The sequence below is a fragment of the Acinonyx jubatus genome, chromosome B4, assembly GCF_027475565.1.
Source record: "Acinonyx jubatus isolate Ajub_Pintada_27869175 chromosome B4, VMU_Ajub_asm_v1.0, whole genome shotgun sequence".
Taxonomy (NCBI): Eukaryota; Metazoa; Chordata; class Mammalia; order Carnivora; family Felidae; genus Acinonyx; species Acinonyx jubatus.
The window spans coordinates 79,822,150-79,894,238 of NC_069387.1; the positions used below are offsets into that span (position 1 = coordinate 79,822,150).

General features: G+C 35.9%; 3 protein-coding genes across 3 annotated transcripts; 2 read left to right on the forward strand and 1 right to left on the reverse strand.

Moving 5' to 3' along the window:
- Positions 1-14,576: 14,576 nt before the first annotated feature.
- LOC106982802 (olfactory receptor 10C1-like) lies at positions 14,577-15,518 on the reverse strand. The gene has a single exon (XM_015080978.1). It carries the CDS (start codon positions 15,516-15,518, stop codon positions 14,577-14,579), a length of 942 nt encoding a protein of 313 aa, XP_014936464.1.
- Positions 15,519-26,391: 10,873 nt separating this feature from the next.
- On the forward strand, positions 26,392-27,342 carry LOC106978424 (olfactory receptor 10A7). The gene has a single exon (XM_015076121.1). The coding sequence runs from the start codon at positions 26,392-26,394 to the stop codon at positions 27,340-27,342; it is 951 nt and encodes a 316-aa protein (XP_014931607.1).
- A 14,965-nt stretch (positions 27,343-42,307) lies between these two features.
- On the forward strand, positions 42,308-43,246 carry LOC106989865 (olfactory receptor 6C4-like). Its single transcript, XM_015088313.2, has one exon. The coding sequence runs from the start codon at positions 42,308-42,310 to the stop codon at positions 43,244-43,246; it is 939 nt and encodes a 312-aa protein (XP_014943799.2).
- The last annotated feature ends 28,843 nt before the right edge of the window (positions 43,247-72,089 follow it).

Below are 72,089 nucleotides of genomic sequence, written 5' to 3' on the forward strand. Positions count from 1 at the left end.
GGTTGTAGAGGTACAGAATTGATGTAATGGTATTGATTGGTATCCCTTTCATGTTACTATGGCTGACTGAGAGCTACAGCTCACTGCTGCTGCCCAGCATCTTGAGCGAATATCATACCACATCCCCCTAGCCCGGGAAAAGATCAAAATTCAAAGTACCATTTCTACTGAATGCACATTGCTTTTGCACAGTTGTAAAGTCAAAAAATAGCAAGTTGAACCGTCATAAATTGGGGGCCATCTGTACTGTTTCTCCAGCTATACAGCTTTACATTCCCCCCAAAAGTGTACAAGGTTCCAATTTCTCCACATCCTCACCCATGCTTTCTTTCTTTCTTTCTTTTTATTTATTTATTTATTTATTTATATAATTTTTAAATATTTATTTATCTTTGAGATAGAGAAAAAGAGTGTGAGTCAGGGAGGGGCAGAGAGAGAGGGAGACACAGAATCTGAGGCAAGCTCCAGGCTCTGAGCCGACAGCACAGAGCCCAACGCGGGGCTCGAACCCACAAACCATTAGATCGTGACCTGAGCCCGAGTTGAATGCTTAACCGACTGAGCCACCCAGGTGCCCCTCTTTTCTTTTTAAATAGTAGCCATCCTAATTGGTGTGAAGTGATATCTCACTGTAGATTTGATATGCATTTCCCTAATGATTAGTGATGGTGAGCATCTTTCCATGTGATTTTTTTTTTTAATGTTTATTCATTTTTGAGAGACAGAGAGACACAGTGTGAGCAGGGGAGAAGCAGAGACAGGGGAGACACAGAATCCGAAGCAGGTTCCAGGCTCTGAGCTGTTAGCACAGAGCCTCACGTGGGGCTCAAACTCACAAACCAAGAGATCATGACCCAAGCCGAAGTCAGTCGCCCAACCAACTGAGCCACCCAGGTGCCCCACATGTGATTGTTATTTGTATATCATCTTTGCAGAAATGTCTATTAATTTCCTTGCCCAATTTTGAGTCTTATTTTTTTGCTTTTTGTTGTTGAATTTTAGGAATTCTCTGTATATTCTGAGTACTAGTCACTTATCAAATATGTGACTTGAAAGTATTCTCATCCATTCTGGGAATTGCATTTTTATTCTGTTGTCTTTTGAAGCAAAAATTTTTTTAATTTTCATTAAGCCTTTTTTGCCTGTATTTTCTTTTGTTCTCTATGCAATTGGTGTCCTATCAAACAAATATCAATAAATAATTGACAAATTCAATATAGCTTTAGCTTCATTTTAGTTATTTTTTTCCCTAGTATCATTTAGTGTAAAATCATTCAGCTCAGATTTTTTTCGTTTTTTAATTCCACTTTGATTCATGTATTTTTAAAATGTTTGTTTATTTATTTATTTATTTATTTATTTATTTATTTATTTTGAGAGACAGAGGGAGAGAGAGCATGAACAGGGAGGGGCAGAGAGGGAAAGAGAGAATCTCAAGCAGGCTCCATGCTGTCAGCACAGAGCCTGATGTGGGGCTCAAACTCTTGAACCATGATATCCTGAGCTGAATTTAAGAGTTGGATGTTTAACTAACTGAACCACCCAGGCACCCTGATTCGTGTATTTTTTTAAGTTTCTTTTATTTATTTTTAGAGAGAAAGAGCACTCCAGAGAGTGAGTATGTACATGGGCAGGGGAGGGGGAAAAAGAGGGAGGACCAGAGGGAGAGGGAGAGAGCGAATCCCAAGCAGGTTCTGCACTGCCAGCACAGAGCCCCTTGCAGGGCTCCAAGTCGGGAATAGTGAGATCATGACCTGAGCCAAAATCAAGAGTCAGGTGCTCAACCAACTGAGCCACTTAGGTGCCTCTTTGATTCATATATTTTTAGATGTTATTTAGCTCTAGCTATTTGGAGATTTTTCTAGATGTATTATTATAATTATTATGGATTTCTAATTAAATTACTATTTTCCTATTGTGGATTAACTAAGAAATAAAAGCATGAAAATTTTTGAAGACTAAATAATGATAAATTGTGTTTGGCAAGTAGGATTGTGAAATTAAAATGAATAATTTAAAAAATCAACAAATCTCCTGTTTAGATGTTTGTTTTATTTTCTCTAAAATATGGTAGCCATCTGGTGTTTTGAATTGAATATATTTCAGCCTAGGGAATAGAACAGGAAATTGTGTATGCAGTAGTTTTCATGGAGTTTTTAATTCAGTCTTTAAAAAAGTCTGTGATATAAGGCTGGAATTCTTAAGGATTTTAAATGAGAAATACCTGAAAAGTAAAATGGTTAGCCAGCCCATGTGCACACTTCTTTTTGGTACCAATCACTACTAGAATCCAATTCTACTAATTCCAAATTCTTATTTTTTCCACAATAATTTACCTATATTTAGATTAGAGATTAGATAAAAATAATTCATGATAAATAGAGTTTTTTCCTTTTAATTCTGAGATTTTTGTATAATTGATGGCGAAATTTTCTGATTAACTTGTTTTGATTCTTCTTTCTTTCTTTCTTTCTTTCTTTCTTTCTTTCTTTCTTTCTTTCCTCTTTTTAAGGACTGTCTCATCTTAATTATGTGAGGGGACAAAATCCCTTTAAGATACCCTTTTCACCTAGAGTATTTAATGCACCTTCTGGGGTTTATAGTCAAAAGAAATTTACATTTTTAGTTCACCAAACCCTGGAGACCAATCATAAACTCATATAGCACTTCTCTATTGTTGCCATTAATCATATTTACCCTTGGAGAATATTTATATAAATTATTTTAAATTTAAGATGAAGTTATCCTCAGGGTAACATTTTGGAATCAGTTTACTCTGATGGTTTCCAAATACTGTGATTCCCACTGGATGCCTAAAATAATACTCCATTTTCACAGTTAAATGTACCAGTTAGAGACATACCTATGAGAGAAAGAATCATACCTTTAAAAAGGTTAATAAGAAGATGGGACCCCACTGGTCTCAAGATACAATTGCCTCAAGATACAACTGGGGCGTGAGGTAGATAATTCCTCAAACTTCCTCAGACAAATTGATCTTGTTTTGGCATAATTAGCTATGGGTTACACCAGGGCAACCAGATGATTCCCACTGGTGGAGTGAAACTTTTGTATCCTGCTATGAATCATCTTAAATAAAGCTCATGTAAAACAACTCTTGATTTTAATCAGTCTCATTGGACCTTATTTAAAAGTGAATTTAGTCAAAGAACTAAATTAGAAAGAACCTTAGGAAATCCCTGAATAGATGATTACTAGGCAACTCAAGCTTGAAATAGTTTTAAGCGATACATTAAATGTTAAAAAATATAGAGTCAGAGACAACTGTTTCCCTTAAATTTTCATACTTGTCATACACACACAGACCCAGCACACACAATGCACTCCCAAGAATCTTTTAGGTAGATGCCCATATTAGTAGAGTAGTTACCAAAGAGTCCACATGTTAAAAATATATATATATGCAAACACTATTTTCTGACACTTTCCATGAGAAATTATATTTACCCTTGACCATATATTAAAAACAACAACAACAGTCTATTTGAAGGAACAATTTATAGCTTCCAGTTTAAACTCATTTTACGTTCCTAATATCTGGAAGTTAGTTTAGAATTTATTTATGTTTATTATTCCTTCAGTGGAAATAGTAATCTTATGTTATTCATCAGGTTTAAAAAACATAACCTAAAATACGTGTGAAAAAATTAAAGCTCTTTTTCTAAAATGGTTTCCCTTATGTATAGACAAATTTGAACCACAGTTTCTCTTACTTCTAGTACAGACATGTAAAATGACATTTTACCCAATTTCTTGAAAGTTTAAATATATTTTTTTCTTTTAAAATAACCATGGATCTGGGGCACCTGGGTGGCTCAGTTGATTAAGCGTCCGACTTCGCTCAGGTCATGATCTCACAGTTCGTGAGTTCGAGCCCCGCATTGGGCTCTGTGCTGACAGCTTGGAGCCTGGAGCCTGCTTCAGATTCTGTGTCTCCCTCTCTCTCTGCCCCTCCCCCGCTCATACTGTCTCTCTCTGTCTCTCAAACATAAATAAACATTAAAAAATAATTTTTTAGGGGCGCCTGGGTGGCGCAGTCGGTTAAGCGTCCGACTTCAGCCAGGTCACGATCTCGCGGTCCTTGAGTTCGAGCCCCGCGTCAGGCTCTGGGCTGATGGCTCGGAGCCTGGAGCCTGTTTCAATTCTGTGTCTCCCTCTCTCTCTGCCCCTCCCCCGTTCATGCTCTGTCTCTCTCTGTCCCAAAAATAAATAAACGTTGAAAAAAAAAATTTTTTTTAATATTTTTTTAAATAACTCTGGATGGCAAGATATAATTAAACAATTTCTTTTGAGATGATGCAAAATTTTTACAGAAAGTTCAAAAAAGATATTTCCATTAGTCAAACATGTTACAATCTTTACCTCCCTTTAATATACTATTATTATTTGTAATCACTTCAAGCTTTTATATACATATATTGTATATATATAACCTTTATATAATATGTATATATTTTTCATATATATATTATACATATATATGTATTATATATATATAATATACATATATATATATAAACTCAGGGTTATTGTTTGATTGGTTAGACTGAGTAGTTGTTTTGAACTACATTAGAAACTATGTTGAGTATGATGCACTATTTTCACCTAGTCCTTTTAACCAGAGCAGTCACAAAACAGAATAATGAATCATCTCAACATTAATGCTCCTAATACTTGATATCAATTAAATATCAAAATCACATCACAAGTTGTAATAACAATTAAGTATATGCACAGGATTTGAGAAATGGCTACCAAAAATATTTTTATTCAAGTCTTCTCAAAGACATCTATTATACTCAGTCACCTTAAAAGAGTTTTTCTCCTGTACCCCACCAAGAGTTAGGGATAACACTGGAAGATAATTACAGGTAGAAATTCCCTGACTATGATGACTAAAATGATAAATATGAAAGAAGAGAGTAAAATGGTGAGAATAATGAGTCTGTAATTTACCCAAAACAATGCAAAGTGGACTGCCTTCAAAAATACAAAGTTCTCTGGGGTGCCTGGGTGGCTCAGTCGGTTGAGCGTCCGACTTCAGCTCAGGTCATGATCTCATGGTCCGTGAGTTCGAGCCCCGCGTCGGGCTCTGTGCTGACAGCTCAGAGCCTAGAGCCTGCTTCAGATTCTGTGTCTCCCTCTCTCTCTGACCCTCCCCTGTTCATGCTCTATCTCTCTCTGTCTCAAAAATAAATAAAAAAACATTAAAAAAAAATTAAAAAAATACAAAGTTCTCATCTAACAAAACTAGTTAAGTATATCCTAACTGGCTACTGACTTAGGAAGTAACAACATACTAACTATGTTAAATTTGGGCCAAAAATAAAACATTTTATACCTTCTGTTTGAGGCTAATCCCAGACACTAAATAATTAAGCTATAATTCAAATGTTTCTTTCATGTTTCCCAGACCTTTTGTCACTTAGAGATAGGGGTTTCTTATTCTAAGTAAGAGATGTAGTGTTCTAAAGCTTTCAAAATTTTAAAGCTTTCCTTAAAGTGGATAGATATTCTTCTTCTTATTTTTAGTTAAATAAGAATTTGATGATAGGTTATCAGAAGATTATGGAATAGAAATTTTTCTTAAAGAAATGTTTGGTTTTACTTGTCTATTTTACAGCATTCATGCATACAAATAACCCTCCAAAAGATTGGAAACCATATTCTACCTAAAGATAGAGGATGGGGGTCAGGAAGAAGGAAGACAATGGAGATTTAAATTTTAGGCACCTGCTTTTAGTGTTTTTAATACTTTCAAATGAGGAATGTGTTGTGCTTTATTATGTCATAGATGTGCGTTAAGTAATTTAACCTAACGATATTCAAAGTCCTTTCTATATGCTTCCTAAATCAATTATCAATTAGAATACACTTGAATATTTTTGACAACTGAGAATTTCATATTTTTTTCAAGCAGTCCATTTCATTTTCAAAAAGCTATGCTTCTTAGAAAGATTTTCTTTATACTGAGCAGAAAGGGGCTTTCCTGTGACTTCCTCTCATTGGTTTTAACTTTATGCTTTCCATATTTGAGAATAAATTAAGCCTCTTGTAAGAGTTCTTTAAACGGGTAATGATAATGACTTTATCTTGTATATATTCAACTTCTCTAATGACTTCAGTTGAACCTTGTTGTGGCCAAACAGCAATTCTGTCCACCCCTATGAATTTGCTCTTTTACTTCATCTGGGTCTTTCAAATCTGGTAACATTTAAAATTGAATGATATTATCAATAATGTATTTATTTAAACTATTCAATGCTTTCTAGGTCCTCCCTGAAGGGTGGAGATATCATCTTTGGACTTCTTTCTTGGAAATCATTGATGGCCATGACAGTAGTCATCTCTGCTGTCAAGCAGCTTGTAAGTTTTTGTGGAGAGAGATGCCAGGGAGTTATAAGTGCTTTACAGAATAATAGAGTTAAGTGACAAAAAATGAGTCATATGTGACATGTTCTTCATTTGATGTATACATAAAACAGAGTGAAGGAGCAAGGGAAGGGAATGATCATATTTCTTTGGGTAGATTTTAAATAATTATAATAAATATAATAGTTTTAATAAAATTGCATATGTCTTAAGAGCTAAAGTGTCACAAAGTGTCAGGTTTTTTTTTAAGTGTAAAAATGTCCAGACATGACATACGTTCAGACACAATCTGCCAAACAAATGGATGACTCCAAATTATTTGTTCTATAAGATTTGAATGATATTTATTGAACACATTTGCATCATTCTGGAATTACTCTTAAAGGCTATGTGCATGCTAGATTTGTTTGATTAATAGAATTATTAAAATATATCTTTATTCATGAAATTTGTGGGGGTGCCTGAGTGGCTCAGTCGGTTGAGCGTCCAACTTCGGTTCAGGTTATGATCTCAAGGTTCATGAGTTAGAGCCCCACGGCAGGCTCTGGGCTGACAGCTCAGAGCCTGGAGCCTGCTTTGGATTCTGTGTCTCCCTCTCTCTCTGCCCTCCCCCGCACATGCTCCGTCTCTCTCTGTCTCTCAAAAATGAATAAACGTTAAAAAAAATTTTAATTCATGAAATTTGTAGGGAAGACCATTGAACATTTTCACCATATAAAGTTATGTCAAGCTAGAATGTACAACAATAGCTTATCTTTCCTAGAAAAGTAAAAAGAGTAAAAACGTAGCTAAGTCTAAGTCTCTACAACATGAGTTAAAATGTTAAAATGGCTTTTGAATCATTGAGGATTTTTGAGTTACTGGCAGGGAATACCTTATCTTGAAATAATGTAAAAAATGATAAAAGAGAGAGAGGGCATTATTGTCTCATGCAATAGAAAATTGTAGCACATTATGAAAACTGGATTCACTAGCCTATGTTGTCCTGACTCAAGATTTATGCAGCTCTGAGCAGTGTTTTCCTCTCATTGACATTACAACCAAATTATTCTCTTTCCTTGTGCTACAGTCCTCAGGAGCTCCAGAGTTATATATTCCCAAGTTCAAGTCCAATGGAAAAGATATCACTTTCTTGTTTGCTTAAGTAAAACCTTAAAAGTTAGTTTGATTGGACCTTACTGGGTCATCAAACTTTGAACCACTCTCTTCTATGAGTGAGGCCTTGGCCACATGCCCACCTGTGTTATGTGGTGCTAACGTGTGGTTTGAGAATTGGTAAGATGTGTTTCTGAAACGAAACAAGGCAAAGTGTCATTGGTTGCTAAGGAGATTAAAAATTCAAAAAATGTCTCTTACATGTTAGCACTAATAAAGGATGAAAGAACAAAAACATAATGAAATGTGTTTAGAATAGATTTCTTTCCTCCAACCACAGTTTTACAGTTTCAGGTATGCCCAACACCTGTTTTTTGTCTATCCATTTCCCATTGCTTTAAAATGGTGGATTCTTCTAATAGAGATGTTTCTTAATCTGTGCTCTCAGAAAGACAGATATCTCCATCTTCTAAAAAGTAAAGTTTGGGTTTAATATTTCCAGTATGCATCAGAGACTTTCTTACTAAAAGAGTTGGAAATTTTTAAGAGTATTGAAAAAGGAAGACTCTAAAAATAAAGTGAATAAGTTCTGTGTACGTTTTATTTCATGAATTTACAGATCGGCACATTCATTATAAAGGAAATTATCAATTTAACATTAATAAGGTGTTCATTGTTTTTGATAAGTTCTCCTACTTGGGAAATAATGTGTGGATAGATCATTCTAGTCATTCCAATCCACTTAAGCCGGAATACAACATACATACTATGTGTAACTGACTTTCACATAAAGAAATAAGACATTTGTACTAGAATGCTCAAGTCTTTAGGAACACAACCATGAAATGGTTGTACCTTTTTCCAATCACTGTTTAACCTCGCTGTTTTGATTTCCCCCTTTGTATTCCTGAACTATTTCAGTCAGTTTCTATAACGTCCAGTTATCTTTTAGGGATTAACATTTAGTGCAATGGAATTTTAAATCTTTCATTTCATTTAATTAAAAACCAAGCCAGTGCCCAGTGGTTTGTAGACCTTGGGTTGGTAAGTCAGGGATGAGAAAGAGGAAAAGGGCAAATGTCTTTACAAACGTGAGGCCCAGGCAGTGATGATAGCCTATAGTTAATTATGTAGTTATGTTGCTGATACGTACAAAGCTATTACGTTTCCTTTTTTTCAGTTCTTTGATTTCTTCCATCAGAGTTTTATAGCTTTCCTCATATAGATCTTACACATATTTTGTTAGATTTGTACCTAAGTTGTTTATTTTTTTCTCTACTCCATTCCTGTCAAACGCTGCCTCTAAAGATTCCTCCAGCGAACCCCAAAATAACAATATTAACTGGATAAGAAATGATTCTCGCCTTTATGTTTACACAATCCCCCAAACTCCGGTGGATACAAGCAAAATATATCTGAAACGTTTTGTCATGTGAGGCTTCGCTCGGATGCATAGGTGCTACATCCCAGCAAGCATCCAAATGGAGAACTACAGTCCAGTTTCACTTTTTAAGACATAGGCTGTTTTCTGTAATTTGGTGGACTTGCTGCTTTTGTTTGCCATGTAGTGTGAGAAGTAGAAAAATCTCATGAACCTGGCTGTTTCACAAGTGTAACAGTTTCACTGCCTCACACCCTCCTCAGCCTTCCTTATACACAGGGAGGTGGTGGGGGGTGACTTCCTACTTTTATTTTTTATATCCAAGTTAGTTAACATATAGTGTAAAAATGGTTTCAGGAGTAGAATTTAGTGATTCATCACTTACATATAACACTGAGTGCTCATCCCGAAAAGTGCTCCTTAATGCCCATCACCCATTTAGCCCATGCCCCCACCCAGCACCCTCAACAACCCTTAGTTTGTTCTCTGTATTAAAGAGTCTCTTACAGTTTGCCTCCCTCTCTGTTTTTATCTTATTTTTCCTTCCTTTTTCCTATGTTCATCTGTTTTGTTCTTTAAATTCCACATATGAGTGAAATCATATGATAGTTGTCTTTCTCTGGCTGGCTTATTTCGCTTAGCATAATACATTCTAGTTCCATCCATGTTGTTGCAAATAGCAAGATTTCATTCTTTTTGATTGCTGTGTACTATTCTATTGTATATATATGCCATATCTTCTTTATCCATTTATCAGTCGATGGACATTTGGGCTCTTTCCATAATTTGGCTATTGTTGATAGCGCTGCTATAAACATTGGAGTGCATGTGTCCTTTCAAGTCAGCATTTTTATATGCTTTGGATAAATTCCGAGTAGTAAAATTTCTGGGTCATAGGGGAGCTCTATTTTTAACTTTTTGAGGAAACTCCATACTGTTTTCCAGAGTGGCTGCACCAGTTTGCATTCCCACCAGCATTTCTCCATAACATTGCCTTGTTTCCTGAGTTGTTGATTTTAGCCATTCTGACAGGTGTGAGGTGGTATCTCATTGTGGTTTTGCTTTGTATTTCCTGATGATGAGTGATGTTGAGCATCTTTTCATGTATCTGTTAGCCATCTGGATGTCTTCTTTGGAAAAGTGTATTTAAGTCTTTTGCCCATTTCCTCACTGGATTATTTGTATTTTGGGTGTTGAGTTTGATGAGTTCCTTATAGATTGTGGATACTAACCTTTTATCTGATATGCCATTTGAAAATATTTTCTCCCATTCCATCGGTTGCCTTTTAGTTATGTTGATTGTTTCCTTTGCTGTGCAGAAGTGGTTTTTTGTTTTTTGTTTTTTTTTAATCTTGATGAGGTCCCAATAGTTCATTTTTGTTTTTGTTTCCCTTGCCTCCAGAGACAAGTCTAATAAGAAGTTCTGTGGCCAAGGTCAAAGGGGTTGTTGTCTGTTTTCTCCTGTAGTATTTTGATGATTTCCTGTCCTACATTTAGGTCTTTCTGCTTTTTTAATAAACCTAATTATTATTGATCCATTTGCAGTCTTATTTAGAATTTCAAGTGCCTCTTGCCTTCAGCTTTGTCCTCATCTGAAATTGTTAAGCAAATGGAAAAATCATCACTCCATGCCTATCGCATATTTAAAACAATAGGTACAGTGAATATAATATGAACTTTTTTGCCTGATTTAAAATTAACAAAAAAGAATTTAATTAGAGAGAGAGTGCAAAAGTGGGGGAGGGGCAGAGGAAGAGAAAGAGAGAATCTTAAGCAGACACCACACTCAGTGTGGAGCCCAACTCGGGGCTCAATCCCATGACCCTGGGATCACGACCTGAGCCAAAATCAAAAGTCAGACACTCAACTCACTGAGCCACCCAGGCACACCTTTAAAAATGTTTAATATCTTAAAAACATAGAATGTTAAGTGTAATATCAGGTTTTATCATTTTGGAGGTTTGTAAAGGTACGAACTAAAGATTTTTGGTACTTAAAATTAGTTTTGGCTTTGGAAGTGATGTCAAATTGTCTTAACGTCAGGGGACTGAGTTCTGGGAAAGTCTCAGAAAAGTAAGCATGTACTGGAAAGCATCTCATTAGTGTCCATAACTTTCTATTACTTAAACTAAGGATGTATACACATCTTTTTCCTTTCATACTTTTTACAATAGGGTATTTTTTGAGGTTGCTTTTTTGGAACCTCTCCACAGTTTTCTAAACCAATAGTCAGCATTGATTTATCTTTTGTGGTATGTGTGGAAAATATTCTTTAAACTTTTGACTTGGGGGTAAACTGCTTTGAATTCAAGAAATAAAATGCCACACAAGTTTAGTAAAGAAATTTTTGTTGTGTCTTTTCCTGAAAATTAAGCGTTCTGATTTCGGGGAACTAGAGGTTGAGAAACTTTACTTCTGGTGTAAACATGGATTGATTTCTTAATACTTTGGTAATAAATAGCAACAGCAAATCCTCTCTAAGTGGTTTTTCAGGGCAGTGAGTATTTGAAAAGAGCAAAACAATAAAAGGGATCAGACACTCTGTAATGACTGGCAGCTGTTGGACTTACGGTGTGTTGGGAGGTGCATATGTGAGGTAAACATTATGTACCTCAGAGACAACTAAGAGATACCTTTGAAGAGGGTGAGGCTCTGCTATTACAGTGCCCATAAAGCCTTCAGTCATTCCTCACTTCTGAAGTTTCTTTCACCTAATGTTACCACAGTATCCCATGTACAACCACAAACACTCTCAACAGGAGACAGCACACATTCATGTTATTCAGTCACAGGAGATAAAACATGTTTGTTCAGCTTCTACTTGTAGTGACAGTTAGTTTCTGAGTTTAAAATACCCAGATGTATCCTTTCCAGGTGTAATTCGATTGATAACCATCCAGGTTCTGATCACCACAACTCTAAAACTTAGGACCTGGGTGATAATTTGACTAGAATGATAATGTGGGCAAAACAATATACTATGTATTCAATACAGGGGAAGACAAGATGATCCGGTGGGGGGAAGACAACCACAATTTAAAAGTAAGATAAACAGGAAACACTTTCCATAGCAGTGTCATATTTTTATCATTAGCCCCCCACACACATTATGTAATCTTTTTTTCCCCAAAATAGTGAATGTAAGGTAACTGAGAGGATGAGTGAATGATGACACAGGGATCAGTTTTATAACATCCTGCAATGTGAAATGAATTCTTGGTTATCAAATTTAGCTGCTTCCCTTTCTGTCCCCTTCAAGTATTTTGTACTTGTCTTTTCTTGAGCATGGATGATAAGAGTACTGGAGATTTGCTATGAGAAGACAATATGATTAAGTAATCACAACAGCCATTAAAACAAGAACACACCATTTCTCAGTACTTGAAAGCTGAAACTGTGTATTTATGTCCACAGGACTTAACTTCACAAATGCTATTTTAATTGATAGTGATAGCAACTATTACTATATGGTTCCTCAGTGTCAGGACACAAGCTAGGTGATTTTTAATAATGTTTTACCCATTTAGTCACCACAACCTAGAAACATAATCAAAAAGAAAATAATTTGTTTTTCTGTTATTACATTATCATAAGCATATTAATGATGAAAGACTCTAGGTACAAGTTCCAAGAACATATTCACACAGTAGTGTTTAAGTGTGACTATTTTTCAAAATTACCCAATGAAACATTTCCCATGATCCATTACTTAAGCTGAATATAATTAGTCATGTTTACTATTTCTTTCTCTATTTGCATCCACTTATGGACGCTATGAGTGAAAAACAAAAGATACAATGAGCTATTAAGTGTGTGTTCATCAGAACACCCACAATTATGAATATTTTATATTTTACACAAGATAATGTGACACCACGTGGTTTGCATTTAGGTTTAAATACCCCAATTATGTTAAAAATAAAAAGAAAATCAACCTTTCTTGTGGGCTGAACACTGCTTCCAGGCCCCTTTTGTTTCTTACTACTACTGTTGCTTTGGATATGCAGGCTCACTGGCTAGGAGAACTTGAGTAACTCCTTATGTATCTTCCAATACAAAGCATCCCCTTTATACTAAACATTAATGAGATTTGGGGATTTTGTCCATGGAATTTTGTTCAAATACACTTCATCTTTAATATGTTTATCATCCCTAATTATGAGTATGTTATATATCAGAAATGTGATGTATAGCTCTAGCACCAGCCTTTGAGGAACTACCATTCTACAAACAGAGCCAGAAAATACAACACAGAAATATAATTACTGAAATATAAAATTCTTATTTTATATTCATTCCAATTCACACATATACTTTACCTTCTTTACTATCACAAATACAAGTATCTCAAATGCTTCTGGAAAATAAATGGGTAGATTTCACTGACAGTCTTACCTCTTATATCCCTCCAACTTGCCATCTTAAGATCCAATGCCAGATACTTTCCAGATGTCACAAATCCAAATCACTGTTCTTGAGGGCATTTCCAGAAGTTTGCAACAGTTATCAGCTAAGTATTACTGTCAGTTAATGCTCCCTAAGATCAACCTTCAATCAATGTATATGATAGGTGTATATATACACAGGCCTATATGTCAATACATTTTAGGATTGTGCTTTACACTATTTCCCTTCTAAGAATAAATTTTAGTGGCCTTTTATGGTACCTGGCATAATAATGGGCAATTTAGTGGCTGTCTTCCCTTGCCTGTATCATTTTCTCCCTTCTGAGTCCTTCCAAACAAATTGCTTGCACTGGTATTAAGATTTGACTACAGGGTGAAAACACTAAGATAAAAATAAAATGTTAACTCTAATTTCTACAGAATATTACTGAACATTTAAATTATTTTGGTCACTTCACTTCTCCAAAATTGCCATAAGAAACCAGCTTTTGTTTAAAAGTTATTTATTTTGGAAGTTCTGTTCTTGATTATCCAGGGTCAAAAATAATATAATTAATTAGCTAGGATAAAGGTCAGCTCCTAAAGGAAATTATATTCAAACATATACATTTAAATAAGGCTTACAATGGGAGTAACAAGAATGAATGTCACACAGGAAGAAGTTTTTCTAAAACTTGATTCATATGAAAAACCAAACACTAAGTGAATAAGAGCAAGGGAAGAATCTAGTTTTGAATAAAGAATCAGGGTTCCACTGGATTTACCAGTTAAACATTTTAAACACTTACCTTAAATACTTAGAGTTGTGTTATAGTGTATATCACTCAACAATATTTATGAACAATTTATAATTTAAGATGCATGATTTTTAGGTATAGAGAGCTAAGTAATTAGGGAGTGTACTCCACTTAAGAACCTAAATCGTAACAGCCTATGTTTGACACTAAAAAGCTACTAATTGCTTCCTATTCATATTTAACATTCTCCACGATAATATTTCAGTTCCTCAGTAAAGTGGTGTAAAGGATACCAAGCTTAATCCTACTACTTATGGAGAAGGAAAAAATGAATAGTGTCCAGGACAAAGGAAATGCTTGTGAACGAAAGATAAATAATTTGAAGACCCTACTACATAGTTCCCTTTTGCTTAAACACATTGAAAAATGTACAACATTCATAAGTGTTTCCTAGTTGGATGGTACAAATACTTTAAGGACAATGTATATTGGTAGATGCATCATAAAACCTTGGGTAACTAACTTATCTGTATATTAGTATATGTTTCATCCACTATGGCTGGGTTAGGCCATTTGTCTAAGAGGATTCCTCTGTGTTACCCTTTGAAAGGCTTCCTTTACTTCCTTGTTCCTCAAGGTATAGATAACAGGATTCAGAGCAGGGGTGACCACTGTGTACATGAGTGCAGTTGCTTTGTCTGTTTCTGGAGTGTGTACAGTCTTTGGTTGGATATAAGTGAACAAGGCAGTGCCATAGAACAGAGAAACAACCAAGATATGAGATGAACAAGTGGAGAAAGCTCTGTGTCTGCCAGCTGCTGAAGGGATTCTCAAGATGGTTACAAGAATTCGCAGGTAGGAGCACAAGATGAGCAAACAGGGAGTCATGATGAAGATCATGGAGAGAACAAACATCACAATCCTATTGTGGGAGGTATCAACACAAGCCAGTTTCATTACAGGCATGATGTCACAGAAAAAGTGCTGAATCTTTCCTGTTCCGCAGAAGGGAAGACTGAAGATCCAGGTGATCTGGGCTGACTCCACCACCACCCCAGTGGTCCAAGACGCTGTAGCCAATATCAAACACATGTGAGGGCTCATCAAGAGTGTATAACGCAGCGGGTAACAAATAGCTACAAAGCGATCATAAGCCATGGCTGCTAGCAGGGAGCATTCTGTCAGTCCCAAGATGGCAAATGTGTACATCTGAGCTGCACAACCACCCACACTTATAGTCTTGGTCTCCATCAGCAGATGCACCAGCATCTGAGGCACCACACTGGTGATGTAGCACATCTCCAGGAAGGAGAGGTTAACCAGGAAGAAATACATGGGAGTGTGTAAGGAAGTGGAGACCCAGATCAGGGAAATGATGATGAGGTTTCCTCCCACAGTAAACAAGTAAATGAGTAAGAACACAACGAAGAGCACAGGCTGTAACTCTGCTAGAGAGGAAAAAGCCACAAATGTGAATTTGGTGCAGAGGGACTGATTTCCACTCATTGTAGGCTCAGAGCCAGACATCTGTGGAGACAACAGAGAGGACAGGTAATCCTGAAGGGAATCCGGACCACCATGGTTGCCTATCAAACCCCAGCAAAGGAGCTCTCGTAGGATCAATGGTCCTACATGAGAACCTAAACATTTGGATTTATTTTGATAAATATTTCTAAATAAATGCCCAATTAAAATAGATGCAGTTTTCTTCCTGGTTTTGTTTTCTAGATCTTGTGGTGTTTTCACAAAAATTAAAAGAAAACAATGGCTTTAAATTATATAATCTAATTTTTGTTTTTATCTTATTGATATTCTAATCCTATACACAGGGTATATGTAAGCAATATGGGAAGATATTCTATTGAAAAAGTTACACAAAACTTAAGCGTAGAGAGTAAAATACAAAAGTGCTATATTTAGGTTCTGAATTCCACACTTTTTTTCAAGCCATAATTAAGGGTCCAGAAGGGAGTATATTTCCAGCCATGTATCTATTTGCGTACATGAAGTTACTCATTTAGATTTGAAAAAAATAATCAAATGATTAGGCAGGCAAAATCCATGGAAACCAAAACTAACAGAATCTTCTTTCCACAACCTCAGTGTAATTTTACAGGAAATTATGAATAGGGGAACATACCTAGAACCATAAGGTGAATTTTCTTTTCCCTGTTGGTCTTCCAGACTTTCTACAATTCCAAACTGGTGGTGGAATAGGCAGTATTTTTATTCTGACTAAAGACCGAAGGGATTGTATTCACTGCACAGTTTAATTAGATTTCTCTCAAGAGGGATTTCTTCAGAAACAACAATGAACATTTGATGTAAATTTCGTTTTCATTTTTTGAACACATTTTCCAGAGAGAATCTATTACTGTTAGTTACATCAGTTAAGTTTCAATGTGTAAAATGAAAAGTTTCTAATGGATTTCCATTATGCAATTGAACTAATTATTGGATTTGTGAATGTTTGCCATGGTAATCTTCTTTAAGCTCCTCCAATGGACAGTGACTGTTCAGGTCTTTGTGATATTGTAGGCACAGTGCAGGGACAAAGAAGCTCCATTAACACCACAGATGGCTTTCACTTAATTATCTATGTGGAAATTAACAACATAAATAAATAGACCTTAACAGGGCAATTCCTAATTTTGAATGCTTCTAATTAAAATAATTTGTCAGAAACGTGAACAATGTGTTTTCTGCACTTCCTCAAGAAGTGGAAAAACTCATTCATTCTGAGAATTTTTATTTTCAAACATAACACATTTTTAAATTTTGTTTCTAGTTTTATGGAGATATAATTGGAAAATAGAATTTTACATATTTAAAGTTTACACATGACAATTACATATAATATACATATAATTGTGAAATAATTTTCACAATTAGGATAATGAACACCTAAATCACCATGCATTGTTATCATTTTGAGTGTGATGACAAAGCTTAGGATATGTTGTCTTAGCAAAGTTCAAGTATACAATGCAGTATTATTAACTAATACCATCATGCTATATACATTATATCCCCAAACTTATTCATCTTATAACTGAAAGCTTTTACCCTTTGATCAACATCTATCCATTTCTCCCACTCCCCAACTCATTCTACTCTCTGTTTCGAGTTCAATTTTTTTTAGACTCCACATAACTGAGATCATATGGTATATGTCCTTCTGTTTCTGACTTATTTGACTTAGCCTAATGCCCTCCGAGTCCATCCATGTTGTCACAATTGGCAGTATTTCTTTATTTTTTTATGGCTAAATAATATCCCTCTTTGAAATTGGTCTTAATGATTTTTGGAGCACAGGCAAGAAAGGCAAAAATAAACAAGTGGGACTACATCAAATAAAAACGTTTCTGCACAGCAAGGGAAAGACAGTTAAGAGCATGAAACAGACTGAAGTTATTTATGGGTAAATAGAAATAAAAAAGTGAAAGAAACCAGTGGCAGCATTCTGGAAAACAGTGTGGAGGTTCCTCAAAAAATTAAAAATAGACCTACCCTATGACCCAGCAATAGCACTGCTAGGAATTTACCCAAGGGATACAGGAGTACTGATGCACAGGGGCACTTGTACCCCAATGTTTATAGCAGCACTCTCAACAATAGCCAAATTATGGAAAGAGCCTAAATGTCCATCAACTGATGAATGGATAAAGAAATTGTGGTTTATATACACAATGGAGTACTACATGGCAATGAGAAAGAACGAAATATGGCCCTTTGTAGCAACGTGGATGGAACTGGAGAGTGTGATGCTAAGTGAAATGAGCCATACAGAGAAAGACAGATACCGTATGGTTTCACTCTTATGTGGATCCTGAGAAACTCAACAGAAACCCATGGGGGAGGGGAAGGAAAAAAAAAAAGAGGTTAGAGTGGGAGAGAGCCAAAGCATAAGAGACTGTTAAAAACTGAGAACAAACTGAGGGTTGATGGGGGGTGAGAGGGAGGGGAGGGTGGGTGATGGGTATTGAGGAGGGCACCTTTTGGGATGAGCACTGGGTGTTGTATGGAAACCAATTTGACAATAAACTTCATATATTGAAAAGAAAAAGAAAAAAAGAAACCAGTGGCAGCAACGTGTGGGAGAAGTTTGCTCATGAAGGGGAAGAGATAGACAGGGTGATACCTAGAGAAAAACAAAAGACAGGATAAGATTATTTATTATTGTTATTCATTATGTTTTTAAGATGGAGAACCATATGTCATATCTGGTGTGAAGGAACCATCTAAAAAAAAGCTCTCTATTGCTTATTTTGGAAATAAAATGATATAACATATTTTAATATTTGAATTAAAGTACTAACTTAGAAAACTATGAACATCTCAGGGTAGAAAATTACAAACAGCCATTTATCATAATAAGATCTGTGTTTCTAGGACCTACAATATTTGATTTGAGATAAAGAGTAACTTAGCATTTGCAACAGTATTTAGATAGTCTTTTAATAAGATTAATTAATTAAGTGACAATACCATGAATTTTATCAAAGCTTATCAGTTATTAGTAAAGTGATAGCAACTATTACTATATGGTTCCTCAGTGTCAGGACATGAGCTAGGTGATTTTTAATAATATTTTGCCCATTTAATCACCACAACCTATAAACATAATGAAAAATAAAATAATTTGTTTTCTGTTATTACATTATGATAAACATATTAAAGATGAAGTGTATTTGAACAAAATTCCATGGACAAAATCTCAAAATCTCATTCATGTTTAGTATAAAGGGGATTCTCTCTCTTTCTCTGTGTCTGTGGGATTGTGGGTGATCATCTCCCATGCTCAGATTTTTGGTCTCAGGCCGCAGTGTTTGGCAGAAATCAGTGATTTTTCAGAACATTGGAAGGTGCCCACAACTGGCACTAGTGGTTTTTTGTTTTTTGTTTTTTTTTTTTTGTCACTTCAAAGCTCCTATGGACAGTCCTTTGCTTTTCCATACAAGAGTAAGCTTAGCAATGCTTTGCTTCATTCTAGGTCAGGCTGCCTGCAGATATAGACCCTTTCCTCTGCTGCCTTATTGCCAGTTACATTATATACAGTATATTAAAAGAGTTTATTAATACTGTACTGTAGTCAACATCCATGCGAACATATACAATGACCCCCATGCAGAAAAAATGTTGAAAAGAAAGATGGTAAGAAGAAGGAGGTTATTTTAGTGGAAATTAAGAAGGAAATCATCGAGAAGTACAAACAAGGTATGCGAGTGACCGAAATTGCAAGATTTTGTAAGAAGTTTACATTTGCATCTTGTCCGCAGAGAAGAAGGAGAAAAAGGCGGAGGAATCCTTCACTTCAAACGAGATTAGGGAGAAGGGTAAAATGTGAGAAACAGGGCAAAATTTTGTAGAAAGGAACCACATGAATAAGGCTGTAGTGCGAGCGATGAATCTGTTTAACAACAATGCAATGTCACATTTCTGTGAAATCCTCAAAAGGCGGCAAAAACAAGTGTCATTGTCTGGGTTCCTTGTTAAAGTTGCACAAAAAGAAAAAGATTCCATTAAGTCAATAGAAAGCAGAGATTCCACTAGTGATAGTGAAAGTTGTTCTACACAAACTCTCTTGTCTCCCTCACACCAGCCATAAAGCTTTTTTTCAAAGGTAAGCACAGATTAATTTATTTTTCTTTACACTTTGTATTTTCTTTATTATTTTGCATTATATTGCAGTATTGCAATCATTTTTATATGAATATTTTTGGGTTGTGGAATGAATCATCTGAGTTTCCATTATTTTTTGGGGGGAAATTCATTTTGATATACAAGTGCTTTGGATTATAAGCACTTTTCCAGAAAAACTTGTGCTCGCAAACCAAGGTTTTACTGTACTAACATCTCTTCTATTATTACACACAAAAACAGTTTGTGAAAGACTTGATTGTGTGTTTTTGTGTTTGTTTTGTTGTAAATTGGTAGAATTTTCTGGTGAAGTCATTTGGGTCTATTTTGGGGGGAAATTTTTTTGACTACTGATTCATCTTTTGCAAAATTGTATGTCTAATCCAGTTATCCATTTTTTCTTGAGTCAGTTTTAGAAAACTATCTTTTTTTCCTCAGTGTTATCTTTATTTGACACTCATTCTTTTTTAATCTGGAATACCTGAATAGAGATACCTTTTATTTATTATTTATTACTTTTTTATTATTTGCTTTATTTTCTGAGTGTATCTTGCCAGACCATTGCCAAATTTTATCTTTTCAAAGATCAATGCTGGGTCCACTAATATTCTCCTCTGTACATAACATTTTGTTTCACTAATCTCTGATGTTTTCTTTGTAATTTATTTCCTTCCATTTCCTTTTTTTATTTATTTCATTTTTTATTAAAAAATTTTTTTAATGTTTATTTTTACTTTCAGGGAGAGAAAGAGAGACAGAGCATGAGAGAGGGAGGAGCATAGAGAGAGGGAGACACAGAATCTGAAGCAGGCTCCAGGGTCTGAGCTGTCAGCACAGAGCCTGACACGGGACTCGAACTCATGAACCAGGAGATCATGACCTGAGCCAAAGTCAGATGCTTAATTGACTGATCCACTGAGACGCCCCAAATTTATTTCATTTTTTTAAATGTTTTATTTATTTTGAGAAAGAGAGAGAGAAAGGGAGCAAGCAAGCACTAGCAGGGGAGGGGTAGGGAGAAAGGGAGAAAGGGAGAAAGAGAATCCCAAGAAGGCTCCATGTTCAGTGTGGAGTCTGATGCAGGGTTTGATCTCACGACCATGAGATCACGACCTGAGCCAAAAACAAGAATCGGAGGCTTAACAGACTCTTTATGAGTCACCCAGGCACACTTTCCTTCCATTTTCATTGGGTTTAACTTACTATTGTTTTGAAAATTCTAGGGATGAATTGTTGTCATTATTTCTTGTTGTAATTAAAAGCAAACATATGAATTGTACTTTAATTAGGAATTTTATGAATTCCAGATAATGTTTTTGGCAAGTCAACATGGCAGGAAGATCAATGGCTCCTCAAAGATGTCCATGCCCTAAGCCCCCAAAGCTGTGAATATGTTAACTTGTATGGAAAAAAGGCATTTTGTAGATGTAAAAATACTAGAGACTTTAATATGGGGAGATTATTCTGAGAAATCTGAGTTGGCTCAATCTAATCACGTGAATTCTTAGAAATGACTCTTAGAATGCAACTCTTGATCTTGGGGTCCTGAGTTCAAAGCCCACGTTGGGAGGATTTTATTTAAGTTAAAAAAAATGAAACGTGTAAACTATGTTCATTACATTTTTTTAAAAGATAAATCCCTCAGTTTAAAGCACACAAATAGATTTTACACATCTTAAGTGTTTACACACTTTTCACATTTACACACCACATTTGGTGTGAGTTTAATTTGTGTTCATCACCTTCTAAGAACTTGGATTCCTCAGGATTAATTCACATATTGAAATTCCAAAACTGAAATCTATGGACCAAATCCTAGACGAATGTAAGGACATACTTTATCTTTATTCAAGAGCCACTAGATAGCCTATCCTGCTGACATATCTTCATTCTTTACTCTTTCAAAATGAATCTCATGGTTATAAATGATACAGATTCACAAGAAGTTGCAAAGATAGTACAGGGTGGTCACGTGCACATTTTAGTTAAACATAAAGCAGGACATTAAACACACTAAGTTGACATTTTACAAAATGTGAATACACGTGAATGGCTCTATACCATTTTATTGCATGTGTAGATTCATGTAACCACTATTAGCGATTATGGTTGAGTTTTGTAAAAAGTTTTTGAAGGGGTGTGAAATATCTATGGAAGAAAAAAACAATAAACATGTGAAGATAAAAAGTGAATTTTGTTAAATTAGAATTATAATGCAATCTTTTTGAGATGGGCATCTGTGTCTAGTGTACCTTTCAAACCTGCTGTTTAGCACAGCGCCTGTCACTTCGTAGGTGAAGAAAAAAATCTATGGAAAAGAATCACTGATGTTTTTTCAGGCAAATGCAAATGTGTAACAACTGGAAAATTATCAGCTAAAATAGTTATGATGAATGACTCACAAGGTGGCAGTAATATATACTTAGGGGATGCGTCGTACAAGATGACTTTAGGAACTGGCCAGGAGCTAGACTACCGTAAAGTGGCAATTGGACACTTACACACTGAGCTTACACAGTGTATTTAGTGGGTAGTTGTCTCTATCTAGTAAATTGAAAGAGCTTTAGAAATTCCAAAAATAAAATATTCCAAGTATTAAAAAAGAAAAAAGAAAAATTACTTACTTTTTTTTGGCATTAACTTAGACATTATAAGATACTACTTCCATGGAATGTTATATGAAATTTGGTACTGTCTACAGTGTTCTCCTATTAAAACAAACCAACAGCCAAACTATTTAGGGTATAAGACTGCAATAAAATACGTGCCAATTATCAGCTTAACTTGAGGTGTTTAATCATTTGAAATGATTATTACTAGAAAAATATATGTTTAAGATAACATTTAAAAATGAATTAAAATTTGAAATTTAAAAATTATGTAAGTTTCAAGGACGTAGTACAAATCTCTTTTGTCAGTATTGGACCAAAATCTATTCCATAAAAAGTACAAAAATCTTACAGGGAAAATGAAAATCTCTGTTCCTTATACAGTCTTGGCATATTAATAGTTGTAATCCTGAGGGATTTGACCAGTGTGCCCAATAGACCCACCACAAAATATCTATTATTGAAAAATACATATTGAATTGCAGTCATTATACCTTAAAAAATATAGACAGTTTCATGAAAATTCTACATTCTCCACTATGAGATTTAAACAGGTGTGTAATTAATAGTAGTTCCTTCTAATATCCCTTGGGTCATTTCCCCAAAGCCAGTCACACTTTTAAATATTACTACTAAAATATATCCACCACTTAGTGCCATTGCAAAGCAGGTTAGTGTGTCCAAGGTATTTGCTTAGTTCTGAAAATTTGAACCAATAAACAAAATTATGTATCTTTAAAGTTGTCATGAAACTTCTAATTAAAGAAGAAATACAAGGTTTTATTTGGTAAGATATATCCAGATATTCTTTATGGCTTATTTCTTCCCTCAATTAAAAAAAAAACTCATGTTATCTGCATATCTGTGTATAATAAAAACATTTTAAGACAAGTAAATATAGGACTTTATGGAAAAAGGAATAAGCTCATAATTCATTAAAATAAAACAAAAAGTAATGGGGTCCTTGTTCTGTCTAGAAAGCTGTAGAATGGTAAAGAAATGAGTATGAAGAAAAAAATGAGAGTTGTGTATTTAAGGAATGCTGTGGATTACAACCATGCAAAGTCTTTTCAATTCAGAGACTGGGTTCATTCATTTTCCAGTTAAGTAACTACACTTTGTGTTGTACTGTTCCAGTAAGAGACATGTAATGATGATTTCAGCTTTGTCTGGTGTTCCAAATACTGATGATGTAATTGCAAAGATCCATAATCAATTGTTTTAATGGGAAAATATATATTTGGGAGAAACCTGGCTAGAATGAAAGGTAAAGTCTGTTTCTTCAGAAATATTGGAAGCTGACCAGCTTAGTAAGAAGTGAAAGAGCTCTTTGGACTCCTGAGATATAGCCAGCTAAGTTAGTGGACTTAAGTAAATGTCATTAAGTTATCAAAATGCTATGCAGCAAGTAAAATTTTATATTCTCTAGAGCATGTAGTAATCATGGCAACTCGGTCACAGTTTGCGAATTTTAAAAAAGATAATATAAATCTGTGGTATTGCTTGTAATCACTGATGACAAATCTTTCCCAAAGAGGATATATGCAATATAGTCAGTAGGGTTTTTAGGATTATAGCAGGAATGAGAGGAACACTTGGAGACACATTCTATGATATTATCAACCCTTGATTTTCCAAAATTTTGAATTTACATGTGCCCAGGCATGGTGAAAAATTTACAACACTAATTTTCAAGCAATCAAGAAAATGGTGATTTCCTTGGATAGCCTTATTCTTATTTTACATTAGAGACCATGGATGGTACACTGTAGAGCTTGATCACTCAAAGTTCAGCCATTCAACCTAGCATTGCTTTCTGTGGCATCAATATCAGAGTTCTGAGGGGCGGTAGTGGCTCAGGCATTTTAGGCATAACTAAAAATCATAATATAATAAATATAAATGAATAAATTTCAATAAAATATGGATACTTTCATCAACTCTCATATTCTTATTTTTCTCCAAATAATGGAGTAATTTTAGTGCCATGACAAGTATAGAATTGTTGCAAAATGCTGGTGAGCATGAAAATACATGTGAAGCTTTTTATCAGTTTTGCTAAATGTACCAATAACAATGTTGTTGTTCTTTCACTGATGATGAGAATGGTATTGAAGTATGTTTTGCAATAATGGTGAGAGGCTAATGGGCACAATTAAAGTTACATCTGTCCCTGTGATTCTGGGACTTATAGGGGAATGGAGAGTGTGGGAGCACCAACATTCCTTTCCTTATGCTACTGAGGAAGTTGGCTTCAGAACTTAGAGTAAGCAAAATAGACAAGTGAGAGAGTATCACAAGTACATATATTTGGGATGGAATTAAAGCAGAATTCTTTGAATGAGCCACTTATTTCAGAATGGATCCAGAAGCTGTGAGTTTTCAGCTCCTTTCTTTCAGAGGGGAAATCTGTTTTAAATATTTTTACTATAGAAGGAAGTAGTTAAGTATTTTTCTGAATTAAATTAGAAAGTGTACTGTAAAATAGTAGATCCAATACTCACCTAACCCCGCTATTAAAAAAAAAAACATTGTTCATCTCAGTCTCAACGTAGCATTATGAGTAATTATTTTTCCAATATGTTTCTGACATTACTAATGTCTGCTATGCTATTGCTGAGTAAAGCTTGTACAGAAAATATTTGTCTAATTCTACTTTTGGTCACAATACTTAATTCTAAATAAGATCTAGCAATTGAGTTCATAATAAATGAGTGAATACTTTTATGGCTAGATTTTTAGTGGACGCACAATAGTGACTAACTCTCACTTCTGACCATGCAGTTTTGGAAATGATTGACAGTCTATTCAGAGTTTAGCTAAACTACCTCATGATGCTGCTGACTTGACATCTTTTTGGGGTAGCCAGATTGCCTGCAGGGCCCTTGAACTGGTATTAACCTCCCCCCGGCCGCCGCTTGAATGCAAACCTTAGGTAACAGCCCAGAATCACAAGTAAATATAAGCTCCTGATATGATTCCCCAACCGCCTTTGTGATAAATCATAGATTCCCCTGTCTCCTGGGGCTTTCTCCTTAGCCCTTAGATAAAAACCCCAAGAAAGCATACCCAAGTCATGCTCTTTTTGGTCTAAATTGACCAAACTGGCCTTAGCCAGGGAACCCCAAAGTACCCCACTCTCAGATTCTAATACAAGTATGTGCCCCAGCTCCTGCTTCACTCTCTCTGCCTGCACTGTGCCTTGACTTCCCCATGTGGCACCTTGAGTGAGCTGTGTGCCTCCTCCAGGACCAGTGAGTAATAAATTTCTCTATTTTGCTTTCCCTTGTGGTCTTTTGTTGAATCCTAGTTCAACATCCTACCCATCTCTACTTAATGATAACTGAATTTGGAAGGAGGACTTCTCTATTCAAAGTCACAATTGTTCAGAAGGATTTTTAAGCCCAACACAAATACTAGGACCATACTTATGTCAGTAGTAGAAATAGGGGCCCAGGGAAGTCAAATTATGGTTCAAGAGACAACATTAAAAATCACGTAAGTTAGCAGCCCCAGGAAGATTACAGAAAAACACCAAAATCAAACATGTAAGTTATGCTTATTTTTTACTATGTTTATCAATTGCTTTTCATATATACATACATGTGTGTGCACATGTAAACGTATATGTAAATGTATATGTACATAGAAGATGATGGTGTGGAGTACACACTCCATTCTTATAAACATGCAATCTATATCCTAAAAGATTCCAAAAGTCAAACTTGCCCATAATTTCTCTTTTTGTTCCCTGGATTTATTTCATATTTTTAAAAATTAGTAGATGATTCTATTTTAAATATCATCTGCCTAAACTACTTCTACTTAATCCTGACAACGGCATGCCTCTGATGAAGAACATGAGCTGCAGGCTGTGACTATTGACAAAAAAAAAAAAAAAAACTGCACCTACGTGATAAGCAATTAGTAGGAGTCATGCAAAATATTTCTTTGATCTTGCTTATATTTTATTGTAAACATTATTTCTGCACCAGAGGAATAGAACGATGAGATGCCTGAGCACAGTGATGCTTTTATGGATTTTATTGATATATTTGAGATTATACCTGTATTTAAACAATATCCTTTCGTGCACATATTTGATTCTTACAGAGAAACTAGTCTGAGACATGATTTGTGAAAATCACACCAGAGTCACTGAATTTCTTCTTCTCGGTTTTACAAATAACCCTGAGATGCAAGTTTCCCTCTTTATTTTGTTCCTGGTCATCTATACAGTCACTTTGTTGGGCAACTTCCTTATCGTCACAGTTACCAGTGTGGATCCTGCTCTTCAAACACCCATGTACTTCTTTCTCCGAAACCTATCACTTCTCGAAGTCTGTTTTACCTTGGTCATGGTGCCGAAGATGCTGGTCGATCTAGTGTCTCCAAGGAAAATCATCTCTTTTGTAGGCTGTGGTGCCCAGATGTACTTTTTCTTCTTCTTTGGCAGCTCTGAATGTTTTCTTCTGTCTATGATGGCTTATGATCGCTTTGTGGCCATCTGTAACCCTCTCCGTTATTCAGTCATAATGAATAGGTCCCTGTGCTTGTGGATGGCTGTTGGCTCTTGGATGTCTGGTGTTCCTGTCTCTATGCTACAAACAGCTTGGTTGATGGCCCTTCCTTTCTGTGGACCAAATACCATAGACCACTTTTTTTGTGATGGTCCTCCGGTGTTGAAACTAGTCACTCAGGACACAAGCATGTATGAAATGCAAGCGCTTGCCTCCACACTACTGTTTATTATGTTTCCTTTTTCCCTCATTTTGGTCTCCTACATCCGCATTATCACAACTGTTCTCAGGATGCCATCTGCTACTGGTCGCCAGAAGGCATTCTCCACCTGTTCATCACACCTCATTGTGGTATCCCTTTTCTATGGAACCGCCAGCTTGACCTACCTACGGCCCAAATCCAGCCAGTCCCCTGAAAGCAAGAAGCTAGTGTCATTGTCATACACTGTCATCACTCCTATGTTAAATCCGATCATCTACAGCCTAAGGAACAATGAAGTGAAGGGGGCTGTCAAGAGGACAGTCACTCAAAAAGTCTTGCAGAAGTTAGATGTGTTTTGAATTCTATTGTCTAGAGTGTTTCTAAGCAAAGCAGGGGCAGCAGGACCCACTGACAAAAGCTTAAAAAGAATATAAGATTTGCTTTGATTTTGTCAGTATCACTTACCGTGATGGGTGGATCTCAGTGTATCAGTCTGAGTCTCAGCAAGAGATGGATGGTACTTTCAAATTGGAATCATTGAGAGAATATTAATGAGGGGGCTCTTAACAAACTGGGGAATGGAGTTAGATAACTGTCACACAGCTCATAGGATGGAAATTCCATATCTCTTGCCCTGAAGGGACAAAGAGGAGTATGAACTGGAACCAGGATGATCCTACTACAATAAATAAAAGTCACTCAACAGGAATTCTGGTTTTTAGTAGAGGAAGGTAGCCATCCCAGTCTTATTCCATCCTGACTCTCAAATTTGCCGATTCCTGTTCTTCATCCAACCAAATCTGAGGGGCACCTGTGTGGCTCAGTTGGTTGAGGTCCAACTCTTGATCTGCTCAGGTCATAATCTTGCAGTTTATGAGTTGAAGCCCCACATCTAGCTCTGCACAGCTAGTGCATAGCCTGGTTGGGATTCTCTCTCTCTCTCTCTCTGTCCCTCCACCACTCTTGCTCTCTTGTTCTCTCAAAAGAAATAAATAAAGTTAAAAAAAATCTGAGACAGAGGGCAAGAATGTCTATTGGTGCAGTATATAAAGGCCAGCCTTGTGGGGCACAAATCAGAATAGAAAATCATGAAGTGTAAATGAAAATATTCACCACAAACCTCTATACATTCTGCAGCTAATGTGATGCAAATATAATCATGTACTGTGTTTTACTAACTTTTTAAAATATGTATTAAAAGGTAGAGACTTCCAGTTGCCAAGAATTCATGGTTCAAATTGTTTATATGTGTAGCTGTTTTAAATGAAGTTATTTAATAAGATTATTTTAGTATTAACATTTGATGATGTGGGTCTGGACTTTTTTGATCGTTGGCTAAATCATCTATTCATTTTTACTAATTAACTTTTACTTATTAGAATTTAAACAAAAAATACTTGCTGGACACGATAGTAAAACCAAAAGAGTAGTGATAATAATAGACAACATGATCTATCAAGTCACTGTCTTTAATGTCCATGCAACAACCCAACAGGTAGATCTTATTATACATTTAATTTTCTAAAAGACATATTGGAATCAGAAAATTTAAGACTCTTGACAAGGCAAAGAGTTGTTGAGAGGTAGCCACAAGAACTTAAATTCAGACCATTCTGTGTTTGAAATTCAATATGGTAATGTGTTAAAAATCTCTAGTCACATTTTCATCCAGATAGAGCATGATTATAGATGGGTTTTTTTTTTAATTAACACCTTAAATGCCTTCAAACAACTAAGAAGACAAAATGTGACTGGGTCAAATGTAATTTTGGAAACTATAATATTTCCCAGAGCATAAAGATACATTGGCTTTGAATATGCAACTTATATCTAATAATATCTGTTGCTCCAAGTCTTCATTAGCAATTAGCCTTTTTTTCAAAATTGTATAGACTTGTTTTTAAGCAGTAACCAACCTCCATCATTCTTGGTCAATTTCCAGGAAAAATTTAAATCATCACAAATATGCAACTTGAGATAACTATTTTAATTTAAATGCAATTCCCTGAGATTTGTAGCCATTGACTATATTGGGAGTTTAGGGTAAGAAATATCAGTTTCTTTAAATCTTTCTCCTTCAATGGCCTTTTAGTTTTTTAAGTTAAATGCATATATCCCAAAATTAATGTCACTAAGTTCAGTGACCATCTGGTAAGATTGTTGCAATGTTTTTCTACTAGTTGTGTGTGACTCATGAGTAGATTGTGAGTTTTTAAAATCAGTTTAGTAGTGCATGTGTATGCATTTAATAAGCTAGAGTAATACAAACTAGAATAGAATAACACAACAATTTATGAAAACAGTCAATGGCAAGTAATTGCTATGTGAGTGTTTGATAGTACTGTTGTGAAAATAACAGAAAATATAGGATCAGATCTCACATGTTAAATGGTATGCTTTAGTTATGCATATATTATGTTTCGAATAAAATGTAAAATTGATTTCTTCTTGTAAGATGCCAGCCAAAATTTTCATAAGTCATTCATCTATTGCATATCTTATATGATTTATAATCCCTGGCTTCTTGAAAGGAATTTATAACACGATTACTATGTTTCATATAGTTTCATTAAAATTGATGTAAGTCATAAAGCCACAGACTGTTTGAGACATTTTTTTCTTCAGGCTTGTCATCCTCAATTTACAGCTTGGTTTTTTCTTTAGAGTTCCAAAAGCCAATTAATAGAGTCATTATTATATCCAGAGAGATGATTGAAAGTATTGATTTGATAAGTAATTCACCACCCCTGCCAAAATGCTAAGATTTTCATCACTAATAGTATTCTAGAGTTTTCTTTGGAAAGATATTTTTATCATTGTCTTTATGGTGATATGATTGACTCTTTTAGTGATAGTGAAAAAACATTTTGTAAAGAGTGTTTCTTACGTTTATAATTCATTAGAGCACTTCTATATATATGTCCCCTTATTGTCATTTATAAGCTTTTCCGGAAATATCTCCTCCAAATGTCTTTCAGTTTGAGTGTCAGAAGATGCCCTCAAAGACCAAACCTGGCACCCCTAAAATAAGAATTGGTTAGTTCAGGGGCACCTGTGGATCAGTTGGTTAAGCAACCAGCCTAGGCTGGGGTCATGATCTCATGGTTCGTGAGTTTGAGCCCTGGATCGGGCTCTGTGCTAACAGCTCAGAGCCTGGAGCCTGCTTGGGATTCTGTGTCTCCCTTTCTCTCTCTCTGCTCCCCCCACACACTCATTTTCTCTCTCTCTCTCTCTCTCTCTCTCTCTCTCAAAAGTAAATATTAAAAGACAAACAAATTTTAAAAAATTGGTTAGTTCAGTTTATGTATTATCCAATCCTGTCACATGTATGAGAACTGAGGGAAGAAGAATGAGCTATCAACGTGGTTGATATTTAAATATAGCTTAAAAATTCTATCTTGCTTTATTTCAATGACAATCAAGTCAAATTTGTGAATCCAATCCAATGTATAGAATTGTTTTATTTATTTAACATGGAGGAAATAACACTGTCCCAAGGGAGTTTTAAATTTGGTTAGGAGACAAAACTTAAGAGCTTTAGTAAAAATACAATTATGTAATGAAGTCATAAAGCAAAATTCTCAATATACCAAAATCAATGCTACTAAATGCACATACATGCACATTTATAAACTCGTTTTATTAAATAATGTTGATAGTGAGTGCTGTGGATTTTCAGGTAGTAAAGAGAATAAAATGCACTCACAATGTTGATTCATTATAGAATGAAATCCACATATTTGGTAGTCAGATAATCACTATTTTGAATCAAGATCCAATACACAATAACTATTTTTCCTCCATGAAACCTCATCTCTAGCACAGATTTGTGGCAAAGTCATGTCAGCTTTCATTGCGCTATTACAATTCGGTACATTCAGAAAGGCAGGAACAGTGATCATTCACTAACTGCTTAGCCTCTGGACTCCTCATTTTTGAGTCTTAGGGAAGGAAGGCAGAAAACATTTCCCATGAAGGAAATCTGAAGGTCATGTATGTATTTTACCAGACTCCCTTACAGCCAGTTTGTGGGCATGTAAGCTAGCTCAACTGATAAGATACTGAATTCTGATTTAACAATGCAAAGAAATGGAGACAGTGGGGATCCACCTGAAGCCAGTGGGTCCCAGTTTCCAGGGCCATGGAGACTGCAGTGACAGTGTCCGGAGATTGATGCAGTATACTTCTCACTATCTTTTCAATATGTTTCCTGGGTAAATCATGAAAAGTCAGTTTGAGTTTTTTTGGATTCCTTTGTTTTTCTTTGATTTAATGAAGACGTTGAATGGATAGAAAACAAGTCAGGGAACAAGTGTCTTCCGACAAAATTAATCTGTAAGTTCCTATCAAAATGGCTTGCCCAGAATGTTATGAAAGGAACATTCTAGATGCAGAAGAAAAAAATACATACACATATGTATATATGGAATATATTGATATGTAGAGACAAAAACCGCCCTTCATCATAAATAAGAAGTGAATAACTTGATCTATGTGTTTTAAGGGCATCTGGACACAGGGCAAAAATAATTTTAAAATAAGCCTTTGGATGTGACCTTAAAAAATATTTTGATATTTTTAATTTTCAGATTAGTTGGATATATTTTCTTTACCTAAAACAATTGACGGATTTATGGAAAAATGTGTGAGGAAAAAAAAAAGATAATTGTGTAATCAATTTCTAGTTGTTAATGTGAACAAAAACCATATTAATAAAGCAAAATCAAATATGTGTTGCTAATATTAGTTTTTAAAACCAAGATGCATACACATCAATGAATAGTTGACCAAGGAGTCAAGAATACTCAATGGAGAAAAGACAGTCACTTCAATAAATTATGTAGGAAAGTTGGATATTCACATGTAAATGAAAGAAGACCCTTGTCTGACACCACTCACAAAAATTAACTCAAATTCAAGTTTTAAGTGTAAGACATGAAACCATAAAACTCATAGATGAAAACAGGGAAAATACTTCTTGACATGGGTCCTAGCAATGACTTCTGGATAGAATGCTTCAAGCAAAAGCAACAAATAAAAAATGAACAAGTGGGACTGTATCAAAATAGACAGCTTTTGCACAGCAAAAGAAACAATCAGCAAAATGAAAAAAAATCTATAGAATAGGAGAAAATATTTGCAAATTATATACTTGGTAAGGGATTAATAGCCAAAATATATAAAGAACTCATTCAATTCAGTAGCCTAAAACTCCAAATAATCCAACTTAAAAATGGGCAGAGGACCTGAATAGACATTTTTTCAAAGAAGATATCCACATGGCCAAGAAGTACGTGAAAAGGTGCTAAAAGTCACTAATCATCAGGGAAATGCAAATTCAAATCACAATGAGATATCACCTTGGACTTGTTCGAGTGGCTATCATCAAAAAAGAGAAGAGATACCAAATACTGTAGAGGATGTGGATAAAAGGGAACCCTCGTGCACTGTTGTGGAAATGTAAATTGGAACGGCCACTATGGAACACAGTATGAAGTTTCCTCAAAAAAATTAAAAGGAGAACCACCATATGACCTAGCAATTCCACTTCTGGATACATATCCAATGGAAATGAAATCACTATGTGGAAGAGATATATGCATTCCCATGTTCACTGCAGCATTACTTACAAGAGCCAGGATGTGGAAACAATTGAAGGATCCATGACAAATGCATGGATAAAGAAACTGTGTGTGTATATGTATGTGTGTGTGTGTGTGTGTGTGTGTGTACATGTATATGCAATGGAATGCTATGCGTCCATAAAAAAGAAGGAAGTCCTTCCATTTGTGATAACATGGATGAACCTTGAGACCATTATGCTAAGTAAAATATGTCAGGCAGGTAAAGACAAACGCTGTCTGAAATCACTTACATTTGAAATCTAACAAATGCTCAGAGAAAAAGAGATGTTTGTTGTTAGCAGAGGCAGGGGGTAGGGGTTGGAAATAGGCAAAGGGGATCAAAAGGTGTAAACTTCCGGTGATAAGATAAATAAGCACTGGAGATGCAATGTACAGCAACTAGACTGCAGTTCATTCCGCAGTATGGACAATTTGAGAGTTGCTAAGCAGGTAGAGCCTAAACTGTCTCATCATAAGGACAAAAAATTGTAACTGTATGAGGTGATTGATGTTAACCAAATCTGTTGTGGTAATCAGTGTGTCATATGTGTATGTCAAGACATTATTCTGTATACCTTAAACTTATATGGTGGTATATGTCAATTATATCTCGATAAAATGGGGAAAGGCAAAACTAGTGAAAGTTGAAAATAGAAATAAAAGCCTAGATGTCATTGCTGATTCTTTCATTAACTATCTTGTTGACCTTGGTCAAGACAGAAACTCTTTGAAACTCACTTTGATCCTCTATAAAGGAGCAAGTTCTAAAATCGTGTGAAATAAAACATTTGACAACAATAAAGAGTAATGTATGGCTTATAAACGGCAAAGTGGTCAGAGATAGGGTAAAAACGTTCATGGATCAATTTGCAAAAGGAACTTCACTTGAAGTTGAAAAAGAAGCATGCCTTGTGTTTGACCAGGTACCATAGGGAAGGCCAAAAAGAAAGTGAGGGAAGCTTTTCTAATGCTAGTTGACTTTTTCTCCATTTCTTATATACTTGTCTATAGATTGGGCTTTTCTATATTTTATGAATTTATAGGCCTATGTTTTTAATGGTAATCAGGATACTTGATATCTCTTCAGCATATTCCACACAATATATATCATCACTGTTGTGAAACGAATTGTGTCCCCCACAGAGGTCAGTTGAAGTCCTAAAAGTGGGTATGTGTGAATGTGACTTTATTTGGAATAGGGCATTTACACGTGTAATCAGGTGAAGATAGAGTTATACTAGATTGGAGTGGGCCCTAAATCCAATGACTATTGTCACTATTTAAGGAGAGATTAAGAGACGCAAAGATCCACAGATCCACAGGACCAACAGCCATGTAAAGATGGAGACAGAAGCTGGAGAGATCTCGCCAGGGGTACCGAGGACTGTTGGCCACCACCAGAAGCTAGAAGAAACACATGTTCCTCAGAGCCACCAGATCTGGCCTCCTGAATTGTGAAAGAATACATTTCTGTTGTTTTAAGCCACCGGGTTTGTAATTTGTTATGGCAGCCCTGGGAGACCAATATGGTCAAAACGGCTTTTAAAGTGATTAGGATAATGAAGCTCAGAGCAGAAAATAAAAGAGAGTGATTAGGTGATTCTTCATGAGCTGGTGTGGTGGATGGATAGGAAAATGGCCATGTCTTTTGCTATGTGACTCCACAGCTCCACTCAGCAGGAAAATGTCTGCTTCTCATCCTTTGAATCTAGCCTAGACCTGTGACTTGCTTTTGCAAAGAGATGTGACAGAAGGAATGTTGTGACAACTCAGAGTGTCAGTATCAAGAAGCCAAGCATGCATTCCTCTCTCTCTCTCTCTCTCTCTCTCTCTCTCTCTCTCTCTTGCACCCGCACAATTCTCATGAGAGCAAACCAAGGCTAGTCTGCTGGGACAGACATCTACTGAAGTAGAACTGATTCATCTCTACCGAGGCCATCCTAGACTAGCTTAGAGCCAATTGATTCCCCAGGAAGTGGGAGAACCCAGTCCATATCAGCAGAACTGCCTAGCTGAACCAGAGACTCATGAACAGTAATAATGCTTGTGGTTTTCAGACACTAAATTTCAGGGACCTTTGTTATGTAGAAATGGCAAAGTGATAAAAGATTCATGACTAATTCCAGACAATCCCTTGACTCTAAATTTTTCCTAGTATAAAGCGTGGTGCAGAGAAGTTGTAAATGTTAACCATGTATTGTATCCAGTTTCTCCTACTTACCTTTCTATTTACCCACGTGATTTATTGAAATCTCTCTGCATTCATTTGTCTGTCTCTCCATTCTCAATATTCCAATATTGTTTTCTATCCTCTTCTTGGAATCTTTTGCCTGGCTTAGATTTCCATTTGCCTTTCGGATCTCATCACTACATTGATCTCAGCATGAACTCTAGCTGCAGTTAGAACATACTGCCCCTAGATACCACAGCTCTCAGTCTAGTCCCTATAAATTATCTGTTAGAACATAAAGCACCCATTTACTCACTGAGGTGTATAATGAAACATTGACTAAGCATAGCTATAAATAACATAGGCTATATGCTATATTTAACATCTACAGAAAAAATGGTAATGCCACGATGTTGGGTATTTGTGGAAAACATGCAAAGGAAAGAGAATATCTGAATACCTTTATGCTTATAATGCTTAATTGGAGAACTTAGAGTTGGCAGTTGGTAAAAATAGGCCCTTTCTTTCTTCTTGTTTGGAATAACACTCACACAGCTGCAAAACTGATAAATTCTTTCCCAGCGAACTGATCTTCTGTGTGAGAGTGTAGGGTGGGTTGCAAGGCAAGGATTAAAAGGGGTATGAGACAATTTTAGGGTTATCTTGACTGTGGTGAAGTCTTCATAGGTTTATGACAGATCTCAAAATTTATCAAACTGTATACTTTAAACATGTGAAATTTATTACAAATCAATTATGTCTCAATAAAATGGAGTATGTAATTTAGACACTTAATTTGGCTTAAATAAATCCTCAACAAATATTTACTCAGCAAAGGTATCATGCTATTTCCTTCCTGCAGGGAATACATATCTATATATCTATATAGATACTGGCGTGCGCGTGTGCACACACACACACACACGCACACACACAGAGCCCAATATATCATAAAATGGTTGTTGCCAAAAACTTGCTTAAGCTATAGAGAAGTTAGTACCTATTTCTCATATAAGGCATTACAAGGAATATGAGCGTTGAAGCAGAGTTTTATACAGCAAAGTATTTCAATGAAAGACATATTTGAGAAATGGTTGGCAGCACCCATATGGCTTACATTCAAAGAAAGGGCAAAGAGAATATAAAAAGATGAGTTATCATTAAAGCATTGGAGGGATTCAGTAGTTACTTCACAAGGCTAGATTAAGTGCTAAAGAAGTTGCACAAAGAGATAATGCATCAAAGGATGAAAGCATTGTATTTATGTGTATATGAGTCAAAGAGAGGTTTCAGAGTGAAATTGGCCTGCTTTCCTGAGAAAATATTGGGATCATTAACATTACTATGTGTGTGACAGTGTGGTGTCAGGCAAGCAATTAGTGGCTATCTGGAAGAAGTTCACATTGCATACAATATTGTTTTTATTCATTTACTTTGAGAGGGAGAGAGAGAGAGAGAGAGAGAGAGAAAGGGACAGAGATGGAGAGAGAGAGAATCCCAATCAGGTTCCTCACTGTCAGTGCAGAGCCCGATGAAGAGCTCAAACTCACGAACTGTGAGATCATGACATGAGCCAAAATCAAAAATCGGATGCCTTAACCACTGAACCACGCAGCCGCCCCTACAATTTTTTTTCTTATTTCCATTTTGCACATAAAAGGCTTTTATTGATTAAAATCATTTTGAGGCATGGGTATATTTAGCATATATACATGTTCTATCAATCTACCTATCTACATATCTTTAATTTTCTCTTATCTTTATATATATATATATATATATATATATATATATATATGTATATATGTGTGTGTGTGTGTGTATGTAAACTGAATGTATATTATAAAATTTTTATTTTGTACATTTATTTTATACAGTGCTTATTTTATACATCTGATTTTTTAATTATGTAAAAAAATGTTTAATGTTTATTTCTTTTTGAGAGAGAATGAGAGAGAGAGGGGTGGGGGGAGGAGCAGATAGAGAGGAAGACACAGAATCCAAAGCAGGCTCCAGGCTCCAAGCTGTCAGAACAGAGCCCTACACTGGGCTGGAACTCACGAACTGCGAGATGATGACCTGAACTGAAGTCGGACGCTTAACTGACTAGCCACCCAGGCGCCCCATCTGATTTTTTTTAACATAAGTTTCGTTGGACATTTTTCTCATCAATAAATTGACTTTATACTGAAGGCTTGCACCTGTGAATTAGAGATTAGAAGAACCGTCTGCATAATTTTTGACTGGAATTCTATACAATTTTTAATTTTTTTAAAGATTTTTAAAAATGTTTTTTTAATTTATTTTGAGAGAGAGAGAGAGCATGAGCGAAGGAGGGGCAGAGACAGAGAGAGAGAGAGAGAGAGAGAGAGAGAGAGAGAGAGAGAATCCCAAGCAGGCCCCACACTGTCAGCACAAACCCCCACGGGGGGCTTGATCTCACAAACCGTGAGATCATGACCTGAGCAGAAATCAAGAGTCAGATCCTTAACTGACTGAGCCACGCAGGCACCCCTATATAACTTTAAAACATAAGATCAAGTTAGGAAAAGAATTATAAAGGTGACATTTTATTTAATTGTGCAATCTTGGGGTCCCTGGATGGCTCAGTGGGTTAAGCATCGGACTTCAGCTCAGGTAATGATCTGGCAGTCATGAGTTCGAGCCCCATATTGGGCTCTGTGGAGACAGCTCAGAGCCTGGAGCCTGCTTTGGATTCTGTGTCTACCTCTCTCTCTCTGCCCCTCCCCCACTCACACTCTCTCTCTCTCAGAAAAAAAAAAAAAAGAATAAATAAAAACATTAAAAAATGTTAATTGTGCAATCTTAACATTCCATTTTTTTGTGTGCTTTCTTTGCCTGAAAAATTGTTAACTATTTGGTCTGTGATATTTGCATGTGTATCCTCATCATTTAATCAGAAATATTAATCACGATTAGCCTTCAGGAAGAACTACAAATTTCCTTTAATGTTATCCCTTGAGTGGGATATGTTATAGTGAAATCTATTTCCTTAACTGAACACTTAGGAGGGCCTTTCAGATCAGTTTATTTGAAATATTTAATATAAATCAAATATTTATATGAAGTCTGTTAACATTTTTGATGTGTCAATCATATCTTTTTCTGTATGAAGTATCTTTGGAGAAAAGGAATTGTTGTTTCAAAGACATTGGATCCCTTATAATAGATGAAGGCAAATGATATGTTGGGATAGCTCAAGCCTATGGAAAATTGCTATTACATAAGGTTCCGGTGAAAAACAAGATTCAATTAATACATATCTGTAGGATTCCAAATACGTGCTAGTCATTTTCATAGGTCCCAGAGATTCAGCACTAAATAAAGTCCTTCAGTTAGTTGAGCTTACAGTTTAGTGAGGATAGAAGACAATAAACACATAGGAAATAAATAATAGAATTTAAGAGTGGTGTGAGGAGCAACAAAAATCTACTGGGCATAAGATATCAAGCCAGTTAAGGTGTTAGACAGTGATTGAGTAGTGGGCATCTTGGAGAGTATAATCAGGGAAGCTTCCCCTGAGGCATGCCCCAATTCTGAGATCTCAGGGACATGAGGGTGCTAGTCAGGTAATGTCTGGAGGAAGAACATCACAGAAAGATGCAACAGCCATTGCAAAGGCTTTGAGTTGACCACGGGCCTGGATGACAGAGGAATAGCAAGATACCCATTCACACAGACCAAAATGAGTAAGAAAAATAGGGAGATAAATTCTAAGATCAAGGGAATGGCAAGGAAGACTTGGCAGGGGATTTCAATCTGCTTACATACTTGTTTCTTCTTTTTACCTGCTAATTTGACAGATCTTTGTTGGGACAAAAAGCCAGGCATTCCTCAGCATTCTGAAGCAATCAAATTCTGGTGACCCAGGGACCATTTCCCAGTGGGTCCTAAGCCTTTATATTCTCTGATTTAGCCATGGAAGGAGCTGATTTGAAACTAAGGCAGAAGTGACTCACCTGTTTGAGGTAGGAGAGGGTTGGTGATGGCTGCATTTAACTAGACACGTACAGTCTATTAATCTGCTGTCTACCTTTCATTTTGCTTGTTGATACAACTGCATATACATTCTTTTTAAGCAATATTTTGATTGATTTAAACAGATACAGCTAAAAAAATTAAAATATGATAGTTTTGGGGGCGCCTGGGTGGCTCAGTCGGTTGGGCGACCGACTTTGGCTCAGGTCATGATCTCACAGTTTATGAGTTCCAGCCCTGAGTCGTCGGGCTCTGTGCTGACAGCTCAGAGCCTGGAGGCTGCTTCGGATTCTGTGTCTCCCTCTCTCTCTGCCCTTCCCCCACTCATGCTCTGTCTCTCTCTCTGCCTCAGAAATAAGTAAACATTAAAAAAATTTAAATATGACAGTTTAGCATATACACATACATTCAGCAGAAAATGTTACACCATACTCACAGAATTAGAGCTTAAAGGAAATCAAATCACACTTTCTTCTGTTTTTCCACTAAGCCCTCTCCTACTTCCCATGGACTTAAGTTTCTGAACTTTCCTCCTAAATGCTTCATAAACTAGCAAACAGGTCCACCACAGAAGGAGACAGAGGCTAAACACGACACTTACATACATTTAATTGTAGAAATGATTTTACTTTGGAGAAGACATTCATAACTAAATTTATCTCAAAATTTTAGGGAAAGCTCTTCCACATCTTTTCAACTACAAATAAACCTCTTAAAAAAATCACTGTACCAGCAGTAAGTCTTTGAGTAAATATACATATTTTTTGCCAGATAAATCTTGTTTGGGTCAAGTATTTATTATTTGATCATACATACATATGACTATGTATATACCACATATGGTATATATACAATTTTTCTGTAAATAGCATGAATCTTATTATAAAGGAGTATCATCTTTTATTTTGCTGACAGAAATGTTTGATATAAATTTTTCTTTTTATATACAAATTCTCATTGTGTTCATCTTTTATTTGATAGATGATGAGGCCACTTCCTAATAATTAAATGGTTTCACACTCATTTTTGAACACTCACTCATTAATCCAATGAAGTGTTTCTATTATGTGGGAATAATGGACAAAGTTTTCACTTTGTCAAAAAACTGATTACTTACACAATGGAAATTTCAGAATATTAATGTTCCTTAGCAAATACAATTGCTTGAATACTGTTAGAAAATAAGTCTTAATTAATAGTTAGGATCTAAAACGGGAAGGTTAACATCCATGTCTCCAAATTTTCTGACACATTAGCTATTTTCATGTAGACACAGAAAATCATTACCAGTCGTTCAAATCCCAAGATTTATTTCAACTAGTTTGGCAATATTACAGTCTAATGAGCTATGTTGCCATGGTAGAATAGGTGTGCCCTAATATTCTCTGCATATAAAATATTTTTGCAAAACTCATTATTTGTGCGCATTTTTAATTACCTATATTCACTTATTTGTACCCATTAGAAAGTAATCAACATAATTCATGAAGCCATAGAAAGCCATTATTTCAACTAACACTGAAATTTATATTATTGGTGTATTAATCTAATTATCAACAACATAACTGAATTTTCAGTAACACCTATAAGTGTGTAGCATATTATAACTTTTAAATTTGTTAATATGGAAGTATTTAACACAAAAGACAATTATCTACAAAAGTGCAAACTGATTAAAGTTGTGTTAGGAACACTAAAATTTTCCCATATAATTCTAGACAATCAGCCTTCCCAAGTTGGCAAAACTCTTCTTTTGTCCATATTAAATACTTCTGGAATTTTTACCTTGATAGAAATATATAATGTGTGACTATTACTAACTCATTACATGGTGTAATATAAAAATTATCAACCTATGTAAAACAGTTGTTAAATTGAAAATAATTTCATAATTTTTTGAGTAGAGAAAAGAATTCTTAGTAATATTTCTTTGTGTCTGATGATGAAAAATACTAAAAGATAATTCTGAGGAGCTATATGCATAAGCTTCGGTGGAATTTTTATATGTATAGTAACTTTTATATGTATAGAAAACAGGGCTATGAATCTAAAGAGGTCAAAAAATGGATGAATCACTGAATTCTCCTCCTGAAACCAATATATTGCACTATATGCTAACTAAATCAAATTTAAATTAAAAAAAAATTAAAAATCATGAATGTAAGTAATTTTATAGAAAAGGAGCTAATAAACCTTAGATTCTCTTATTACTTCAACAAAATTTACGTTAAAGTTTTTACCAAATCTGTACAATTTTCACATCTCTGTATAAAAGAATGGGAGAAATAAGAGCGTATTCTTTGAGCAATAGATTTGTGTTAAAGTCGTACAGACAAAGTGTACGTACTTGATATAACTGGAAAATAATTGGGCTTTATGACCAAGTGTTATTTTGGTAAATTTTAATACAGAAGGGGAAGAAAGAGTTATTATTGATTGCAATTGTTAAAGTTGTATGAAGAGTTGAATTTGAACGGATAATTAAGGAACTGTAATATGCTGAAAACTCACACAATTCTCACAATTAGTGAGATTATTTTAATTTAATGCTTCCCCAAGTACTGACTAGTCCATATATCTATATTAAATTGTGATAGCATTAAACACCTTTATTTAACATTTATTTAATTTCAAGACAGAGAGAGACAGAGTGCGAGCGGGGGAGGGGCAGAGAGAGAGGGAGACACAGAATCCTAAGCAGGCTCAAAGCTCCAAGCTGTCAGCACAGAGCCTCATGCAGGGCTCAAACCCATGAACTGTGAGATCATGACCCGAGCCAAAGTCAGATGCTTAACCCACTGAGCCACCCGGGCGCCCCTATGTGACAGCATTGTATTAGATCTTTGCCGTGACCCAGGAACTGTAAGTTATATGAATTGCCAACACTTTATTAAGAATTAAGAGAAGAGTCAATCCAGGCTTAGAGCTTCAGCAGATACAGAGAATTATTATTCAAAATGACAAAACAGAAATAAATAAGAAAAAATACAGAACGGCAAAATGAAGGAAACAGCCAAGTTCAATTTTATTCCTATACTTCATACCTTCATTTGCATTTACTTTGTTGGCTAATAAGCTGAGAGTTAAAAGGCTAATTTAAGAAATTTATTTAATTCAAATAACCCTACTCTAAATTTGTTTTAGATTTGTCTATATATATGTGACAGACAGCATCTAATAAGTTAGTGAGGAAAATCAAAATAGATTCAGAAGGCAAATATAAATGAAAATGAATTGAAAAGTGATGAGAAATGAATATGAATACATATTCAATTAGGAGAACTAATTGAGTATGAGCCTAAGAAGGAGGAACTTTGTTAATTGTGAAGTAAAATAAGAAAACGTGTTAACATTTCCTTAAAAGATATGTCAGTTTTAAAACGAGGGCTAGAGAAGGATTCAGAGTTTTAAGGTTTCCCTCCATTTTTTTTTACCTGGATTTTATATTTCAATAAAAATCTGGAACCTTTCATTTTATTCCAACCTTTGTCATTATTATAGTTTTCTCTCTTAATTTGCGTGACGTTAGTGATGGGCAACCAGACATCAGTGATAGAGTTCATTCTTCTTGGACTGACAGCTGACACTGAGCTTCAGGCTGTGCTTTTCCTTTTTCTGTTGCTAACTTACGTCTTAAGCATCATGGGAAACCTGACCATCATCATTCTGACCACGCTGGATTATCGCCTCCAGACTCCTATGTATTTCTTCCTCCGGAATTTTTCCATTCTGGAAATATCTTTTACCTCTGTCTTTGTTCCCAAAATGCTAGTCAATATTGGAACTGGAGACAGGACTATCTCCTTTGCTGCTTGTTTCACTCAGTATTTTTTTGCCATCCTTCTGGGAGCAACCGAGTTTTATCTTTTAGCTGCCATGTCCTTTGACCGCTACGTTGCCATTTGCAAACCCCTACACTATACAACTGTAATGAGCAGGAGACTCTGCATTCAACTTGTCTTGTGTTCCTGGCTCTCTGGTTTTTTGGTTGTCATTGGGCCTCATATAATGACTCTCCAGCTGCCTTTCTGTGCATCCAACATCATCAATCATTACTGCTGTGACTATACTGTACTGTTGCATCTAGCTTGTTCAGACACACATTTCATAGAAGTGATGGAGTTCATCTTGGCTGCAGTCACCCTCATCTTCACCTTGGTGCTAGTGATCCTTTCCTACACGTACATTATCAGGACAATTCTGAGAATCCCCTCTGTTCAACAGAGAAAAAAAGCTTTTTCTACATGTTCCTCTCATATGATTGTGGTCTCACTTTCTTATGGAAGTTGTATCTTTATGTACATAAATCCTTCTGTTAAGGATGCAGAAACTTTTAATAAGGGCGTGGCTGTTTTAAATACATCAGTTGCCCCTCTGTTGAACCCTTTCATCTATACCCTCAGGAATAAGCAAGTGAAAATAGCCTTCAAAGATATGGTCAGCAAAGTAACAGCTTTTTCAAGAAAATAAAGCTGAGGCTCATAATAATAATAAATACTAAATAACGAATAAATGTTTGTAGATGTATATTCTTGTATATTACAGTGTTTTCTATAATATGCCATCAATAGTCCTACCTGAACACCAAAACAGTAAAGCTATCTATTTAATGAAGCCTATTTTAACATGACTTTATTTCTTAAAAGTTTTAAAGGCCTGTGAGTGTATATATGTGTGTGTATCTTCTAATGCTTTCATGCTATTTTTCCTTATTTGTACCTCACTTTTAAGGAAAGGATTTGGGAGAGTTAGAATTGGGAGTATGAATTCTAATTGTTAGTTTTTTACAACTGAACTTTTCTTATCCTCTCCCACATGGTGTCCCATCTCTATACTTGGAAATTGAATCATTAAATATACACCCAGAAGAAATCTACTCTAGTTTGTGAATAATAGCTTCAATAATATATTGGTTAATTAACATAAAGTTGGTTATTTCGTAATTATACTATTCAGATTTAAGTTTAGTGTTTCCACAATAATCACTTACTGAAACACTAGGCTACTCAATGTTTGGGGTAAGAAAGATAGATGTGAAGAAGAGAAAATCAATATCTACTTATTTTCAAACTGATAGGAAAATGGTAATGATTTATACACACATTAAACACTGAGTGAATCCACAAAAGAGGGAAAGGGATGATTCAAATTTCAGTTACTTAGCAATATATCATTATAGCAAATTCATACATATTAATGTTGTGCCTAGTCATTGTTCTGGTTCCGTTTCACAAGAATATGAAATAAAATTATATGGACAGCATATATGATGTTAACAATTTCATAAGCTGAAATCATCTTCTTTCTATGTTGATGCTAAACTTTAAATTTTATAATCTGATGTCCTCAGGCAGGGTGTCCATCACAAGCCGATATTTTCTAAACATTTCTTATCCATATTAATTTTTTTCAGAAAGCCTGGGCCAGACCCATAGTACGGGTAATTTTAAAATTTAAAGAAGCTATGCATGTTTCTTTCCATGTACTGATGAAGAAAACGGGGCCCTGGAGGTATCAACAAAATACTTTTTATTAAAACATATTGTTAAATCTGTACTCTTGAATCTTGACTCATCCATCTAATAATGGAGAATCTACTAAGTAGCAGAGATACTAGAGAGTGCCCTGGGACACCAAGGGGGAGAAAGATGATTGAAAATGTAGCACCTGTTAGTTTCGTCTGAAAAATCACCTAAATTCCTGACATGTAGTTGTTGGCAAGTGAGGAAGTTTGAAACTTAGCTATTCAGATTGACGAGTAACTGACTCGTTAGTTCACTCAGGAATTTGTTGTTTCTACACCATCAGTAGTACATCAATCATAGTCATCCAAAACATGATCTCGTGTTATGGCGGTTGCTCAATTTCAAAAGACAGATCAAACAATGCTATGTGGTGGAACACTTTTTTGACAGAGGTAATTACTTTTAAAATACATAAAATTCTGTTACCCCCATTTAATTAAAATATAAAAGTAAATCAGACAACCAAACAACCACAAATCTAGGAACATTATGCTGAAGTTGCTGAACATGTGCAGAAGATAGAAAAACAAACAAACAAACAAACAAACAAACAAACAAACAAAACGGCAGTCAATTAGGAAACAGGGTGGGGGAGTCCTAGGACATCCAGAGGAATAATACGAGGGAATCATTATTGAGTCTCTTAGTTCAATTAGAATCCGAGTTGAGTTCAGGCTAGGTTGCAGGTTTTGTTGCTATTCTGTTTTGTTTTGTTTTCCTTTGTTTTGTTTCCTTATTTTGCTTAATTTTACAATTTTATGGAGTTATAATTCATGCACAATAAAGTGGGACCAATAAAGTTTGTAACTCGAGGTTTGACACATGTATACATTTGTGAAACCATTACCTAAATCAAGATAATGAACTTCAAACGTTTCTTTAGGCACTCTGGCAATACACGTTGCAGTCTTCGTAATGTTTCCACTTGGCTAGGCTGAACTATTGCCCTCGGATTTCCCTTTCCTGTTTATTTCCTGTTTTAGTGGACCACCAGAGAGATTATTTGGGATATTTGGAGAACGGAGTGAAGCAGAAGGCATTCTGTGGCTCACAGAGGTTGTTGTTTAACTGCTGGTTTATTTTGTTGTAGGACACAGCTGCCATGCTTGCGATCTTTCCATTGTCACCTGGATTGCTTTTCATCTTCTGCAACACCAGATCTGGGTATCTCTGTTTAGCTCCATGGCAAAGCGCCCAAGCTTTTTGTAGGATACCAGTAAATGTGAGCTGAGAGGCAACAAGAGCTAACACAGGTTTCAGTTCCTTCTCATGTGATTCTGCCCATGCACAGACTTTACATCCTTCACAAAAATGAACTTAACATGGATTGTGGACCTATGTATACAAGGCAAATCTCTAAAACTCTGAAAAAATAGCACAGAGCAAACCTAGATGACTCTGAGTTTACCAATGATTTTTTTAAATTTTTAATGTTTATATTTGAGAGAGAGAGAGAGAGAGAGAGAAAGACATTGCATGAGCAGGGGAGGGGAAGAGAGAGACAGAGACAGAATCTGAAGCTGGCTCCAGGCCCTGAGCTGTCAGCACAGAGCTGAATGCAGTGCTCATACCCACAAACCGTGAGAGCATGACCTGAGCCCAAGTTGGAAGCTCAACCAACCGAGCCCCTCAGATGCCCTGGCAAAGATCTTTTAGATACCGCATGGAAGGCACGATCCATGAAAGGGATGATGGATAAGCTGGACTTCATTAAAATTTATCAAAGCTTATCAATAATCAATAAATTTCATAGAGACTATTATTGTGTGGCTTCTCTGTGTCAGGACATGAGTGAGGTGATTTTTAGTAATGTTTTACCCGTTTAATCACCACAACCTGTGAACATAATCAAACAGAAAATAATTTGTTCTTCTGTTTTTGCATTATGATTAACATATTAGAAACGAGGATATTTTGACCAGAATTCCATAGATAAAATCTCAAAATCTCATTTATGTTTATTATAAAGATGATGTTTTGTATTGGAAGATACATAAAGGAGTTTCTGAAGTCCTTGTAGACATTGAGCCTGCTTGTCCAAAAACCAGTAGCAGTAAGAAACAAAAAGAACATGAAAGTATTGTGCAGCCCACTAGAAAGGTTGATTTTCTTTTATTTTTCCTCCAAGTTTTTATTTAAATTCAAGTTAGCTAACATACAGTGTAATATTAGTTTCACGTGTAGGATTTACTGATTTATCACATACCACACCCTGTGCTCATACCTCTGCCCACCCAACCCCCCACCCTGCTGCAACCCTCAGTTTGTTGTCTGTAGAGTCTGTATTATGGTTTGCCTCTCTTTTTTTTCTTCCCTATGCTCATCTGTTTTGTTTCTCAAATTCCACATATGAGTGAAATCATATGGTATTTGTCTTTCTCAGACTGACTTATATTGCTTAACATAATATACTCCAGCTTCATCCATGTCCTTGCAAATGGCAAGATTCCATTCTTTTTTATTTTAAATGTTTATTTATTTATTTTGAGAGAGAGAGAGAGATAGACAGCAAGCGGGAGAGGGACAGAGAGAGAGGGAGACAAAGAATCCCAAGCAGGCTCTGTACCATCAGCGCAGAGCCTGATGGGGGGCTCAAACCCACAAACTATGAGAACTTGACCCAAGCTGAAAGAGTTGGATGCTTAACCAACTGAGCCACCCAGGTGCCCCAAGATTTCATTCCTTTTGATGGCTGAGTAATATTCCATCATATATATGTATACCACATCTTCTTTATCCTTTCATCAGTTGATGGACATTTGGACTATTTCTAGAATTTGGTTAATGATGATAATTCTGCTATAAACATCAGGGTGCATGTACCCTTTTGAATCAGTATTTTTGTATCCTTTGAGTAAATACCTAGTGTGCAATTCCTGAGTCATAAGATAGTTCTATTTTTAAATTTTTGAAGAAATCCTATAATTTTCCAAGTGGTTTAGTTTGTATTCCAGTCAACAGTGTAAGAGGGCTCCCCTTTCTCCAAATTCTCACCAACATCTGTTGTTTCCTGTGTTGTTAATTTTAGCCATGATGACAGGTACAAGGAGGTAACTCAACGTCATTTTCATTTGTATTCCCTAATGAGTGATGTTTTCATGCATGTTTTGGCCATCTGGATGTCTTCTTTGGAAAATGTCTATACTTGTCTTCTGTCCATTTCTTAGCTGGACTGTTTGTTTTTTGGGTGTTGAGTTTGATAGGTTCTTTATAGATTTTGGATACTAACCCTTTATCTGATATGACCTTTGTAAATATCATTTCCCGTACCATAGGCTGCCTTTTAGTTTTGTTGACTGCTTCTTTCACTGTGCAGAAGTTTTTATCTTGATGAAGTATGAATAGTTCATGTTTGTATTTGTTTCCTTTGCCTCAGGAGACATGTCTAGTAAGAAGTTGTTGCTGCATCTGAGGCCAAGGGGTTGCTGCCTGTATTCCCCTCGAGGATTTTGATGGTTTCCTGATGCACATTTAGGTCTTTCATCCATTTTGAATGTATTTTTGTGTATGGTGTAAGAAAGTATTCCAGTCTCATTCTTCTGAATATTGCTGTCAAGTTTTTCCAACACTATTCGTTGAAGAGACTGTCTTTTTTCCATTGGGTATTTCTTCCTGCTTTGTTGAAGATGAGTTGACCCTATAGTTTTGGGTCCATTTCTGAATTTTCTATTCTCTTCCATTGAACCAGGTACCTCTCTCTTTTTTTTAATTTTTAAAAATATTTATTTATTTTTGAAAAAGAGACAGAACACGAGTGAGGAAGGGGCAGAGAGAGAGGGAGATACAGAATCTGAAGCAGGCTCCAGGCTCTGAGCTCTCAGCACAGAGCCTGATGTGGGGCTAGAACTCATGAGGCATGAAATCATGACCTGCGCTGAAGTCAGATGCTTAACCAACTTAACCACACAGGCATCCCACTATGTATCTGTTTTTGTGCCAGTACCAGGCTGTTTTGATGACTAAAGCTTTGTAATATAGCTTGAAGTCCGGAATTGTGATGCCTCCAGCTTTACTTTTCTTTTTCAAGATTGTTTTGGCTATTTGGGGTCTTCTGTGGTTCCATACAAAGTTTAGGATTGTTTTTTCTAGCTCTGTGGAAAATACTAGTGGTATTTTGGTAGGGATTGCATTGAATGTGTAGATTGCTTTGGGTACTACAGACATTTTAACAATGTTTGTTTTTCCAATTCATGAGCATAGAAAGTGTTTCCATTTCTTTGTGTTGTCTTCAATTTCCTTCATAAGTGTTCTACACTTCTCAGGGTACAGATCTGAAACATTTTGATTGGATTTATTTCTAGGTATCTTATGGTTTTGGTGCAATTCTAAATGGGATTGATTCTTGATTTCTTTTTCTTCTGCTTCGTTATTGGTGTATACAAATGCAACAGATTTCTGTAGTTTGATTTAATATCCTGCAACTTTGCTGAATTCATGTATTAGTTCTAGAAATTTTAGTGGTTTTTTTTTTTTTATTTTCTACATTGGCTACCTTGTTGTCTGCAAATAGTGAAAATTTACTTCTTCCTTGCTGTCTTTTATTTCTTTTTGTTGTATGAGTGCTGAGGCTAGGAGTAACAGTAATCTGTTAAATAACAGTGGTGAGAGTAGACATCCTGTCTTGCTCCTGACCACAGAGGAAAAGCTCTCAGTTTTTGCTTATGGAAGATAATATTAGACGTGGGGCTTGCATACATGGTCTTTATGATGTTAAGGTATTTTTCATCTATCCCTACTTTGTTTAGGGTTTTTTTTAATGAAGAATGGATGCTGTATTTTGTCAAATTCTTTTTCTGCATCTATTGAGAGGCTCATGTGGTACTTACCCTTTCTTGTATTAATGTGGTGTATTATGTTGATTGATTTGTGAATATAGAACACCCTTGCAACTGAGGAACAAACCCCACTTGATCATGTGAATGATTACTTTAATGTACTTTTGGATTCGATTTGCTAGTATCTTGTTGAGAATGTTGCATCCATGTTCATCAGGGATATTGGCCTGCAGTTCTCTTCTTCAGTGGCGTCTTTGTCTGGTTTTGGAATCAAGGTAATACTAACCTCGTAGTTTGGTAGTTTTCCTTCCATTTCTATTTTGAGAGCATTTGAGAAGAATAGGTATTAACTCTTCTTTAAAGGTTTGGTAGAATTCTCCTGGAAAACCATCTGGTCCTAGACTTGTTTGTTGAGAGATTTTTGATTACTGACTTAATGTCTTTACTGGTTATCCGTCTTTTCAAGTTTTCTTTTTCTTCCTGTTTCACTTTTGTTAGTTAAAATGTCTCTAGGAATGTATCCATTTCTTACAGATTGCCCAATTTGATGGCATGTATTTTTTTCATAATATTCTCTTATAACTCTTTGTATATCTGTGCTTATCTTATTTCTCCTCTCTCATTTGTGATTTTATTTATTTGGGTCTTTTGTCCTTTCTTTTTGATAATTCTGGCGAGGAGTTTGTCAATTTTTAAAATTTTTTCAAAGAAGCAGCTCCTGATTTCATTGATCTGTTTTACTGCTGTTTTTGTTTCTTTGTTTTCTTCTATATAATTTATTTCTGCTCTACTCACTATTATTTCCCTTCTTCTGTTGGTTTTAGGTTTCATTTGTGGTCTTTTTTCTAGTTCCTTTATGTGTAAGATTAGGTTGCTTATTTGAGATTTTTCTTGCTTCTTGAGTAGGCTTGTATTGCTATGTACCTCACTGGTATGAGCACTTTTGCACATCCCAAAGGTTTTGGACCATCATGTTTTCATTTTTACTTGTTTGCATGTATGTTCTTATTTCTTCTTTAATTTCCTGGTTGACCCACTCATTCCTTAGTGGGATGTTCTTTAATCTCCATGTATTTGTGGTATTTCTAAATATTTTCTTGTATTGACTTCATGCTTCATAATGTTGTGGTTGGAAAATACGCATTTTGTACTTATTGAGGACTAATTTGTGACCTGGTAAATGATCTGTTCTGGAGAATGTCCCATGTGTACTCAAAAAAGAATGTGTATTCTGCTATTTAGGATAAAATGTTCTGAAAACATCTGTTAAGAATATATGGTCCAGTGTGTTATTCAAAACCATTGTTTTCTTGTTGATTTTCTGCTCAGATGATCTGGCCTTTGAGGTAAGGGGTGTTGAAGTCCTCAACTACTATTGTATTATATTGTATTGTACTGTATTGTATTGTATTGTATTGTATTGTATTGTTATGCTTTATGTTTGTTGTGAAATGTTTTATATATTTGTGTTCATCCAAGTTGGGGGAATAAATATTTACAATTGTTAGACCTTGTTAGATAGATCCCTTTATTTTGATACAGTGTCCTTCTTCATCTCTTGTTACAGTTTTTGGTTTAAAATGTAGTTTCTCTGATACAAGTATAACTACTCAGGCTTTTATTTTGCATACATTTTCATGGTAAATGTTCCTCCATTCCCTCACTTTCTTTTTTTCTCCAATATATGAAGTTTATTGTCAAAATGGTTTCCATACAACACCCAGTGCTCATCCCAAAAGGTGCCCTCCTCAGTACCCATCACCCACCCTCCCCTCCCTCCCACCCCCCATCAACTCTCAGTTTGTTCTCAGTTTTTAAGAGTCTCTTATGCTTTGGCTCTCTTCCACTCTAACCTCTTTTTCTTTTTTCCTTCCCCTCCCCCATGGGTTTCTGTTAAGTTTCTCAGGATCCACATAAGAGTGAAACCATATGGTCTCTGTCTTTCTCTGTATGGCTTATTTCACTTAGCATCACACTCTCCAGTTCCATCCATGTTGCTACAAAGGGCCATATTTCGTTCTTTATCATTGCCATGTAGTACTCCATTGTGTATATAAACCACAATTTCTTTATCCATTCATCAGTTGATGGACATTTAGGCTCTTTCCATAATTTGGCTATTGTTGAGAGTGCTGCTATAAACATTGGGGTGCAAGTGCCCCTATGCATCAGTACTCCTGTATCCCTTGGGTAAATTCCTAGCAGTGCTATTGCTGGGTCATAGGGTAGATCTATTTTTAATTTTTTGAGGAGCCTCCACTCTGTTTTCCAGAGTGGCTGCACCAGTTTGCATTCCCACCAACAGTGCTAGAGGGTTCCAGTTTCTCCACATCCTCTCCAGCATCTATAGTCTCCTGATTTGTTCATTTTGACCACTCTGACTGGCGTGAGGTGATATCTGAGTGTGGTTTTGATTTGCATTTCCCTGATGAGGAGCGATGTTGAGCATCTTTTCATGTGCCTGTTGGCCATCCGGATGTCTTCTTTAGAGAAGTGTCTATTCATGTTTTCTGCCCATTTCTTCACTGGGTTATTTGTTTTTCGGGTGTGGAGTTTGGTGAGCTCTTTATAGATTTGGATACTAGCCTTTGGTCCGATATGTCATTTGCAAATATCTTTTCCCATTCCGTTGGTTGCCTTTTAGTTTTGTTGGTTGTTTCCTTTGATGTGCAGAAGCTTTTTATCTTCATAAGGTCCCAGTAGTTCATTTTTGCTTTTAATTCCCTTGCCTTTGGGGATGTGTCAAGTAAGAAATTGCTACGACTGAGGTCAGAGAGGTCTTTTCCTGCTTTCTCCTCTGCAGGTGTCTTTAGGTCTAAAATGAGTCTCTTGTAGGCAGCATATAGATAGGTCTTGTTACTTTATCCATTCTGACCTCCTATGTCTTTTGATTGGACATTGAGTCCATATACACTCAGAGTAATAATTGGTAGATATGAATTTAGTGCCATTTTATTGCTAGTTTTGTTGTTGTTTCTGGATACTTCCTCTGTTCCTTTCCAGTGTTTTTTCTACTCAAAAAGTCCCCTTTAATATTTCTTGCAAGGCCAGTTTAGTGATCATGAACTGCTTTAGTTTTTGTTTGTCTGGGAAACTCTTTATCTCTCCACTCTGAATAATAGCCTTGCTCAATAGAGTATTATTCTTGGAGCAGTTTTTCCCATTCAGCACATTGTATATATCATTCCACTCTCTTCTGCCTACCAAATTTCTGTGGAGACATCTGCTGCCAACCTTATTTGTCTTCCCTTATAAGTTAGGAATCTGTGTCTAGCTACTTTTAGGATTTTTCTTTATCTCTATATTTTGCAAATTTAACTACAATATTTCTTAGTGTTGACCTGCTTTTACTGATTTTGTTGAGAGATGTGCTTTCTGTATCTGGAAGTCTGTTCTCTTCCCAGATTAGGGAAGTTTTCAGCTATAAGTTCCTCAAATAAACCTCTGCCCCTTTCTCTCTCTTCTTCTTCTTCTCCTTTCTTCTTCTTCCTGTCCTCCTCCTCCTTCTTCTTCTTCATTCTTCTTCTTTCTTCTTCTTCCTTATTCTTCTTTCTTTCTTCTTCTTCTTCTTCTTCTTCTTCTTCTTCTTCTTCTTCTTCTGGGACTCTGAGCTGTCAGCACAGAGCCCGACTGGGGGCTCAAACTCCTGGACTGCAAGATCATGACCTGAGCCAAAGTCGGCTACCCAACTGACAGAGCAACCCAGGCACCCCATAATTGTTGCTTTTAAATTGTATATCAGGCATATTACTTATAATTGTTTCAATTAGAAACCTGGCCATGACCTTTTCTTCTTCTTTCTTTTGGCATGAATTACTCCGTCTTGGCAATTTGTCTAGGTTTCTGTCTTCTGTTTGTTTATTTGAGTTTATTTAATTATTCTATATACTAAATGTTTTCTCTACCCCACTGTGTACCACTTGGCCCTTAGGGCCTTTGTCCTCAGGTAGAAAGCAACAGAAAAGGAAGAGTAAGAAAAATTTACTCCCCATATTTTTTGTCTATTAAGATTTTACTTAGTGTTTATGCAAATACCATTGGCCAAATATTTCTAGAAATTTGTTCCAGAAAGGGACAATTGTTTTAAGGTGTTAATTTTAGAGCAGTTTTAGGTGTACAACAAAATTGAAAGAAAGGTACAGAGATTTCCCATATACCAGTGGGCTTCAAATATGCATAGTCTCCCCCATTTACAATATCCCCCAGGACAGTGGTAGGTTTGTTACAATTGATGAACCTACATTGACACATCATAGTTACCCAAAGTCTACACAGTTTGCCTTATGGTTCATTCTTGGTGTAGTACATCCTATATGTTTGGACAAATGTATTTCGTTTCACAAATAGATAGGTATACAGATAGGTAAATGATATAAATGGATGATATGTAAATACAGATAACGTATTTAGATGTATAGATAAAATCTTCTGTGCCCTGCCTATTCATCACTCCTCACCCATCATCCATGAAAACCACTGATTTGCCGTCATCATAGTTTTTCCTTTTCCAGAATGTCATTTAGTTGGAAACATAACATATGTAGACTTTTCAAATTGGGTTTTTTCACTTAGTGACACGCATTTAGGTTCCTCCATGTCTTCTCATGGCTTCAAAGCTCATTTCTTTTTAGCACTGACTAAATTTTTATTTCCTAGATGTATCATAGTTTATCCATTTGCCAAATAAAGGGTATCTAAGCTGCTTCCAAGTTTGGGCAGGTAAAATAAAGCTGCTATAAAGACCTGTGTACAGGTTTTTTCGTGGACATGTTTCCATCTCCTTTGGGTAAATACCGAGATGGGTGATTGCTATGGTAAGAGTGTGTTTAATATGGTAGAAAAACACCAAACTTTCTCCTAAAGATGCTGTACCATTTTGCATTCTACCAACAATAAATGAGAGTTCTTGTCACTTTACATCAACATCAGGCTTTGTTGATTTCAGTGTTCCAGAGTTGGCCATTTTAATACGTGTGCAGTTGTTTCTCCTCGTTGTTGTGATATACATTTTCCTAATGATATGTGATATGGATCACTTTTTGTGTGATTATTTGCCATCTGTATACCATCTTTGTTGAGACATCTCAAGATCTTTGGCCCATTTTTTAATCTTGTTGTTCATTTGCATACTGTCGAAAATGAAGAGTTTTTGTACATTTGAGTTAATTTATTTTAGAGGTGTTTTCACAAAATTGACTGCCAGTATGTGGCTTCTTTTCTCATTTTCTTGACATTGTCTTTTGCAGAGCAGGAGTTTTTAATTTTAACGAAGTCCAACTTATCCATCATCCCTTTCATGGATCATGCCTTCCATGCGGTATCTAAAAGATCTTTGCCAGGGCATCTGAGGGGCTTCTATTCTACCATGGCAACATAGCTCATTAGACTGTAATATTGCCAAACTAGTTGAAATAAATCTTGGGATTTGAACGATTGGTAATGATTTTCTGTGTCTACATGAAAATAGCTAATGTGTCAGAAAATTTGGAGACATGGATGTTAACCTTCCCGTTTTAGATCCTAACTATTAATTAAGACTTATTTTCTAACAGTATTCAAGCAATTGTATTTGCTAAGGAACATTAATATTCTGAAATTTCCATTGTGTAAGTAATCAGTTTTTTGACAAAGTGAAAACTTTGTCCATTATTCCCACATAATAGAAACACTTCATTGGATTAATGAGTGAGTGTTCAAAAATGAGTGTGAAACCATTTAATTATTAGGAAGTGGCCTCATCATCTATCAAATAAAAGATGAACACAATGAGAATTTGTATATAAAAAGAAAAATTTATATCAAACATTTCTGTCAGCAAAATAAAAGATGATACTCCTTTATAATAAGATTCATGCTATTTACAGAAAAATTGTATATATACCATATGTGGTATATACATAGTCATATGTATATATGATCAAATAATAAATACTTGACCCAAACAAGATTTATCTGGCAAAAAATATGTATATTTACTCAAAGACTTACTGCTGGTACAGTGATTTTTTTAAGAGGTTTATTTGTAGTTGAAAAGATGTGGAAGAGCTTTCCCTAAAATTTTGAGATAAATTTAGTTATGAATGTCTTCTCCAAAGTAAAATCATTTCTACAATTAAATGTATGTAAGTGTCGTGTTTAGCCTCTGTCTCCTTCTGTGGTGGACCTGTTTGCTAGTTTATGAAGCATTTAGGAGGAAAGTTCAGAAACTTAAGTCCATGGGAAGTAGGAGAGGGCTTAGTGGAAAAACAGAAGAAAGTGTGATTTGATTTCCTTTAAGCTCTAATTCTGTGAGTATGGTGTAACATTTTCTGCTGAATGTATGTGTATATGCTAAACTGTCATATTTAAATTTTTTTAATGTTTACTTATTTCTGAGGCAGAGAGAGAGACAGAGCATGAGTGGGGGAAGGGCAGAGAGAGAGGGAGACACAGAATCCGAAGCAGCCTCCAGGCTCTGAGCTGTCAGCACAGAGCCCGACGACTCAGGGCTGGAACTCATAAACTGTGAGATCATGACCTGAGCCAAAGTCGGTCGCCCAACCGACTGAGCCACCCAGGCGCCCCCAAAACTATCATATTTTAATTTTTTTAGCTGTATCTGTTTAAATCAATCAAAATATTGCTTAAAAAGAATGTATATGCAGTTGTATCAACAAGCAAAATGAAAGGTAGACAGCAGATTAATAGACTGTACGTGTCTAGTTAAATGCAGCCATCACCAACCCTCTCCTACCTCAAACAGGTGAGTCACTTCTGCCTTAGTTTCAAATCAGCTCCTTCCATGGCTAAATCAGAGAATATAAAGGCTTAGGACCCACTGGGAAATGGTCCCTGGGTCACCAGAATTTGATTGCTTCAGAATGCTGAGGAATGCCTGGCTTTTTGTCCCAACAAAGATCTGTCAAATTAGCAGGTAAAAAGAAGAAACAAGTATGTAAGCAGATTGAAATCCCCTGCCAAGTCTTCCTTGCCATTCCCTTGATCTTAGAATTTATCTCCCTATTTTTCTTACTCATTTTGGTCTGTGTGAATGGGTATCTTGCTATTCCTCTGTCATCCAGGCCCGTGGTCAACTCAAAGCCTTTGCAATGGCTGTTGCATCTTTCTGTGATGTTCTTCCTCCAGACATTACCTGACTAGCACCCTCATGTCCCTGAGATCTCAGAATTGGGGCATGCCTCAGGGGAAGCTTCCCTGATTATACTCTCCAAGATGCCCACTACTCAATCACTGTCTAACACCTTAACTGGCTTGATATCTTATGCCCAGTAGATTTTTGTTGCTCCTCACACCACTCTTAAATTCTATTATTTATTTCCTATGTGTTTATTGTCTTCTATCCTCACTAAACTGTAAGCTCAACTAACTGAAGGACTTTATTTAGTGCTGAATCTCTGGGACTTATGAAAATGACTAGCACGTATTTGGAATCCTACAGATATGTATTAATTGAATCTTGTTTTTCACCGGAACCTTATGTAATAGCAATTTTCCATAGGCTTGAGCTATCCCAACATATCATTTGCCTTCATCTATTATAAGGGATCCAATGTCTTTGAAACAACAATTCCTTTTCTCCAAAGATACTTCATACAGAAAAAGATATGATTGACACATCAAAAGTGTTAACAGACTTCATATAAATATTTGATTTATATTAAATATTTCAAATAAACTGATCTGAAAGGCCCTCCTAAGTGTTCAGTTAAGGAAATAGATTTCACTATAACATATCCCACTCAAGGGATAACATTAAAGGAAATTTGTAGTTCTTCCTGAAGGCTAATCGTGATTAATATTTCTGATTAAATGATGAGGATACACATGCAAATATCACAGACCAAATAGTTAACAATTTTTCAGGCAAAGAAAGCACACAAAAAAATGGAATGTTAAGATTGCACAATTAACATTTTTTAATGTTTTTATTTATTCTTTTTTTTTTTTTCTGAGAGAGAGAGATAGAGTGTGAGTGGGGGAGGGGCAGAGAGAGAGAGGTAGACACAGAATCCAAAGCAGGCTCCAGGCTCTGAGCTGTCTCCACAGAGCCCAATATGGGGCTCGAACTCATGACTGCCAGATCATTACCTGAGCTGAAGTCCGATGCTTAACCCACTGAGCCATCCAGGGACCCCAAGATTGCACAATTAAATAAAATGTCACCTTTATAATTCTTTTCCTAACTTGATCTTATGTTTTAAAGTTATATAGGGGTGCCTGCGTGGCTCAGTCAGTTAAGGATCTGACTCTTGATTTCTGCTCAGGTCATGATCTCACGGTTTGTGAGATCAAGCCCCCCGTGGGGGTTTGTGCTGACAGTGTGGGGCCTGCTTGGGATTCTCTCTCTCTCTCTCTCTCTCTCTCTCTCTCTCTCTCTCTGTCTCTGCCCCTCCTTCGCTCATGCTCTCTCTCTCTCTCAAAATAAATTAAAAAAACATTTTTAAAAATCTTTAAAAAAATTAAAAATTGTATAGAATTCCAGTCAAAAATTATGCAGACGGTTCTTCTAATCTCTAATTCACAGGTGCAAGCCTTCAGTATAAAGTCAATTTATTGATGAGAAAAATGTCCAACGAAACTTATGTTAAAAAAAATCAGATGGGGCGCCTGGGTGGCTAGTCAGTTAAGCGTCCGACTTCAGTTCAGGTCATCATCTCGCAGTTCGTGAGTTCCAGCCCAGTGTAGGGCTCTGTTCTGACAGCTTGGAGCCTGGAGCCTGCTTTGGATTCTGTGTCTTCCTCTCTATCTGCTCCTCCCCCCACCCCTCTCTCTCTCATTCTCTCTCAAAAAGAAATAAACATTAAACATTTTTTTACATAATTAAAAAATCAGATGTATAAAATAAGCACTGTATAAAATAAATGTACAAAATAAAAATTTTATAATATACATTCAGTTTACATACACACACACACACACATATATATACATATATATATATATATATATATATATATATATATATAAAGATAAGAGAAAATTAAAGATATGTAGATAGGTAGATTGATAGAACATGTATATATGCTAAATATACCCATGCCTCAAAATGATTTTAATCAATAAAAGCCTTTTATGTGCAAAATGGAAATAAGAAAAAAAATTGTAGGGGCGGCTGCGTGGTTCAGTGGTTAAGGCATCCGATTTTTGATTTTGGCTCATGTCATGATCTCACAGTTCGTGAGTTTGAGCTCTTCATCGGGCTCTGCACTGACAGTGAGGAACCTGATTGGGATTCTCTCTCTCTCCATCTCTGTCCCTTTCTCTCTCTCTCTCTCTCTCTCTCTCCCTCTCAAAGTAAATGAATAAAAACAATATTGTATGCAATGTGAACTTCTTCCAGATAGCCACTAATTGCTTGCCTGACACCACACTGTCACACACATAGTAATGTTAATGATCCCAATATTTTCTCAGGAAAGCAGGCCAATTTCACTCTGAAACCTCTCTTTGACTCATATACACATAAATACAATGCTTTCATCCTTTGATGCATTATCTCTTTGTGCAACTTCTTTAGCACTTAATCTAGCCTTGTGAAGTAACTACTGAATCCCTCCAATGCTTTAATGATAACTCATCTTTTTATATTCTCTTTGCCCTTTCTTTGAATGTAAGCCATATGGGTGCTGCCAACCATTTCTCAAATATGTCTTTCATTGAAATACTTTGCTGTATAAAACTCTGCTTCAACGCTCATATTCCTTGTAATGCCTTATATGAGAAATAGGTACTAACTTCTCTATAGCTTAAGCAAGTTTTTGGCAACAACCATTTTATGATATATTGGGCTCTGTGTGTGTGCGTGTGTGTGTGTGTGTGTGCACACGCGCACGCCAGTATCTATATAGATATATAGATATGTATTCCCTGCAGGAAGGAAATAGCATGATACCTTTGCTGAGTAAATATTTGTTGAGGATTTATTTAAGCCAAATTAAGTGTCTAAATTACATACTCCATTTTATTGAGACATAATTGATTTGTAATAAATTTCACATGTTTAAAGTATACAGTTTGATAAATTTTGAGATCTGTCATAAACCTATGAAGACTTCACCACAGTCAAGATAACCCTAAAATTGTCTCATACCCCTTTTAATCCTTGCCTTGCAACCCACCCTACACTCTCACACAGAAGATCAGTTCGCTGGGAAAGAATTTATCAGTTTTGCAGCTGTGTGAGTGTTATTCCAAACAAGAAGAAAGAAAGGGCCTATTTTTACCAACTGCCAACTCTAAGTTCTCCAATTAAGCATTATAAGCATAAAGGTATTCAGATATTCTCTTTCCTTTGCATGTTTTCCACAAATACCCAACATCGTGGCATTACCATTTTTTCTGTAGATGTTAAATATAGCATATAGCCTATGTTATTTATAGCTATGCTTAGTCAATGTTTCATTATACACCTCAGTGAGTAAATGGGTGCTTTATGTTCTAACAGATAATTTATAGGGACTAGACTGAGAGCTGTGGTATCTAGGGGCAGTATGTTCTAACTGCAGCTAGAGTTCATGCTGAGATCAATGTAGTGATGAGATCCGAAAGGCAAATGGAAATCTAAGCCAGGCAAAAGATTCCAAGAAGAGGATAGAAAACAATATTGGAATATTGAGAATGGAGAGACAGACAAATGAATGCAGAGAGATTTCAATAAATCACGTGGGTAAATAGAAAGGTAAGTAGGAGAAACTGGATACAATACATGGTTAACATTTACAACTTCTCTGCACCACGCTTTATACTAGGAAAAATTTAGAGTCAAGGGATTGTCTGGAATTAGTCATGAATCTTTTATCACTTTGCCATTTCTACATAACAAAGGTCCCTGAAATTTAGTGTCTGAAAACCACAAGCATTATTACTGTTCATGAGTCTCTGGTTCAGCTAGGCAGTTCTGCTGATATGGACTGGGTTCTCCCACTTCCTGGGGAATCAATTGGCTCTAAGCTAGTCTAGGATGGCCTCGGTAGAGATGAATCAGTTCTACTTCAGTAGATGTCTGTCCCAGCAGACTAGCCTTGGTTTGCTCTCATGAGAATTGTGCGGGTGCAAGAGAGAGAGAGAGAGAGAGAGAGAGAGAGAGAGAGAGAGGAATGCATGCTTGGCTTCTTGATACTGACACTCTGAGTTGTCACAACATTCCTTCTGTCACATCTCTTTGCAAAAGCAAGTCACAGGTCTAGGCTAGATTCAAAGGATGAGAAGCAGACATTTTCCTGCTGAGTGGAGCTGTGGAGTCACATAGCAAAAGACATGGCCATTTTCCTATCCATCCACCACACCAGCTCATGAAGAATCACCTAATCACTCTCTTTTATTTTCTGCTCTGAGCTTCATTATCCTAATCACTTTAAAAGCCGTTTTGACCATATTGGTCTCCCAGGGCTGCCATAACAAATTACAAACCCGGTGGCTTAAAACAACAGAAATGTATTCTTTCACAATTCAGGAGGCCAGATCTGGTGGCTCTGAGGAACATGTGTTTCTTCTAGCTTCTGGTGGTGGCCAACAGTCCTCGGTACCCCTGGCGAGATCTCTCCAGCTTCTGTCTCCATCTTTACATGGCTGTTGGTCCTGTGGATCTGTGGATCTTTGCGTCTCTTAATCTCTCCTTAAATAGTGACAATAGTCATTGGATTTAGGGCCCACTCCAATCTAGTATAACTCTATCTTCACCTGATTACACGTGTAAATGCCCTATTCCAAATAAAGTCACATTCACACATACCCACTTTTAGGACTTCAACTGACCTCTGTGGGGGACACAATTCGTTTCACAACAGTGATGATATATATTGTGTGGAATATGCTGAAGAGATATCAAGTATCCTGATTACCATTAAAAACATAGGCCTATAAATTCATAAAATATAGAAAAGCCCAATCTATAGACAAGTATATAAGAAATGGAGAAAAAGTCAACTAGCATTAGAAAAGCTTCCCTCACTTTCTTTTTGGCCTTCCCTATGGTACCTGGTCAAACACAAGGCATGCTTCTTTTTCAACTTCAAGTGAAGTTCCTTTTGCAAATTGATCCATGAACGTTTTTACCCTATCTCTGACCACTTTGCCGTTTATAAGCCATACATTACTCTTTATTGTTGTCAAATGTTTTATTTCACACGATTTTAGAACTTGCTCCTTTATAGAGGATCAAAGTGAGTTTCAAAGAGTTTCTGTCTTGACCAAGGTCAACAAGATAGTTAATGAAAGAATCAGCAATGACATCTAGGCTTTTATTTCTATTTTCAACTTTCACTAGTTTTGCCTTTCCCCATTTTATCGAGATATAATTGACATATACCACCATATAAGTTTAAGGTATACAGAATAATGTCTTGACATACACATATGACACACTGATTACCACAACAGATTTGGTTAACATCAATCACCTCATACAGTTACAATTTTTTGTCCTTATGATGAGACAGTTTAGGCTCTACCTGCTTAGCAACTCTCAAATTGTCCATACTGCGGAATGAACTGCAGTCTAGTTGCTGTACATTGCATCTCCAGTGCTTATTTATCTTATCACCGGAAGTTTACACCTTTTGATCCCCTTTGCCTATTTCCAACCCCTACCCCCTGCCTCTGCTAACAACAAACATCTCTTTTTCTCTGAGCATTTGTTAGATTTCAAATGTAAGTGATTTCAGACAGCGTTTGTCTTTACCTGCCTGACATATTTTACTTAGCATAATGGGCTCAAGGTCCATCCATGTTATCACAAATGGCAGGACTTCCTTCTTTTTTATGGACGCATAGCATTCCATTGCATATACATGTACACACACACACACACACACACACACATACATATACACACACAGTTTCTTTATCCATGCATTTGTCATGGATCCTTCAATTGTTTCCACATCCTGGCTCTTGTAAGTAATGCTGCAGTGAACATGGGAATGCATATATCTCTTCCACATAGTGATTTCATTTCCATTGGATATGTATCCAGAAGTGGAATTGCTAGGTCATATGGTGGTTCTCCTTTTAATTTTTTTGAGGAAACTTCATACTGTGTTCCATAGTGGCCGTTCCAATTTACATTTCCACAACAGTGCACGAGGGTTCCCTTTTATCCACATCCTCTACAGTATTTGGTATCTCTTCTCTTTTTTGATGATAGCCACTCGAACAAGTCCAAGGTGATATCTCATTGTGATTTGAATTTGCATTTCCCTGATGATTCTTTTAGCACCTTTTCATGTACTTCTAGGCCATGTGGATATCTTCTTTGAAAAAATGTCTATTCAGGTCCTCTGCCCATTTTTAAGTTGGATTATTTGGAGTTTTAGGCTACTGAATTGAATGAGTTCTTTATATATTTTGGCTATTAATCCCTTACCAAGTATATAATTTGCAAATATTTTCTCCTATTCTATAGATTTTTTTTTCATTTTGCTGATTGTTTCTTTTGCTGTGCAAAAGCTGTCTATTTTGATACAGTCCCACTTGTTCATTTTTTATTTGTTGCTTTTGCTTGAAGCATTCTATCCAGAAGTCATTGCTAGGACCCATGTCAAGAAGTATTTTCCCTGTTTTCATCTATGAGTTTTATGGTTTCATGTCTTACACTTAAAACTTGAATTTGAGTTAATTTTTGTGAGTGGTGTCAGACAAGGGTCTTCTTTCATTTACATGTGAATATCCAACTTTCCTACATAATTTATTGAAGTGACTCTTTTCTCTAGCTGCACTGTGTACATGAGGGACTGATTTCCACTCATGGTAGGCTCAGGACCAGACATCTGTGGAGACAACAGAGAGGACCTGTAATCATGAAGGGAACCCAGACCTGGCTGTCTATCAAATCCCAGCAAAGGAGCTCTCCTACAGTGAGTGGACTTAAATGAGAACCTAGACATTTGGATCCCTTTGCTAAATCGTTTTTTAAAATGCGCAATTCAAATGAATGCAATATTTCTCCCTGATTTTGCTTGCTAGCTCTTACAGTTTTTTTTCACAGAAATTCATAGAAAACAATGCCTTTATGTTACATAATGTAATTTTTTTTTATCTTATTGACACTCTCATCCTATACACAGGGTATATGTAAGTAATATAGGAAGGTATTCTGATTGAAAGTAGTTTCACAAAACTTAAGTATAGAGAGTAAAATATAAAGGTACTATATTGAGGTTTTGAATTCAAAACTTCTGTTTAAGAACAGTTAAGGGTTTACAAGAGAGCATATTTCCAGCCATTTATCTATTCATTTTCATACATGTTTTTACTCATTTAGGTTTGAAAAGCATAATCCAATGATCAGGCAGATAAAATCCATGGAAACCAAAACTAACAGAATCTCCTTTCCATAACCTCAGTGTAGTTTTACAGGAAATTATAAATAGGAGAACATACCTAGAACCACAAGGTGAATTTTCTTTTCCTTGCTGGTCTTCTAGACGTTCTATAATTCCAAATTGGTGATGGAATAGGCAGTATTTTTATTCTGACTAGAGACCATAGGGATTGTATTCACTGCACAGCTTAATTAGAAATCCCAGGCGGGATTTCTTTGGAAATAACAACAATGAACATTTGATGTAAATTTGGTTTTCATTTTTGAATACATTTTCCAGAGATGATCTTTGCTTTTGGTTCCATAATAAAGTTTCAAGTTGTAAAACAAAATGTTTGTAATGGATTTTCATCATGCAATTAAAATATTGGATTTATGAATGTTCACCATAGCAGTCTTCTTTAAGTTCCTCAAATATTCAGTGACTGTTCAGGTATTTGTGATATTATAGGCACAGTGCAGGGCAGAAAGAAGTCTCCATAACACCACAGATGGCTTTCACTTTATTTATTATCTGTTTGTGGATTAACAACTTAAATAAATAGGCCTGAACAGGGAAATTGCAAATTTTAATACAGCTAATTAAAATAATATGTCAAAAATGTGTTTTCTGCACTGTCTTCAGAAACAAAAAAATCCGTTCATTCTGAGGGATCCTCATTCTTCAAACATAACAAATTTTCTTTTTACTTCGTTTTTTCAGTTTTATGGAGCTATAATTGAAAAGTAAAATTGTATATATTTAAGGCATACAATATGAAAATTACATATTTGTATGCATTTTAAATAAATAACCACAGTTAGGATAATGAACACACACATCACCATAAATTGTCATCATTTTGTGTGGGGATAACAATGGTTAGAATATGCTGTGTTAGCAAAGTTCAAGTATACAATGCAGTGTTATTAACTATAGTCATAATGCTGTATATTACATCCCCAGAAGTTATTCGTCTTAAAACTGAACACTTTGATCAACATCTCTCCATTTCTCCCACTCCCTAACTCATTCTACTCTCTGTGTCTATGAGTTTATTTTTGTTTTTGGACTCCACACAATTGAGAATATTAGTATTTGTCTCTTTGTTTCTGGCTTGTTTCATTTAGCATAATGCCCTCTAGGTCATTCAATGTTGTCACAAATGGTAGGATTTCCTTTATTATGGCTGAATAATATCCCCCTTTGACTTGGTCTTAAAAGTGACTTTTCTGGATTTGACACTGAAAGCACAGGCAAGAAAAGCAAAAATAAACATGCGGGACTACATCAAATGAAAAAGTTTCTGTGCAGTAAAGACAGCTAAGAGCATGAACCGACTGAAGTATTTATGAGGAAATAGAAATCAGGAAGTGAAAGAAAACAAAAAGAGCATAGCATCATCCACTCTAGTTTCATCACATTGTTGCAAATGGCAAGATTTAATTCTTTTTGATCACCAAGTAATATTCCATTGCATATGTACACCACATCTTCTTTATCCATTCATCAGTAGATGGACATTTGGGCTCTTTCCATAATTTGGTTATTGTTGATAGTGCTGCTATAAACATTGGGGTGTATGTTCCCCTTCAATTCAGTGTTTTTGTATCCTTTGGATAAATACGTAGTAGTGCAATTGCTAGGTCATAGAGCAGTTCTATTTTTAATGTTTTGAAGAACCTCCATACTATTTTCCATATGGCTACACTAGTTTGCATTCCCAGCAAAAGCGCAAAAATGTTCCCTTTTCTCTGCATCGTTGCCAACATGTTTTTTCCTGAGTAGTTAATTTTAGTCATTCTGATAGGTGTGAGGTGGTATCTCATTGTGGTTATGCTAAGCGAAATAAGTCAGTCAGAGGAAGACAAATATCATATGATTTCATTCATATGTGAATTTAAGAAACAAAACAGATGAACATAGAGAAAGGGAAGGCAAAATAAGATAGAAATAGGGAACCAAATCATAAGTGACTCAAATACAGAGAGCAAACTGAAGGTTGCTGGAAGAGAGGTTGGTGGGGGGAATGGGCTAAATGAGTGATGGGTATTAAGGAGAACACTTGTTGGGATGAGCACTGGGTATTATATGTTAAATTCTATTTCTGAAACCATTACTACACTAATTGTTAACTAATTTGGATTAACAAAAAAAGATACTGGTAAGAAAAAAAAGAAACCAACAGAGCAACATGTAGGGAAAGTTTGGTCATGAAGGGGAGAGAAAGGCAGGATAATACCTAGAGTAAAACAAAGGACAGAGTAAGATTTTTATTATTTTTATTTTTATTATTTTTATTATTATTGTTATTTATTACATTTTTAAGATGGAAACCATGAGCCTATTTAATAGCTGGCGTGAGGGAAACATGTATAAAGCTCTTCCTCCCTCATTTAGGAAACAAAATGGTATAACCTTCATTTTAATTTTTGAATTAAAGTATTAACTTAGAAAACTGAATATATTAGGATAGAACAATTACAAACAGATATTTATCATAGTAAGATCTGTGCCTCTAGTACTTACAATGTTTCATTTGAAATAAAGATTATATTAACTGACCACCTGTAACAGTATTAAGATAATCATTTTCTCCCTTCAAATTTTAATTTAAATTCTAGTTACTTAACATACAGTGCAATATTTGCTTCATGAGTAGAATTCAGAGATTTATTGCTTACATACAACACCTAGTGCTCATCCTAACAAGTATCCTCCTTAATAATAATGTCAATGAGGATGATTATGATGATAGTGATAAATGGTCAATAAGAGTAGCTAATATTGGGGTGCCTGGGTCGTTCAGTCAGTTGAGCGTCTGACTTCGGCTCAGGTCAGGATCTCGCAGTTTGTGAGTTCCAGCCCCGTGTCAGGCTCTGTGCTGACAGCTCAGAGCGTGGAGCCTGTTTCAGATTCTGTGTCTCCCTCTCTCTGCCCCTTCCCCGCTCACTCTCTGTCTCTGTCTCTCAAAAATGAATAAACGTTAAAAAATTTTTTAAAAAAGAGTAGGTAATATTTTGTGTTTACCATTTGCTAGATACATGTTTGACAATTCATATATAATACCTCAATTAATTTATATGACCACTCTCTGAAAAAATTAGTATTTTATCCCCATAACAGACACCAGGAAACTTAAAAACAGAGTTGTTAAAAAATGTCCCAAGGTATTTAGATACAAAGGTGTGGAGTTAGGATTTGAAGTGTGGCTGTCTCATTTAATGCCAACATATACAATATAATATAATTTCTTTCCTCTATATTCCCTCTCCTCTCTAATTAGATTATTATGGTAAAATATGGTAGCAATTGTGTAAATCAACATTTTGAAGAAAAGGAAATGAAAACCTATGACAGAAAGAGTATCCCCACTCATTCTGGTTAGTCTCCTCATCTTCAAAGAACTTATATTAAAGAATGTTAAAATAAGTTTTCTACTTTCCACTTAACAATGCTGAGAATGCAGAGCAATCCTTAGGGATAAACTGGAAGGTTATACCCGTTGAACAACATCTCCCCTCCCTACCCCACCCTGCCTCTGGGCCTGGCAACCACCATGCTAAGCTGTTTCCATGAGTTCAGTTTTTTTCAGATTCCACACGTAAGTGAGATCATTTCTAGACTGCAACCTTATCAATGGCTCTGAACCAAAATCTCTCAGATAAATTGAATTCCAAAACCACAGAAATTGTGAGGTAATCAATGTTTATTAATGGTTTAAGTATTGAGGTAAATTGTGACATAGCAATAGATAATAGCAATAGATAATTATAATCAATAGATTTTTGCTGAGAGTTTTTATAAAGAATGACTCTGAAATATAATCAAATCCTTTGTGTGTACCAAATGAAAAGTTAGTGTGATTTTCTTTTTTGAATCTGTTAAAAAGGTAAATTACATTGGTTTTATAATGTCAGATTTGGTCCTTAAATGTTATCGTTTTTATGCATTACTGAATTATTTTTCCTAGTATCTAATTTTGGACCTTTACATTAATATTCAAGAATAAAGAATAAAATTGGTAATATTGCTTCCTAGTACAGAATTTATTGGATTTAGGTCTCAATAGTGATTCACCTTGATAAAATAATTTTGAATACTAACATGTTTTCTATTATTTATACACAAAAGCAGTTTGTAAAAGACTGTGTGTGTGTGTGTGTGTGTGTGTGTTTTAAATTGTTTGGTAGAATTTTATGGTGAATGCATCTGGGTCTACACTTGGGAGAGGGGGAATTCTCTTGAGTACAGTATCATCTTTAAAAAAAATCTTTGTCTAATCGAGTTTATTTCTTCTTAAGTCAGCCATACAATATTATATTTTTTCCTCGGATTTTTAAAATTGTATTCATCTACACTGTTGTCTTTATTTGACATTTATTCCTGTTTTTTCCTGGAATACCCGAAGGGAGATAACTTTTATTTATTATTTATTATTGTTATTTTTATTCACTATTTTTTAGAATATTATTTATTCACTTTATTTTCTGAGTATATCTGCCAGAGTATTGTCAAATTTTAATTCTTTTCAAAGAATCACAATTGGCTCCACTAATACTCTATCTGTATATTCATTTTATTTAATCTCTGACATTTTCTTTTTTTCTTTTCTTTTTGATTTTTTTATTTAATTTTTTTAATATGAAATTTATTGTCAAATTGGTTTCCATACAACACCAAGTGCTCATCCCAGCAGGTGCCCTCCTCAATACCCATCACCCACCCTCCCCTCCCTCTCACCCCCCATCAACCCTCAGTTTATTCTCAGTTTTTAAGAGTCTCTTATGGTCTGGCTCCCTCTCTCTCTAATTTTTTTTCCTTCCCCTCCCCCATGGCCTTCTGTTAAGTTTCTCAGGATCCACATAAGAGTGAAACCATATGGTATCTGTCTTTCTCTGTATGGCTTATTTCACTTCGCATAACACTCTCCAGTTGCATCCACGTTGCTACAAAGGGCCACATTTCATTTTTTCTCATTGCCATGTAGTATTCCATTGTGTATATAAACCACAATTTCTTTATCCATTCATCAGTTGATGGACATTTAGGCTCTTTCCATGATTTGGCTATTGTTGAGAGTGCTGCTATAAACATTGGGGTACCAGTGCCCCTATGCATCAGTACTCCTGTATCCCTTGGGTAAAGTCCTAGCAGTGCTATTGCTGGGTCATAGGGTAGGTCTATTTTTAATTTTTTGAGGAACCTCCACCCTGTTTTCCAGAGTGGCTGCACCAATTTGCGTTCCCACCAACAGCGCAAAGGGTTCCCGTTTCTCCACATTCTCTCCAGCATCTATAGTCTCCTGATTTGTTCATTTTGGCCACTCTGACTGGCGTGAGGTGATATCTGAGTGTGGTTTTGATTTGTATTTCCCTGATGAGGAGCGACGTTGAGCATCTTTTCATGCCAGCACCATTTGTTAAAGAGACTGTCTTTTTTCCATTGGATATTCTTTCTTGCTTTGTCAAAGATTAGTTGGCCATACTTTTGTGGGTCTAATTCTGGGGTTTCTATTCTATTCCATTGGTCTATGTGTCTGTTTTTGTGCCAATACCATGCTGTCTTGATGATTACAGCTTTGTAGTAGAGGCTGAAGTCTGGGATTGTGATGCCTCCTGCTTTGGTCTTCTTCAAAATTACTTTGGCTATTTGGGGTCTTTTGTGGTTCCATACAAATTTTAGGATTGTTTGTTCTACCTCTGTGAAGAATGCTGGTGCAATTTTGATTGGGATTGCATTGAATGTGTAGATAGCTTTGGGTTGTATTGACATTTTAACAATATTTATTCTTACAGTCCATGAGCACAGAATGTTTTTCCATTTATTTATGTCTTCTTCAATTTCCTTCATAAGCTTTCTATAGTTTTCAACATACAGATCTTTTACATCTTTGGTTAGGTTTATTCCTAGGTATTTTATGATTCTTGGTGCAATTGTGAATGGGATCAGTTTCTTTATCTGTCTTTCTGTTGCTTCCTTATTAGTGTATAAGAATGAAACTGATTTCTGTACATTGATTTTGTATCCTGTGACTTTGCTGAATTCATGTGTCAATTCTAGCAGACTTGTGGTGGAGTCTATCAGGTTTTCCATGTATAATATCATGTCATCTGCAAAAAGTGAAGCTTGACATCATCATTGCCAATTTTGATGCCTTTGATTTCCTTTTGTTGTCTGATTGCTGATGCTAGAACTTCCAACACAATGTTAAACAACAGCGATGAGAGTGGACATCCTTGTCATGTTCCTGATCTCAGGGGGAAAGCTCTCAGTTTTTGCCCATTGAGGATGATATTAGCTGTGGGCTTTTCATAAATGGCTTTTATGATGTTTCAGTATCTTCCTTCTATCCCAACTTTCTCAAGAGTTTTTATTAAGAAAGGATGCTGAGTTTTGTCAAATGCTTTTTCTGCATCGATTTACAGGATCATATGGTTCTATTCTTTTATTAAAAAGAAATGTTTTTATATTGTTTTTGTCCTCCTTCCCTTATGTTCATCTGTTTTGTCTCTTAAAGTCCTCATATGACTGAAGTCATATGATTTTTGTCTTTCTCTGACTAATTTCACTTTGCATAATACCCTCCAGTTCCAGCCATGTAGTTGCAAATGGCAAGATTTCATTCTTTTTGATTGCCGAGTAATACTCCATTGTATGTATGTGTGTGTGTGTGTGTATATATATATATATATATACACACACACATATGTATATACACACATATATGTATTATATACGTATATATACATATATGTATATATATACATATGTATATATGTATATATACATATATATGTGTGTATATACATATATGTGTGTGTGTGTGTATATATATATATATATACACACATACATATATATATATATCACATTTTCTTTATCCATTCATCCATCCATGGACATTTTGGCTCTTTCCATACTTTGGCTATTGTTGATAGCGCTGCTATAAACATGGGGGTGCATGAGTCCCTTCGAAACAGCACAACTATATCCCTATATGGATAAATGCCTACTAGTGCAATTGCTGGGTTGTAGGGTAGTTCTATTTTTAGTTTTTTGAGGAACCTCCATACTGTTTTCCAGAGTGGCTGCACCAGCTCGCATTCCCACCAACAATGCAAAAGAGATCCTGTTTCTCCGCATCCTTGCCAACATCTGTTGCCTGAGTTGTTAATGTTAGCCATTCTGACAGGTGTGAGGTGGTATCTCATTGTGGTTTTGATTTGTATTTCCCTGATGATGTTATGTTGAGCATTTTTTCATGTGTTGGTTGGCCATCTGGATGTCTTCTTTGGAGAAGTGTCTATTCATGTCTTTTGCCCATTTCTTCACTGGATTATTTGTTTGTTGGGTGTTGAGTTTGATAAGTTCTTTAAAGATTTTGGATACTAACGCTTTATCTGATACATCATCTGCAAATATCTTCTCCCATTCTGTCAGTTGCCTTTTAGTTTTGCTGATTGTTTCCTTCACTGTGCAGAAGCTTTTTTATTTTGATGAGGTCCCAGTAATTCATTTTTGCTTTTGTTTCGCTTGCCTCTGGAGATGTGTTGAGTAAGAAGTTGCTGCAGGCAAGACCAAAGACATTTTTTCCTGCTTTATCCTCGAGGATTTTGATGGCTTCCTGTCTTACATTTAGGTCTTTCATCCGTTTTGAGTTTATTTTTGTGTATGGTGTAAGAAAGTGGTCCAGGTTCATTCTTCTGCATGTCGCTGTCCAGTTTTCCCAGCACCACTTGCTGAAGAGACTGTCTTTAGTCCATTGGATATTCTTTCCTGCTTTGTCAAAGATTAATTGGCCATACGTTTGTGGGTCCATTTCTGGGTTCTCTATTCTATTCCATTGATCTGAGTGTCTGTTCTTGTGCCAGTACCATACTGTCTTGATGATGACAGGTTTGTAGTATAGCTTGAAGTCTGGGATTGTGATGTCTCCTGCTTTGGTTTTCTTCTTCAAGATCGCTTTGGCTATTTGGTGTCTTTTCTGGTTCCATACAAATTTTAGGATTATTTGTTCTAGCTCTGTGAAGAATGCTGGTGTTACTTTGATAGGGATTGCATTGAATATGTAGGTTGCTTTGGGTAGTATCGACATTTTAACAATATTTGTTTTTCCTATCCAGGACCATGGATTCTTTTCCCATTTTTTGGTGACTTCTTCAATTTCTTTCATAAGCTTTCTAAAGTTTTCAGTGTATAGATTTTTCAGCTCTTTGGTTAGATTTATTCGTAGGTATTTTATGGTTTTTTGTGCAGCTGTAAATGGGAACGATTCCTTGGTTTCTCTTTCTGTTGCTTCATTGTTGGTGTAAAGGAATGCAACCAATTTCTGTGCATTGATTTTATATCCTGCAACTTTGCTGAACTCATGAATCAATTCTAGCAGTTTTTTGGTGGAATCTTTTGGGTTTTCCATATAGAGTATCATGTCATCTGTAAAGAGTGAAAGTTTGACCTCCTCCTGACCGATTTGGATGCCTTTTATTTCTTTATGTTGTCTGATTGCAGAGGCTAAGACTTCCAATACCATGTTGAATAACAGTGGCGAGAGTAGACATCCCTGTCTTGTTTCTGATCTTAGGGGGAAAGCTCTCAGTTTTTCCCCACTGAGGATGATATTAGCATTGGGTCGTTCATATATGGCTTTTATGATCTCGAGGTATGCTCCTCCTATCCCTGCTTTCTTGAGGGTTTTTACCAAGAAAGGATG

Bases quoted from the DNA above. Each gene is read 5' to 3' on its own strand.
- LOC106982802 (XM_015080978.1), bottom strand. From the start codon at position 15,518: ATGAGTGGAAATCAGTCCCTCTGCACCAAATTCACATTTGTGGCTTTT.
- LOC106978424 (XM_015076121.1), top strand. From the start codon at position 26,392: ATGATTTGTGAAAATCACACCAGAGTCACTGAATTTCTTCTTCTCGGT.
- LOC106989865 (XM_015088313.2), top strand. From the start codon at position 42,308: ATGGGCAACCAGACATCAGTGATAGAGTTCATTCTTCTTGGACTGACA.